This window comes from Amphiura filiformis, chromosome 3 (assembly GCF_039555335.1).
Source record: "Amphiura filiformis chromosome 3, Afil_fr2py, whole genome shotgun sequence".
NCBI classification, from domain to species: domain Eukaryota; kingdom Metazoa; phylum Echinodermata; class Ophiuroidea; order Amphilepidida; family Amphiuridae; genus Amphiura; species Amphiura filiformis.
The window spans coordinates 80,797,052-80,869,140 of record NC_092630.1 but is presented as its reverse complement, the minus strand read 5'-3'; the positions used below and the strand labels follow the sequence as shown (position 1 = coordinate 80,869,140).

The window sequence follows — 72,089 nt, the reverse complement described above, 5'->3', positions numbered from 1 at the left end:
TACATAGCAATATTGATACATTTACCCAGCTATCTTCAGCAGATAGCAACATTTAACCATTTACCCAGCTATCTTCAGCAGATAGCAATATTGAAATATTTAGCCGCTATCTTAAGTAGATAGCAATGTCCAAACATTTACATTTATTTACACAGTTATCTTCAGTAGATAGCAATATTCAAACATTTACCCAGCTATCTTCAGTAGGTAGCAATATTCAAACATTTATCCAGCTATCTTCAGTAGATAGCAACATTCAGACATTTAAACGTCCTGTATCCAGCTATCTTCAGTAGATAACATTATTCAAATCTCTCGTACCCAGCTATCTTTAGTAGATAGCATGATTCAAACCTCTTGTACCGGCGATCTTCAGTAGATAGCATGATTCAAACGTCTTGTACCCAGCGATCTTCAGTAGATAGCATGATTCAAACGTCCTGTACTCAGCTATCTTCAGTAGATAGCATAATTCAAACGTCTTATACCCAGGTATCTTTAGTAGATAGCATGATTCAAACGTCTTGTACTCAGCTATCTTCAGTAGATAGCATGATTCAAACGTCTTGTACCCAGCGATCTTCAGTAGATATCATTATTCGAACGTCTTGTACCTAGCTATCTTCAGTAATAACATGATTCGAACATCCTGTATCAAGATATTTATCCAGCTATCTTCAGTAGATAGCAACATTCAGACATTTAAACGTCCTGTATCCAGCTATCTTCAGTAGATAACATTATTCAAACCTCTTGTACCCAGCTATCTTCAGTAGATAGCATGATTCAAACCTCTTGTACCCGGCGATCTTCAGTAGACAGCATTATTCAAACGTCTTACACCCAGCTATCTTCAGTAGATAGCATAATTCAAACGTCTTGTACTCAGCTCAGCTGTCTTCAGTAGATAGCATTAATTATTCAAACGTCTTACACCCAGCTATCTTCAGTAGATAGCATGATTCAAACGTCTTGTACTCAGCTCAGCTATATCTTCAGTAGATAGCATGATTCAAACGTCTTGTACTCAGCTCAGCTATCATCAGTAAATAGCAGGATTCAAACGTCTTGTACTCAGCTCAGCTATATCTTCAGTAGATAGCATGATTCAAACGTCTTGTACTCAGCTCAGCTATCATCAGTAAATAGCAGGATTCAAACGTCTTGTACTCAGCTCAGCTATCATCAGTAAATAGCAGGATTCAAACGGCTTGTTCTCAGCTCACTTTAGTAGATACATGATTCATTAGATATTAATATATTTGTGAATATTTTGCAATGCACAAGATGTGCTAAGCTCCATGGCGGAGGGTACCAGCGTGTATCGTTAAATATGTGTCACAGACAATGTGACTGATTTATAAACCAAATAATATTAATGTCTGAGACAAAATGACACCGAGTTGAGTAGGGAGTGATTGAAAGAGAGAGAAGGGGGAGACAGCGGCACAAAAGCGAGGTAAATAAAACAGAAAGACAGTGTATGTATAAAGAACCTTCGGAGAGAGCGAGAGGTGAGAGGAAAGAAAACGACAGACAGAGAAGAGGGAGAGGAGGATGGAGGGAGATGGGAGAGATAGAAAGAGAATTTTAGTGTACAATCTCGGTGCTATGGATATATCATGTAACATTTGTTACCTTTACCTTTATTATATTGCTAAAACCATCGCAAACTAAATAAATACAAACTAAACCCTCAGATTATATTGACATACGGAAAGGATTTGAAAGTGATTTGAAATCCATTATGTAGCATTTGCTTGTTTTGCACACGATTCAGTTGTTTTTAGCAAAACTTTTATCCCCATGTTTTACTCATCCTTTCAAATACGAAGGAACATGTATCTGTGACGTTATAATGTTAAATGTGACTGTTATTAGCCTTAAAAATGGTAACCAAATACATGTGATCGAAGATCAATGGCGAATGGACGCAAGCAGCCGCCTCTTAGCCGTGTATGTCGGGGACTTCTTAATGGATAGAAGAATCAATAGTAGTCCTAAGGCCCCTCAAACTGCTCAATCAAATCCGAGTGAAAAGTTGCCAATATGTATATTTGCATCATCGTTTTAATGCCACGATGTCTTTTTCGTATCTCCCCTGACATTGGCCGTTTTAGAAGGTTTCGATTGCATTTATACTTTTGTATTCTTTTCATTCGGTTTCTATCGGGGCTGTCGAGGTGTTTTCTTAAACGCATAATACCAAAAGCCATGCTCTTAATGCCAAATGAAGTCCCTAAAGTGTTGCCCATTTTGTGCGGATGCTTTAAAAGCTTTGCAATATTTATGTCTTAAAAATGAAGCTAGGCGATTTAAAAGACATTTTACTTGCTGTATGCAAATATAATGCGAGAGGCACGATAAAAAAGAATCTTTTAGCTGGAATGAATGGATGCGATTGAGCACTAGACGTACCTCATTAATTCTCAATTATTCTACTCATAATACTGTGTAGGGATTAAGATCGTTTTGACTAGCGCATTTGATATTCTAAAATGAAAATGTTATGAGGATTGGAGTGTTATTGTTTCGAATGCGCAAATGGGTTTTTTGAAAGGATGTCAAAGTTGTGATGAAACTTGCCATTTTAACTCGATACTTATTCACTCTTGTGGCTGTTCTACCTGACATTCAGTCTTTGCATATCACTCCCTCCGTTAAAGGCAAGCATTTCATTCATCATTTAAAATAGCTGTAAACCGTTGAATGCCACATATCAATATGGGGTGTGGGGGGTGTGTGGGGGTGTAGGGGTGGGTTGGGGTGTGTGGATCTCTTTTTTTCTTCTTTTTTTTTGTATTAATCTTTCTTTGTAATTATTTAATTAATATTACGAGTTCACCTGAAACGCTTTCTTTAGATTGCCTAGGCCTAACATTTTCAAACAGAAACCTCGGAATTGATTGTTACTATTTTTTCAGCAGCGTTAACAATTACCAACACGTGATGATGCGTCAGCATTGTCAGTGAAATACAAACGTATAAACAGCAACAACAACTATAACAAAATGGCACAAACAAAAGGAGAAGAATGGCGTCTAAATATTTACATTTGAGCTACTTTGCGTAACACAGACACCAACAAAATGTCACCGATATCTGCCTATAGTCATTCGTCTTTTATATTTTGGATGGAAAATTGACAAATTTAATATGGACGGAGGAGCATTTCAAAGGTGTTATTGATTCAATGTTGGGGCAGAAAGTGGCTTTTGGTTAATGCATTCTGCCATTCTCAGGTTTTTCTCGTCTGATAAATGGGCTATATATAACTATATATATGTATGGTTATCGGTAGGGTTGCGTCGTGCTACTTTTGTTCAAATGTAACAAATATGGCATTTAGTGGCTTCTGCTTTCGCGCTTGTTTGTTATAAATATATACCATAATGTTTTTGGACGCTAATGCCGCATAAGTGCGTTTGTTTAATGTTTGACAAACCGATAGCTATTATATACAACATCCGGGTGAGTTGGAAAAATCTGCAATATAAAAAAAACATATTTATATATATTCCATTTGTTTCATAATTTTTTTAACATTTTTTTTACAATTTCCGCCCTTTTTTCTTTTGATAATCCTTTTTTTGCCCTTAAAGCCCCCCCATCATACGCACAGCATGTCTATTTATGGTAAAAATGATGCAACGTTTATTCATGCTTTTGCTTTATGTTGCATTTCCTCCATATTTTGTTAATTACATTTTTTGACGTTTCTCTATTTCCCTGTGCGTGTATTTTTGTTGCATATCAAGTGAATGAACGTTCAACTCATGCCTTGGTTCAACTGAACTAATACTTAAACATGATTAAGCGATAATAATATCCCGAGAAGCCGAATTGAAGTTCATTCAATGTAGACAAAAAATGGTGGACAATGAATCACTGCATGTCGCACACACCTTGACACAGTATGCTCGTATCATACTATCAGTCGCAACGAGCGTATTTCGTGTCTAAAGCGATCGACAATATTAGTCGCTAGCATGTCTCAGCGATATTAACCGTGCAGGTGAATATAAGGCAACTTTCTAACAACGGTCGCTAACCACGAATGAACGCTGAGTAACGATTTACAATCGCTAATGGCGTTTGATCACCAGCGACTGCTAGTATGAAATGGGCGTTAACGTTGTAACCTGTTGCTTGTGTATTCTCATGCACGGAGCGCCGGGCTGTGGAAAGTTAACACTATTCTACCCTGGTATGGTAGGCCCTATTAGCGTTTTCAGTGCATGTTTGTGCGAATAGCTCTCTTCGGTTTTTGGTTGGTTTCATTTTGACACAAAACTAGAATTTTCTATAATTTTAATTTCCTTGATGTAAATATTTTGTTTCGGTTGATTCACGAATTCGCACAGCTATGATATTCGATGGCAACAGCATTTTGTGGTATTTTTATTACAGAATTGTTCTGTTTTAAAATGATAAATACCCGTTGACAAATTTCTCGCCATCCTTGTGCTATAAACCCAGCTAAAACAAAACGGAGTGTTTAGGTCTAATGGTTTTAAATGTGTTTGGTTTGGGTTAAAACGTTTTGATAAAATTCAAAAGTCCTGAAAACGTTTTTTTTTTAAATTTTAACAATTTTTTACAAAATGCTATTGTAAAGTATTTTGGTAAACATTTTTGCAAAACATTGAGAAGAAATCCATTTTTGCAAGAATATTCAAGAAATTACCAACAAATATCTGGAAAATTATAGCTTATAATTATGAATTACGTGAAAAAAACGTCAAGTTGCTATTAAATTAAACAGTGCAAATTGTAAAAGCACGCAATACAAATAGGACAAAAAATAGGTATTAATGGATGTTACCATGGGAACATATTTTTCTGCTTATTGTGCAATCTCCTCCAATTCAATGTTGAATATCAACAACACAATTTACAATACAAACTTTTCTATGTCAAGCAAACGATTTTTCCCTTTTTGTTGTCAAAATGATAAAAAAAAAGGGGATTTCACAGACCTGAGACTTGCAGCTTTCTAGTGGATTTAAGCTTTTTTGTTGGTAAAATCTACGCGTTTTTTTTCTGCCCAATTGTAGCTATTTTACCCCAATTTAACGTTGTTTTAAAGCTTTTCTTCTGCATTTTCTTTTTTTTTTCTCAGGAAAAGGGTAGTTTCAGGTGTAATTTCAAACTGTGATATTTGTAAGTAGGCTATTGACTTATTAGTCAAGTTTTTCATCTTAAAATATAAGTTTCTTAACAAAGGAGTAAAATACCACTGTTCTCATTAATGTCAGAGATCTTGCCCCCTCCCCAAAAAAAAATCAAAACAAAAACAATTTTCGCGGCAATTTTGGGAAAATCTCGTGATTTTTGACACTTTTCTGAAAGTTTTGGATGCCGCCATGTGCTATATATTCTCACCATTGTATGACGCATGTTTAATGGCCATGGCCATGTGATTTATCCCTACAGCTACACCAATTTTATATCCCGTTTTCGGTTCAAAAATTATTAAAATATATTTGTCAAGCAAAACTCATTGAAACAAACCCCCTCCCTCTTCCGTCTATAAGTTTTGCGTCAATCATATTCGATCCTGAAGTCGGACCTTAAGGTCTCGTCTTCACTTGGGGTTTACTCTACAATAGCCTTCGTTCGTTGCTCACCTATTTATATTCTTGCTCTTTAGGGTGCACATCATAATTTTTCAGGAAATAAATGATGTATCTTTGCGATTTCAGCATAAAGACACGACTTTTCCATCTCCATTACCAGATAAAAGAATAGATTTGGTTCTTGGTGGCGTGCACCCTCTCAGCGCTCCACTTTGTAAGTTCTTGTGACTGAGTGGATGACAGACGAACCTCAAATATTGACAAAAGTCTACCCAACTTTGAGAATCACCCTGAAACCACGGGAAATATATGAGTCAAACTTCATTACAAATCGTTATCTACCGATCAAGTGATGCTGCAACTTTTTCGCTCGATAAATGTTTCACATTTCCCCCTTATGTGATATCTGATATCTCCCATCAACGTTTCCCCCTCTAAGTTGGAATCTTTCTCTAAGTCAAATACCTCCTTGTTTCTATTCGTGTTAATGATCAGAAGTAGTTATGCCTTCATATATACACCTAGAGGACTATGAGAAATGACATTGCCTATAGCTGTCGGGAACTTGATTTTCACACCGTTGTTAATGTCACCCAAATTGGGAAGTACATGATATTGAACAGCCTCCAGCAAAAGTGACATATCCATTAGGTTTTAAACAATACACAGCTAGCAAGACTTTATTATCAAGTTGTTGGACGTATCATTCCTTGAGCAATTTTGGATGTTCTGCATGTAGGAGTCAAATAGGTCCTTTTTTGCATTTTATGCTCAATACGTTGTCAGGAAGAGCATGGTACTCGTCTTATATTTGATAACTAGAATCGAGATTCTTATCCGATTTTGTAATACGACATGAGAAAAGTACTTTAAGGTTACACTGACCGGCCGGCTGCCATTTGTAAAGTTCTTGTTCAAATTTCTATGTAGATAATTTTACATTGATATTTATATATAAGTAATTCCAAATTAGTGTTGCTATCTACCAATGATAGCACATAGTTCTGGTATACAGTAGGCTTATATGGTGTTGTTATCTACCTTTGATACGTATGTAACCAGGGGTGTATAGCCAGCTTTTTTGGTCAGGGGTGGCAAAATAAAATTTCGGGGGCACAGACGAAACAAATTACAGTTGCATCATAAAATACATAGAGACTGTATGTCTTCGAGCTTCCAAAACAAAGGTGTTATTTGGACGATGTACGCGCGTAGCGCACAAAATTTGGTATTTTACACTATTTTCGCCCATTATCAGAATGGAAAGGGCTTTATCTTTACAATGTGCGTGCGTAGGGCGCAAAAATTTGGTATTTTACACTATTTTGGCCCATGATCGGGCTGAATTGCCCCTTTTCCTTTCCTTTGCCCTCCTGATTTTCTCTTTTTTTTGTCAGAGGGGCACTTTTTTCTTTCATTTTTTTTGTGGCACTCTGCCCCCCGAATCAGTGACCAATTTAATGGCGGAACCCATTTGTTCGAAACCTTGGTACCAATTTTATAAATAGCATGTCAGCAAATCAATCGACATCAAAGGAACAATGCGTTACGTAATATATTTCCCCTTCTACATATCAACCCTCCTTGTATGGAACAACCTGTTGATCTATACCTGATACATGTAGCACATAGGTATGGTGTGCGTGTTGCTATCTACCTCTGATAACACATGGCAATTTTACTGTTACTTGCCACAACGAACCAATAATTAGGTCCGTACAGCCACTAAATCAGCGAAGTACCTAAGTACCTGGGGTTAGCAGTCAAGTTAGCTGATAGATAAGGCGTTCGACTGTCATGGTGCGAGAGGTTGCGGGTTCGAACCCTGGCGGTGCCTATAGTACGCTCTCGTACCCGTGGAAAATTGAGTTAGCTTGAAATTCCCCTGGACAAGGAACTTACTGCTCATTGTCTCGTTGTAACCCGTACAAAACTCGGGGAGCTGATCATGGTTGCGAAGGTTCAAGTATTTGTGGAATGTTTAGGGTGTGCTTTCTTGCAGCAACAAAGTCCCTGAATTGTTGTTAAATGATTTATGGAATGGCGTGGAGCCGTAGTGCAGTGGTCAGCGATAACCTGTAAAGTGTGCTGAGGCTTGTGGAAATTTTTAGCTCTTCATTGTTCCGAAATTTATAATGTAGTTCCCTGTGATGTCAATGAAACTCAAAAACATACTTCAAATTACTAAAATGAAATTGTCAGATTCATTTTAGATTGGATTCTAGATCTCATTATACTCTCTTAAATGGAAAGATTGGGGTGAGGGAAAAGTCCAAATTAAGATTGAGAAATCAGTCTTAAAGATTGAAAATTCAAACTAAATGCCATTGCATTTTCAATCTTATTTTAGACTTTTCCCTCAACCCAATCTTTAAGATTGAATTTTCAATCTTTGGTTTTAAGAGAGTATGGTCAGGCAAAGCTCGATAGCCTTGTGCTGTTTAACATTAAAGATATAGAGTTAAACAAATCAAATTCAATCATCAGCTGATGCTTTTAGTCTTTCATGATCTCTCCACACTGTATCTCAGCTATAATTTTACACAAACAGTTTTTGAACGTTTACACAATATTTTCTCATACATATTATATTATTTATGTATTGTGCATTTTAATGTGTAACAATAGCTCAATTCAGTGTATTCTGTCTTTATATTTAGAATAAATATCTGATATAAAGTAAAGTCTCAGCTAAATCCGCGAATCCATAATGGAGTTTGTGTTTAACTTTTCTTATTTCTCACAAACTTGAAATTGCTTACCGAATGGAGTTTCTTCATCACTTTCGAATGACAGAGGATTACACTTTCAAAAACTTGCCTTTTGTCTAAAAACATTTTATTCTCTCTCCGTGTGACAATTAAATATTTTGTACCCAGTGTGGCTAGAATTGTACACATTGAAAAAAAAAGTAAATAATTATGTTATTTTCGAGATTCAAATAATCGATCTAAAGAAAAATTCAAACTGTTTAGCCATAATAGACTTTACCGAAAAGTTTAATCGGAAACTTTACCTCTATTCTAACCATAGGCCTATAGTGTGTAACTCATCAGAATTATTGGACAAGTTCTTAAAGTTTGAGTAACAAAAAGTATGGTTCTGTCTGTAATAAAAGCCACAATTTACAAGTTACATTTTGCAGTAAATCATATCGCTTTTATCTTACAGAAACTTGACATGTTAATTAAAGTCTTGCAGATGGATCTAAGTCCTTGTGGTTCTTTGAGTTAAGCTAATTAATCCAAAACAGAACTTATTATATTATACTTTATTTTATTATGTGAATTTTAGAAACTGTAAACGAAAGCTTGAGTTGAAGCAGTGATTACAAGCCTATACCCACCATTCTGCCTTATCATTATAACCATATTCATCAGCAATATTTGTGTTGGGGTGGGTGCGCTTGTGTATCGTTGGTGGGTTGGGTGTGATGTCTGTGTTGTTTGGGGGTGGTTGATCGGTTGGGTGGGATGTGCATGTAATGGTGTTATACTCCAACATTGCCAATCGGTTTTACCTCGAATGTACGCGGTGTATACATATATGTCGGTACCCATACACACCTGGGTGGCGAGAGGCAAATTAACCTAATGAAAATCGGGATTCTTTGCTTATAGTTCACGTCAAGATATACAAAAGGAACATTCAAAACAAGGTAGGTCCCGTTGCGTATTGGATTCCTCATTCTCAAACATTGCCATCACATTACTTACGTGATTCAGCGCATCTCTCTAGATTTGATTGTATTTTACAAATCAACAAAAAGGAACTTCTCCAATGCTATTTGCATGCATGCCACTTTTTAAATTACTTTCTACTTTTGCAGTTTCATTCCTTAACAAATTTATGCAGATTGGACGCATTTTTTTTTTGGCTCCAAATTTCCGTAAGCGAACTGGGCTGCATCTGAGCGGGTGATTGTCCTAGCGAAACGAAAAAATGTGGGCTTGCAATGGCGCATGGCTAGGCCTCTGCATATAGCGACGACGCTGGATGACCGACCTCTGCCTGATACAATTTGCTTTCACCACTTCTTATTTCCACAAACATTTCCTTTCGCCATTTCTGTAGGGAAACTTTTAGCCCGCGCGTGATGCTAGTTACACTTCCGTTACTTCCTTTTCACGGGCTCTGGTTTCCGCTGCAAGCATTTTGCGCATTTTCCCAACTCGTAGTACAGCACCAATCCTAAAGAGAACCATACACTTGAGAGTCAGGGGAGGGTAAGCTCTTTGAAGCATTACCAGCCATCACCCACAGGGATACCTTAAGGCATAGAGCTCCACTTCACCTAACAACATCATACACACCGCACCAACTTTAATACACTTTGAACAGACAACACGTATGCAGTTTGTAGCAGCACGAATTGCTACATTTTTTCTTTTTGAGTGATCTTTCTAGTGGCATCAGTGTAAATTATTTTATGTAGAATATCGGCTGAAATGACAGGAAATCAAACGACAAGAAACTACTGTAATGCTTGGAGGCGATTGTATGATCTTCTTCCCGACGGAAATGGTTCTTTTTTCAACGATACCCCCAAGGAATTAAACAAGCGTTGAAAAATGAAATCAGAACGCTTAAAATGACAAGAACTGAAGAATGAAAAAAGCAGAAGGGAATCCATGATAAAGGGGTTTGGTAATGAAGAGGGAGTTAGTAGCAGTACCACTTGAGAGAGAGTGGTAGATTAAAAGTGAGATTTCAGCTAACTCACTTTATATTCACACTTATTCTAAGAACCTGCATTTGTTGTATCAGGCTATATTATGCAAATTAGCATGTAAACATGTGTCAATTTCATCTTGAAATATGTACGATCCCAGATGAAACCGTTCTTTTTTCACTACTTGCATATAGTTACTTGTCATGTGTGTTGGAAAGTAGTTCAGGTTATACTTTGGGTGAGCGCATTCGCAATAATGTACTTTTAAAACGTTTTAGAGATATTGAACAAATTGGTTGTTTCTTAATTAGCAGCATGTTTGCCAATAGAATATTCTATGGTTTAGCTGAAAGAAAAGCACGATTTGAAGCAGGAACTTACTTAAATAGGGAACACGCAAGAATTGGTTTCACGGATCTAACTTAATGGAAAGAAACCATATGCTTCTTGAAATGGCGTGAATTCGTATCTTAAAAACTATATAATCATCTGAATAACTTCTCTGTATACCGGTCAACTTTTTATAAGAATGGAATTTAGCTATTGATTTTTACTTTCTAAATTGTTTACATTTTTTATTACTCTTAAAGACGAAAAAGGAACGTGGGTCCACTAATGTTTTCATATAGGCCCTATACTTTATAATGTTCTGCAATTACGTTTGAAATAAATTCAAAATCATGATTGTACACACTTAATTGCAAGTTTTGATTTTATTTTCCTGCCTCATATAAATACAAAAGATTCAAATATCTTAAAGTAAATATTGATACAAATATTCAAATAAACTCAAATTTAAACAAAATATCGTCTCGAGCAATGCTGAATGCTTCGATTTTGACACTGTTGACAACCTGTCAACTGTCTTTTAAGCTAAGATAGCATAATATTTACCAAGAGTTTGTTAATGCAATAAAACTGACCACAGTTTACTAATGAATGTTTCTGTCATCGTTATGTTTGACTTATAATGGCGAGTGATACTTTAAGATCATTCAAATATCCAAATGTATGATAGCTGCCCAGAGTCAACAAAGTGTATGTACAACCCACTGCAGCATGCCACTAATATTGTCACTATTAATGTCAGCATGTCAGCATGTCAGTAATATTGCTATCTACTGAAGATAACAAAAATTGCCCTTCTTGGTATAATTACTTTTAAAGCGAGAAAAAAGTTAAATTATAACTTTTGAATCATGTATAGTTTTTCTTCAGTGCAATAGAAAATCAATTTCATACGCTCTTATGAGTATGGTAAACTTTACACTCAGGGAGTGGTAGGCTTAGCATTGCTATCTACTGAAGATGACATTTTAATGTTGAACATGATATGGCGGTCTTCGATCAGATTGCATTTCCTGCTCGCAATTTCTTATATAAATAACTGAAGTATCATTTTGTTTACATATTTATTGCTTTATTATTCCTGACTTATATGCGCTTTGTTTTGCCGTCAAGATAATACTGTATACTCTTTTTCCAGGTACATGCTTTTATCTTCAAGACCTGTGATCAACAATTGTTTTCGTTTCAAATTTTGCAAAACAATTTTAAAATGTGTCTTTTCTAACGAATGTTCAGTGTTTAAGGACACGTACGGAATAAGGTATTCAACGATAATTGTGCACATATTTGACGATGAGTGTATAGGGCCTACTAAGTACAACATGAACTGTGCAAGCGAGAAGTTTTCAGACCAGTCACGAGTGCTGAAAATATATACAAGACTATTTGAACTATAGCCATGATAGCCGGCGGACAGTCGATGTACAGATGCAAAGAACAAATTGCTCTTCGACAAATGACCTTGGATATTTATCATAATTATGAGGTTCAATGTCTCAGCAGTAAGAGCTAACGGAATCACAGTCGGGAGACCCATTGGTTCCACTAGGACAGCGTAACATTTTGTGCAATTGAGCGATATTACCCCAATGTGGGATCATTCAGCTTATTTTGACGAAGAGTCCCAACTAACCACTGGAAAAAATAAAAGACAATACGTTTACCCACATATTTCAGCTGGTGTAACTTTCATCTCCAGTGATTATTTGTTACACTGAACAATCTCAATATAATACTTAGCTCTTGCAGTCCTGCCTTGATTTCCTTGTCGGCAAAAAAGTGGCTTCAATAATCATTCCTCGCAGTACAACCCTAAATTGGTCTTATAACCCAAAATGCTGTGAACTGGCATTGGTTAAATGAATTAAGCTGCAGAGTTGAGTAGTAATCTAGTTGTTTTAATCGAGTCTAGGCCAGTGAGTAATTAGACTGCTCTGCGGTCTCAAGATAATAACAATGTAATTATTTCGACAATTTAGCTCCCGAGAAAAGGGTAATTTCTGCAATTCTATAATGCCAAGAGCTTTGAAGGGTTGCGATTTAACCGCACATCTTTCTTTTTGTGCTATTTCTGTTTTCCTTTACTTGTTTCAAATTCTGTCTTTGGATTATGTAACATTTGGTATTGTGTTTGTTTGTTTGTGTGTGTGTTTGTATATATGTTGCATACTTCTACTAATAAGGCGGGTGATTTTCCCGAATCACAATGTCTATACCTTTTTCTCTATTCAGTTTAAAATTGCCCTCTATTTTGCAAATTTTCTCCTTTATTTATACCTTTGCGCCTTTTCGGTATCTTTCTGGTTTCTTTCTATTGAAAATATTTAGCTTTGCGGTGTTAGTGAATGAAGGGACAGCATACAGCTTCCTTAATAGCTCATATTCCATGGGTCTGTGGACTCATGTGTCCATACGGATCAACTGGACAAACAAACAAATATATATAGAAACAAACTGGATTTAACCCCTTCTCATCGAAAGAAATGGACTAGAAACAAATGCACAAAGGGACGCCTTGAAACGCCAAACTTTTCGAATGTGTCCTTAACAAGAAAAAAAAAGCAGCTCTAGCTTGCAGCGATCAGGAAGGTGGCAAGTTTTCAAATAAGTATGCATTGGCCTATAGTACTAGTATTATATTCATGAATATCTTGGTGTCGCGTTATATCTTTCACTTGCATGCAAATCTGGCCATGAAGACAGCTAGTATTTTCGCTTTCAAATCTCCTTGCGCGACCGTATATTTCTCTTGCATGACGCTCTAATACTTCAAAGCTTGTTTCCAATGATTGAAAAGTTTTCACTTAAAATCAAAGAAATTAAGAGTAGATTTTATCCTGCGTTTTATTTGATTCTTTAGCCAAACTGAATCCCATGCGGTATGAGTGATCGCAACCCCGCGGCACAATACTCGGGAGTGTCAGTCGGACTGATCCTCTTGTGTTTCTTCTATTTTGTATTATGTACACCCGCGCAAAATTCATCCTTGCTCAAAATGTTGACAAATATTTTGTTCATTTGCAGGAATTATCGTGATTTTTGCCGCGCCTTAAGGCCCGGGTAAAGAAAGAAGAGCATAAGACCGCCCGATTTGCTGCTAATCAAGTCCTAAAGGTAACCAAAGATTTACAAGCAAGTGATCTATGGCATTAGGTCCCTGGAGATGCGAATGATCTGGGTAAAGTAGGGAGGGCACCCGTCAGATATCGCCGCCATTACCATATAACCCTTTTGTAAGGTGTAATACCTGACGGAATAATACCAGTGCTAAAGTTGCCCTCCAGTCCTCCAGATTGAAAACAGCTAAGAGAAATGACATGTATGTGAATGCCCGTTTCACACAATAAAATCTAGCTTTTCTTTTTAGAGCATGTAACTGCGGTGTATAACACTTCATCGTATATCAGGGGACTCTGCCTCCTTTCAACCCCTTCGGTTTCAGGCAAAGTTACAGATTTGACTTTTCGCAGATTTACGCGCTCAAATCTCTGTATTCCATATTGCATAGTTGCAATGCATAACATGTGACGTCAGTAGTGTGTGTATTAGCACCCTGCTATAGCCCCAATCGTAATCATGAGCGAAAAAATCCCGAGTGGTTCTTTGCTTGGCTTCAGGCGCTGTATTCTCTCTCTTTGAATTTTGCCGCGACAACACTTGCGTGCAAAAATTCTAACTCTCAATAGGGACATGCTCTTGGTTTTTTGTACAGAAGAAATCACTGTTTCTACATAGATACGATTGAATTGGGTTGGTTTGTTAAATTACGAGCGGTCACTGTCGCCCGCCTTGCGATTATAGTGTGTTACAAGTTCGCCAACAGGGAAACGTGCATCTTATTCCGAGCTGATTCCCCCTGTCGAAACTTATCACTCTTAAGCCAACACAGGTCACAGTGCCACCTACAAAATTGTATTCACAAAATGAGTAGTTGCGGGCAAAAAATTAAGCAAGATGGGTGACACTGATTCCTGACACACTCTCTTTTTCTTACACGAAATATCCACAGACCCTAGACGAAGTCTGTAATGAATGACGCGTATTGCAGAATCGTGTGCAGGATTGTTGGGTGCGGAGGTATATAATTATGACAGTAGGGAGGGGTAGCTAAAATGATGTCTCGAAAGTCAAGAACAATGTTGAAAAATAACATTGGCTACATACCTAAATCGATTATCGTAATTATGATTGTCTATTATACGTAATTTAAAAAGATTATATCCATTAAAACAATGAAGATAGAATATGCATTACGTACGCATGCTCCCTGATCACTTGAGCGTTTTTGTCTTCTCCCGGTAGAGTGGCGAAAGTGCGTTTCCAGTGGGCGCGAATTCTGATCCCTACTCATAGTACCGGTATTTCACTTGCTGCGCATCAATGTTACAAACATCGCACATGATGCGTTTTTGATCAAAATCTTGGTGACGAATATCCATAGATTAATCATTTACACATTTGGGGTATAAGTCGCGCGATGACCAATCCGGTAATTACAGAAATCCTTTACAAGAAACCCAAAACTACGTCATTAAATCGTCAATGTGCGCGCACCTTCGACCAATTGATGATGACGTTATTTTGATTTCTTTACAAAGGTTTGTGGGAATTAACAAAATTGTCAATGATTATTAATCTAAACTTTTCAATTTCTTTGATATTTTCTTCTTCCGTGCAATGACGTCAACACGTTGACGCATCTGTGACGCACGCGAGTCAAAGTGCTGTTTTTGTAATAACGCTTACACCAGACAACACACGCGATTTGCGTGTAATCATTGAATGGACATGTCATATCGATGGCCCCAGGAAGCCAAAGTATACGAATTGTGACAGAAATGGACTGACTGAATGCCTGATAGTTAACTGTATAATCAGTTTGCACAAATGTTTCTACTTGGCGACATATTTTAAATGATATTGATCAATCATTCGTTTTTGTGCTATTGTAAGTGCATTTATCTTGTCACACCCTGAACTCCCCTCCGTCAAAGTATTAATTACCACCATGTTCCGCTCCTGGCTACCAAACTGTCAACATAGAAATTACACCAAATATAACACTTTTGACAAAACCAAAGTTTTTTTTCTCGGTGTCAAATCTTTTTTTTTCATGAGAGTCGTGAAGATGAAATAAAAGATGACATTATTCTTTTTTCATTTGCAATTGTTAACCTTGAAATAACAGCCTAGAGCGAGACATCTTGTTAGCCCAGTGACGCGACAGAAAATGATATTTGATATGTGCAGCATGACCGTCCGTGTGTGAAGATTTATTTAAAAAAACACTAAAGAGTGCCAATGATCTAAATGAACAAGTTTATATTTCTCTTGTAATTTTTAAAAGACTTCATAAGAATTACTATTAGACATATTCACCCGCGTTTTGAAGTAAATTGGAAAATGGGTAATCTATAAACACACAATAAGAACTTCGTATTAGAGTATTTTTGATATTTATTTCAACGATAAGTTGGTTATCACAGTACCGGTGCAGCCGGTATCTGTGTCAGTGCTCGAGCTTTCGTAAGATATGTCTCCGACTTCATCAGGATGAATATCAGGATAGGCCTATATAGTCCCGATGAAGTCAGATACGCATCTGATCTGACGAAAGCTGCACCGGTACCGGTGTGAAAACCGATGGCGTACTCGTACTATAACTTACTATGAATTCCCGAAGAGAAAGCTATATACTTATTTTTGACATTTCTTGGTAGGTTTTACGACGGATACTCAAAATGTAGATCGAATGTTTCTGGCCTTACTTTCCACTGCTTCGTCGGACTGACAACTATTCAACTGCAGGTTTCGTCAGGATTATTCCTGACTTTATTCAAGGGTGTAGATCGGTTGTAAAATATGGGAGTGAAGTGAATTGTCGAAGCCCGCATGGTAAGGTGCGAAGCGCGTTACGCAAGCCTGACGGCGTGGGATCTAGGGGGAAGTCTTCGCCCCCCTGAAACTCATAGCATATACTGATGAATATGAGATGCAAAAGTGGTGCCAAAATGCGACACATACTGTGATAGCAACATGTTTTGTTGCAAGTCTGATTTGTGCAAGCATTTCAATATTAACAATTAAATGAAAAGTATTGGGTTTATAATATAGGTCAATGATCATATTTATTGTATTATCTAAATTGTGCGCATAGCGCACGAAAAAGTTGTGTTTTAGGTTTAAAATTTTGTATATTACCTCACTGTGACGCGTGTTAAAAGTGACGGGGAGGATCTCCCACCTACCCAAGATCTACTGCCATGGTCTTATTTGTGTTTGGACTTTATAATTATGTATCTAGAGCATGACCTTAAGGTCACTTAGTTCCCAGGGTGACCTGGGAAATCATCAGATGAAACATTTAAATTTCACAATCCCTGGAGCATATATACACAGCATATTATATTTACCCATACCCCAACAAAATATCATTTTACAACCATATAGACAATCTTCAAACCCCCATCCCGGTTTTCACCTTTGTTCTAATGCAAACTTACAGGTCACCCTACACAAAAGCATTTCAATATTTCTAGCGGTGATTTTAAACAAATGCATCTTCTGCACCGATCTTGCTTGTGATTCTATACGATCATCTTATTTCATTTAGTAGCGACCAACTTGTTTACCCGGCGGGCTTTTAATAATCATAAGCTAGTCGGTTGTGTGTAATAAATGAAATTGTGTGTCCATTTCCATTCTCAAATCGGTGTTAATATCAAAAAAATGACAATGGACACCAAATATGAATCGATCCTCGCTCAATTTGCAGATATGAAAGGTGCTTCGAACACAATACGAAAACTTGCGGGTGTTTTTTCAATCAACTATTACAAGTTAAGGTGTTAGTAAACCCGCAACACACCAGGGAATTATGATAAGAAAATTGACGCACAAGTGCCCCAGTTTTGTGTTTCTTATAGTTGCATAAACTTTGATGGTAAATTGTGATAACTGTGATGTGGTAAATTAAAGACTCCTTTGGTCAGATTTGCGCATTTTGTATGGTCATATAGAAATATCGAGAGTTTTGTGATAAAAGAAACAAAAATATGACATTAATTTAGATTTATCAAGCTAAATCAGCATATTGAAAGTGTCGCGGCATGAGAATCGCTTAGCTTCATAATATGGTCATTGTCCACTTCCTGAATGTAAACTTTAAATTATATTAAAATGAACGGACGTGCTCTTTTGCGTTTACATCTGCCTATCTGTCTGCAGTATAAGAATCCATAGCCCTTCGACATTGCAATTGTAAAATATAGCTGTGAGGGTCCGAAACTGTGTATATTTTTCTCAAAAATGGACAAAATGAGATATATCTCAGAATCAGCCTGGTATGTATAATCTTTTTTCTTTCTTTCTTCCATATCCACCTATCTAGAGATGGTTATAATCCGATAACGCACCGTATATTGTGTATAGGTGTGTGTTTGCTTATCAATGTTGCAACAAAAATGTATAAGTAAAGAGACAACGGTATTCCGGGATATGGTAAGACTGCATTGATGCTACATTTGCTTATGATATTAATTATAGTCCCAGTCTGTGTACGGGGGTACGTGGATGTAGTGTGGGGGTGTATATGTAGGGGAAACAGGGGGTGGGTGTGTGTGAGTATCTCTCTGTTAGTGTGTAAGTTTCTATGTCTGTATGTGTAGATTTTCAACATTGTAAATATAAGTCCTTCAAAAACATTGGTATTCAGGTTGCGGCAAAATACATTTATGTTCGGAATATCAGTATAAACCATGTAGAGTAGCTTAAACCTGCAACATCTATATGTATCAAGTATGCATATTATGTAACTAGTCTAGTTAATGCAAACTGTTAAGTTACATTTTGTCTGTATAGGCTTAGTACTCGTTCTATCATTCTTCCTTTCTTTGGCGCACATCATAATAACTAACGTAATGTATATTATGTGTTAATATTTGTGTGTTTGCTTTTCGATGTTGCAACAAAAATGTAGTCGCAAAGAGACAACGATATTCCGGGATATGGTAAGACTGCATTGATGTCACATTTGCTTATATTTATACATTTACCGTATATTGTGTATATATGTGTGTGTTAATTGCTTTTCAATGTTGCAACAAAAATGTAGTCGTAAAGAGGCAACGGTCTTCCGGGATATGGTAAGACTGCATTGATGTCACATTTGACGATAATGTATAGACACCCATATTAGTGCGTATAATTATTCAACCATATCCACCATCTATAAATGGTTATAATCAGATAACGCACCGTATATTGTGTATATGTATGTGTTTGCTTTTCAATGTTGTAATAAAAATGTAGTCGTAAAGAGACAACGATATTCCGGGATATGGTAAGACTGCATTGATGTCACATTTGCTTATATTTATACATTTACCGTATATTGTGTATAGGGGTGTGTTTGCTTTTCAATGTTGTAACAAAAATGTAGTCGTAAAGAGGCAACGGTATTCCGGGATATGGTTAGACTGCATTGATGTCACATTTGACTATAATTTATACATTTACCGTATATTAGTGCGTATAATTATTCAACCATACCATTTATTCACCCATCTATAAATCCATTTCGTATAATCCGATAGCGCACCGTATATTGTGTATATGTGTGTGTTTGCTTTTCAATGTCCTTTAACAAAAATGTAGACGATAAAGAGTCCGATATTAGGATACCAATAAGACTGCATTGATGTCAACATTTGTTATATTTATACATTTGGTCTATAACCAATATGTCTATAGGGGTGTGTTTGCTTTTCAATGTTGTAACAACAATGTAGCCGTAAGGAGGCAACGGTATTCCGGGATGTGGGAAGACTGCATTGATGGCACGTTTGATTATAATTAAAAGACACCCATATTAGTGCGTATAATTATTCAACCATATTCACCCATCTATAAATGGTTATAATCAGATAACGCACCAAATAGTTATTAGACTATATGGTGTGTTTGCTTTTCAATGTTGCAACCAACAATGTAAACGTAAAGAGACAACGGTATTCCGGGATGTGGTAAGACTGCATTGATGCTACATTTGCTTATATTTATACATTTACCGTATATTGTGTATATATGTGTGTGTTTGCTTTTCAATGTTGCAACAAAAATGTAGTCGTAAAGAGGCAACGGTATTCCGGGATATGGCAAGACTGCATCGATGTCACATTTGACTATAATGTATAGACACCCATATTTAAGTGCGTATAATTATTCAACCATATTCACCCATCTATAAATGGTTATAATCCGATAGCGCACCGTATATTGTGTATATGTGTGTGTTTGCTTTTCAATGTTGTAATAAAAATGTAGACGTAAAGAGACAACGGTATTCCGGGATGCATTGATGCTACATTTGCTTATGATATTAATTATAGTCCCAGGCCCAGTCTTGTATATGGGAGTAAGTGAATGTGTTTGCTTTGTCAATGTAGGGGGAAACAGAGGGGGTATCCTCTGTTAGTGTGTCAAAAAACATTGATATTTGGGATATGCAGCAAAAATACATTGATGTTTGGAATATCATTATATAAACCATGTAGAGTATTAAACCTGCACAACATCTAGTGTATATCAAGTATGCATAATGTAACTAGTCAAATCAATGCAAACTGTTAGGTTACGATTTGCACTGTATACGGTATTGTGTTATTGTGTTCGTTTTTATTTATTTCTCCCTTTCAATTTGTAATAAAATAAGCCGTAAAAACGAATGGTTCTCGTCCCCTCCCTCCTCAAGTTCTGGGATTTGTCAGATTTTTTTCCTTCAGATTTTTCCAAACTTTTAAAACTTTGGAATACTTTAGGAACACTTTATACATATAAATAAAGTTTATTAGAAAACATGGATCACTTCCAAGACTTTTTGTGGTACTACGGTATATAGGGGGTTTATTCCTCAGAATCTCACATTAAAAAAAAAAAAGCAAAAAAAAAAGAAAAAAAGGTTTCATCCTTTCCTCGAGCACTGTTTGAAAAGACCGAAAACTACTAACAATGCTAATTTTACATCGGAAGAAAAAAACATCCCTCCCTCATCAATTCATGAAAATGCTCTGGACACCTTGGTCTGGGGTGGACATTTTAAAAATGAATTTAGAAGAGCAGCAACGACATCACTTGCATTACATTCCAGATGTTAAATCTACATCATATGCAAAACATTATTCAACCACATTCACCCATCTATAAATGGTTATAATCAGATAACGCACCGTATATTGTGTAGGGGTGTGTTTGCTTTTCAATGTTGCAACAAAAATGTAGTCGTAAAGAGGCAACGGTATTCCGGGATATGGTAAGACTGCATTGATGTCACATTTGCTTTTATACGTAGTCGCCCGTAGTGCGTGTCTGTGTGGGAATAGCTATGAATGGAGATTTGGATAGCTATGAATGAGGGATGGGGAGTATTTGGTAAATAACGAGGACCTACATATGGGTGACACATCCAAACGAGGACGTCCTCGGTTTGAAACTAGGCCCAGGATGACGTAAATGATGCAAATATGTAAGATAGCATATAAGACAGGTCCCCCATAGCGGGTATAGGACGGGTCTCAGTTGAAGTTGTCTGGTGTGTTTGGATCCACGGTGGTCGATTATAGTCCTCGGTTAGCGTCTAAAAGGTCCTGTTTGAACGTATTTACAAACAGGGGTGTATTATACTGTCTGCCTGTAAAGGTATAAATATATCTGTCTGTTAAGGTATAGACAGTGATATTGGAAGATGTTGTCACACTGTCAACTGCTATTGGGTACGAGTCAGTTATGTGCCCAAGTGACCCAAGATGTTGTGTAAGCTTGTGTGTAAGTCAATTACTGTTATAATACCACCGAATTTGCGTAAAATATATAGTTGCCGTCAAACTACGATTCACTTAAGTAACTGTCTTTAGTGCCGTTTTAATAATTGCAAGAAAATCTTTGCTTCCAAATCGTAATAAAATCTTATTGCTACAAAAGTCATCAACTTTAATATCAATAATGATTGTGACCATGCAAGCACGCATTGAATGCATAAAGTGCCGAGGGTGTATTTAATTTAGTTACTCTGTCCTTACATTGAATACTCTACCAATATCAGCTATTAAATCTCGTCCGAACAATTACATCATTTATCACTACATACAGAGAGTCATTCAATTCAATAAAAAGAGTCAAAGATATTTGAATAAAATATGAGCAGTCAATTGAAACGCAGGACACGCTCGGGGCTGTTATTCTTGACCGAGGCCTACACGTGCCCCACTGCTCTTTATGTTTTTATTCGCCCCTGGGCGTCCCCCTTTTTTGCTTTTCTCACTTCTCATATTTGATAACGAATATCTAGAATTCTAATCACAACCAAGTTGGGCTGGCTAGCCGATCGCTTTGTTTGACCGTTGGTCCGTTATGGTTCATGGGTTGTGTGTTTGTACTAACCACTCAGTATCACTAAGGTGTTAGCAGCCACAAATGCTTCCTCAAGTCGTGTCATACGATGCTCGATATCTAATGAATTGGATATCATCAGAGTTTGAAACAGCGGCGACGGACAAACACCGAAATGACACCAAAAGAGTTTATCTCGGGAGGAGCGACTGTGGCAAATATACAGTGAGCAGTGGCGTAACCAGGGGAATGCGGAAAGGACATTTGCTCCCATAGAGGCCACCAGTCAAATGGACATTGCCAGTGGTGTGCGCAGCACATTGAGAGTGGAGGGGGCCAGGTTGTTCAGTTCCCCCGAATGGAGTCTGATTTAGGTGTGTAAGGTGCAGTTTTAGCGTTTATTGCTGCATTATATTAGTTTTTCCCCGAATGACCAACAAAAGTGGGGTGGGCCTTTGCGCACGCCACTGTATATTGCACACTGAATTTAGAGTTTTCCTGTCCCAACCCGCAGCCACTTCAACAGCAATGGGGATCCAGGATTTGAAAGGATTTTGAAAGGAAAACTTTCCTAAAATTCGTAAAAATTATTACCAGTCCCTCTTTAATTTGCAATTCCTTCCAACTAGTTTCAGATACGCTCAATCGGAACTGATTCACGCAAAATTTGGTGTGAACTTGTAATACACATTGTGATATTCATTTGGACATATCACTGTTTTGAACAGTCGGTGAAAGCTTACAGCCAGCCAGCGATGTGCATGTGAACATACACCTTAGTGAATTTGTGAGATTGCTACATGACTAGTTATTGTAATTTATTAATCCTAAATGAAACTACAGTGCCGCATTGGGAGTGAGGAATAATTCGACCTATATGCTTGGTCAACTGTTACCACGTCTTGTTAACTTTTCATGATTTGAGTTGTTAGAAGTTGCAGTAACACCAAACTTGTTATTTTACAAAATCATACAATCTCTGTTGTTCTTAGCCTGGGGAAAATTTCAAACATATCTAAGAAGGTGATAAATTATTTGTATTTCCAATTGATTTTCTTAGTGCATTAATCATAAGTTTACTACCATCAATGTAGCTGCATGCATTCGGTAGACATGGTAGATAGTATATGTCATGTCATGCATACTTGCATATTTCAGTTGTCAAATATAACAAGCAGTTTGTACACATTATGTCCTCATGTTTCGGTAGGCATTTTTGTGGATATGTACAAACTGATTTTTATTCATGCAGATTCTTATAAAAGAACGCGTAATGCGTCTCAAACACATTCCAATGCAAAGTATCCACCCACCCACCCACTTACATCCCATATTTATATATCCCATAGTTATACACACACCCAACATACACGTCACACGTACTATATTACTATAACTTAAGCAAAAGTAGCATCAATGCAATCTTACCACATCCCGGAATACCGTTGTCTCTTTACTTCTACATTTTTGTTGCAACATTGAAAAGCAAACATTCCATATACACAATATACGGTGCGTTATCGGATTATATACGTCTAGCCCTCTTCTTTTGTTCCATTATCTATTGTATTTCTTTTGTTCAAAGTCTGGTCAACTGTCGATTATATCAAGTAATGTGGACAGGTCAAGATAATCTGGACAGGTCAAGATAATCTGGACAGGTCAGATAATCTGGACAGGTCAGATAATCTGGACAGGTCAAGATAATCTGGACAGGTCAAGATAATCTTGGTCATCAGTTCTGAATAATCTTGGTCAGGTCAATAAATTTTGAACAAGAGAAGTACCGAATTTCATATTTAGAAACACTGGCCACATTATTTGACTTTTTGGACATTTCAACAAACTTAAAATGCATCTAAGTTTAATATATTTTACACGATCAGCATAAATTATTATGCAAGTTTATGCATTTTAGATTTCAATGAAGATGTTAAACAATACTTGTGTGTATTGAATGACACCAAGAACACCTTTATTGAATAATGCAAATTAGTTTGTATTATGTCTTAAAGCCTGTATAATTAAGACAAGGATGTCAATCTACCTTTGACCCCACACTCCCAAATAACGCAGATTCCGACAAAGTAGGTAACAAAACAAGAGACCTGAGGTCTTCCAAATTAAGTTCAACCAAGGATATTTTGCACCTAAATGAAGTACATTACAGGCCACAAGACTAGATGTAGAACTAGTAACTACAACAATCCGCGGCCTAACCCCAACCAAAATAGGTCGAGGACGGTACCCATGAATATGCGTTGATTTGGTTCAGTAAGTACTTTTGTTTATAAAATATTAAAGATAAATATAAATTCTTATGGTGTTAAATGAGTTACCGCCATGTCTAAGAAGGGTAAAACACACCCACCTTTGAACTATTTACATATTCATTATTAATATTACGAATATGTATAATCGAGTGGGACATGACCACAAGTGAATTGAATAGAATCTCGGTTAAAATCAATGCTGTATTGATTTGATTAAATCATTTCAATTGACACTAGATAAGACAGACTCAAACGCAGGACAACAGTTTGGAAGAATATTACACTGTCTCGGTGTGCATTTTTTATTTGGAAAACCCTGATTTTTACACAAGATAATCATATAAAGAACTTTTCCAGTTTGTCTTTCAAAAATGAATAAACCATAACAACAAACCCGTTTATTTTGGCTCACCATATATATAAGATAAATAGTTATAACAGACCATTAACATAGATACACGTATACTATCTTGTTGAAGCAAATGGCATCAATGCAATCTTAGTCGCCCGGAATAGTTGTCTCTTTACTTCGGGGTCTCGCCTTCCGAGCAACATTGAAAAGCAAACACATACATCAACACACCGATTATATACGGTGTCTGTTATCTACTATATACCATTTATAGATGGTGGATATGGTTGAATAATTATACGCACTAATATGGGTGTATATACATTATAAGCAAATGTGACATCAATGCAGTCTTACCATATCCCGGAATACCTCTTTACGACTACATTTTTGGTGCAATATTGAAAAACAAATACACACATAGAAAGATAGAAAGATAGACAGATAGAAAGATAGAAAGATAGAAAGATAGAAAGATAGAAAGATAGAAAGATAGAAAGATAAAAGGAAAGAAAGATAGAAAGATAGAAAGAAAGAAAGAAAGATAGAAATACCAATTTTCTTCGTTTTACCTCATTTGTTTGGCTCGAAATTAACAGGGGACAATGCAATCAGTAGCTAAATAAAGCATTTTTGTGTAATTTGCATAAAAAATAGATTCCTATTTAAAAATAGGAATCTATTTTTATGCAAATCACACATTATTGCTTTAATTAGATACAGGTCATTCTCAATATATTTTCGTTTCCCGGTTTCCATCATAATTTTGATTGCAATGGAGATCCATAAAAAAGTAGAAGCGACTTAACACAACCATACTTTCGGAATTATAGGTCAATTTGTAAAGCAAATGCTTTTATTGACATACTTAATAAAGGAGCGCTCTATTTTGCCGAAACGAAATTGTTTGTGTGTATGCACTTACTTTTGACCCTTCCTCTAATAACACGGACAGACAAAACATTTTTGTTCCAAATTGACATGGCCTGAATTTAATATCAATCTTTACCATTTATGATATCATTCACAAAATTTGCCGTGTCCAGTCTTATTCAATGATATAACTAAACTGTGATTTTAAATTTGCATCAAGAAGAGTAAAAACGTGCCAATCTCCCTGAAGGTACTAACTAAACACACAACACCGGAGGGCAGCGACCGCGGATACGGACGCCGTACCAATCAGAGCGTGACTGTCCAGTGTTTACTACGCCTACCTGGCCGCTGGCGGGCTAGCACCATTGACGGACGGATGGCTGTCCATTCAGGGAGTGTCCAAAGTTCGTCCCAATGGGACCGAATCCCTGCCTCATACCGTGGCTCGGTTTCATCCCTACACTGATGTCCACTTTGGCCAAATTTATATTTAATAGTGTTTACTATATCATAATGTTTCCAAAGTTACATTACCGGCGTCTTTAAATACTAGCAAATGCAATTTTAGGGCGATAGTGGTTGATGGCTTGTTTGAATATTGCTATCTACTGAAGATAGCTGGGTAAATATTTTAATATTGCTATCCACTGATGATAGTTGGGCTTGTTTCAATGTTGCTATCTACTGAATATAGCTTAATATTTTGATATTGTGATCTACTGAAGATAATTGTATAATTAATTGAATATTGCTATCTACTGAAGATATCGCTGGATAAATGTTTGAGTATAGCTCTCTACTGATTATAGCTGGGGAAATATTTGAATATTGCTATCGATTGAAGATATCTGGGTGCTTGTTTGAATGTTGCTATCTACCCAGCAAACACAAAAACGTTTTTAAAACGTTTTAAATAAGTTCTATTTTGGGTTTTGGTTTAGGTAAAAACGTTTTAATAACATTAAAATGTCGGGTTATACAAAGGTCATGAAATCGTTTTAAAACGTTTTGTATGAAAACACACTACAAGAATATTTTTAAAATGTTTTCGAAATGTCATTGTAAACTATTTTTGCAAATATTTTATCAAATATTTTATCAACACTTAAATAACATTATGTTAAAATATTTGCACCCAGCAAACACAGAAATGTTCTTAAAATGTTTTTTTTAAATGTTTTAATATCATTTAAATGTCGGGTTATATAAAGGTTGTGAAAACATTTTAAAAACGTTATTGTAAATATTTTGGGCAAACATTTTTTGCAGAATATTTTTCCAACCCCAAAATAACATTCTGTTCAGAATGATTTGTACCAAGTTTTCAAAAACATTTTTGAAATGTTATTAAAACGTTTTTATACCCTTTATATAACCCGACATTTAAATGTTTTCTGTACAACATTTGTGTTCGCTGTGCAGTAAATTACCAACAAATGTTATTTAATGGTATGAAAACGTTTTATACCATTAATGTACCCTTTATATGTTTGACATTTAAACGTTTTCTGACAACCTTTTATAATGTTTTGCGAATGATGTCGAAAACGTTTTGTGTTTCTGGGTACTGAAAGATAGCTGGGTAAATGTTTGGATATTGCTATCGACTGAAGATAGCTGGGTAAAGGTTTGAATATTGCTATCGACTGAAGATAGCTGGCTGAATGTTTCAATGTTGCTATCTACTGAAGATAGTTGGCTAAATGTTTGAATATTGCTATCTACTGAAGATAGCTGGGTAAATGTGTAAATATTGCTATCTACTGAAGATAGCTGGGTAAATGTTTGAATATTGCTTACAGATCGTGGCAGAATACAACGTTGAAACGCCAAAGTACAAATTATGGAAAGTACGACGCTATTTTGCATGGCTTACAAGAATGCATGGCTTTGTATTTTGGTGAAGAAAGGTAATAATTACGGAAATGCTTCCAACATGATACAAGTAACAGAATGTTAGATTTGAGGGTGCTAGCATCACAGTTGAGATTTAGGATACTCAAGTGTGTCCGTTGGTAATCGACGACTGTATAATTTATCTTGCCTACTTAAGTTGGCTGATTTTCCATCGTTTTATTGTAATAACCGTGATAACCATTGTCAATGTCGCCTCTTGCTCTAAGGGTCAACGAACGCCCAATGCGACAAAACGTGTGTCCAAGGGCGTTGGCTGCTCCGGTTCAGTCCAAATTCGATATTCGTTTTGTCTGGAGAGTGGCACACTAGAAGGACAAGTGCAGTGTTACAGACCCGTGTATGATATAGCCAATAAATGATTGCAATACATTATGCAAAATATATGGTTACGATTAGATGTATCGAATTAAATTGAGATTTGAATTTGCTTTTTGCCCCTATATCTGGAGATAATGCGTTTTTAATACTGCCGATAAGTAGTGGTATACAATACCTTGACGCGCTAGACGACCAGCCAGGAGGATCGCTATAACGCATGCAGGTATCATATGGCTCAAAAAATCAATGCAAGTAGCAGACATACATGAACATGCTTTTTGGTGGCACAATTAGGAGATCGTTCGTTAAATGTGCTATGTTTGCAGGTTATGTTTTACTTGCGTTAATTCAGCTTGAACAGTGATGGGGTGCTGCATGCGCCATTTTTACCTTTAAGGCTTCACTGGTCTAATCTAGACTAAAATATTGAAAATTATCAGAATTTCCGCAGTTGGATGACTGTCCAAAATGAACCTTAAGGCATAAAAAAGTGGAAGTTGAAGCTGGGAGCTAGTTGATAATTTAAAAAAGCTCGGGGTGTTTACAAGGTATTGTTACATACTACCGGGTAATAAAGAATTGAGAGCACTTTGATAGCAACATTTGCTGCTTTCCTGTCGATAAAAACAATCAAAGTCATTCGCTTAAGTTCCAAAGATTCACATTTATCTTGGTTTCCTTCCTCGAGTAGCAAAGAGCAATTTATGGATTTAGAATGTTTCACTCTACGGAGCGATGACAAATATTGAACGCTATAATATATGTTCTGCTCAATAACATGAAAGTGTGTTGTCTACGTTGTACGTACAAATGAGAACTGCTTGCAGGAATGTATTTATGATTTTCTACATTACGTTCACAACAATCGCATGCTTTTCAACTTAAAAATCCTTGAAACTTTTGTCCTTTCCTGAACTCATGGAATATTTCGTCAAACTTAAACTTTAATATGTATTGTGAGGTAACAGCAACGCTAAATCATTTTGATAAAAAACACGAAATTAGTTCAGCTCGCGTGGTGATTGTGTCATGGTATGCACGAATTGCTATGTGTTTACTTATTTTTGTCTGTAAATGTTTGTAACAAAAATGTAGATTTGACAGGTTGTTAATTTTTCTTTATCCGAATACCCCAGTTAACAACCATACTACCATTATCAGTCAGGCTTCCTAATCTGTGGGTCGCGACTCAAATGATTTGGGCTGCGTATCCCAGTTAACAACCATACTACCAGTCAGGCGTCCTAATCTGTGGGTCGCGACTCAAATGATGTGGGTTGCGAGCACTTCTTCCGGGGGTAGTGGACCTTGAATGAAAATTTCAAAAAAATCAAAACTAAAAGGAGGACAATGTGTAATTACAAAAAGGGTTTCAGAGGATTCTGCGTATAGGTTGCATTGAAGTGTACCATCCATCATATTGGTCATATAATCCCATTTTGTTCATTATAAGCTTTGTGTGCATTTGTCCCAGTAAAGACATTCTGGGAGCTGGTTAGTGGGACAACTTTACAATTTCTCTCCCCACTTGGAAATGTTGCATCACTTCGGCAAGTAGCAACATTTGTATTATGCCGTGGGTCGCGTCAAAATATTCTCATGAAATTTGGGTCATGGTAAAAGAGTTTTGGAAGCCCCGCATCATTATCTAATCCTGCCTAAAGTGGTATTCGGCTTTAGCTTCATACCTACATGCCGACGCGATGGGTATATACAGACCTAGTTCTGTTAAATGACAATGAAAGGGCCTTTATATTTTTCAAATATCAAATCTGCATTTATTTTGTCCCTTTCTTCTCCATTCCCTATGCATTCTCTATACTGACTCTGACAAATGGCGTGAAGAGCCCTGGGGATATAACGCCTTACCCCTCCTGCTTTTGTTCTCCTTGAAATTGAAAAGATACATATTTCATCAAGCTTATGCCAGATTTGATTTTTGTTTATTATTTGCGTATGCTAGTGAAAAATAGCTCCAAGATTGAAGCTGAGTTTATCCATTGCAAAAGTAATTCTAAGTCAAAAATATACTTTTGTTACAAAAACTGCCTGAGGATCGATTGCCACACCCTGCGTGGTATTTAATACCGCTACGGCTATATCATGTGACGTGTACACTCAAAGCAAGATACAACTACCAGTCAAAGTTAATGTTACCGTATACGAAATACTATCTCTACTTTTTGTTAATAAATGTAGTGCTGACTTAATTACGCGTAATATGTGTTGACTTCATATGGTTTATAATTACATCGGGTATCGTTGAACGCATTATATGGAATTTATTTCGTGCTCATGTTGTAATCTATCTACTTGTTGCATTTCATATATGATTTTAAACTTGATATTTGTAGAAGAGGCCTGGCTCTTACAGAGGTAGCTTGTTGACGGATGATGCATGGTGGTCATTTTACCTTGCGGTGATAAAGGATGGTCAGTGGCGTGGTACTTACGCCTTTTGTTCTTGATGTCTCATTGACTTCTTGCTCACTGTCGTCCACCTATTTCCCCTTGTGTATTCATCTGCAACTTTGACACTTCAGAACAACACAACGTGTAATGAATGTTTACCATAATTCAATGCATCATTTTGTTGCAACTATTTCTGATAAAAAAACAATTGCTTACAATGTAATGTATTGCCAACTGTCAATAGTATCATTGCTATTGTCTCTGTTATTGCTGTAGTCCTCACATTCCTTCTTCTCTTCGTCTTCTTCTCCTTTAATCTTCTTCTTCTCCTGTTGTATATCCTTTACGTTTCCTTTCGATGCCTTCTGATGGGAGAAGTAACGTATTTAATGTCCGCTTACCGCTGCCAGGTGCTTGTTTGATGCACAATCAAATAGTGGTAAACATTCGTCTATATGCCATAGTCGATTTTTGATAAATAAAAATATGTTATTAATCATGATGAACGCATTCAGTTGAACTCGAAATTGTACCGATGTTTATTACATCAAAATACTAGTAAATGGTTATAAAAAAATGTATATAATTAGTGACAGTAAAAGTAAAGTATACGTATAGCTTATAATTGAATGCAACATATCTTAATGGCATAATTATAATGGCTTACTTCAATACTGAACAATTCTGATTTTAGAATCTACCAGTTTCGCGAAAACCCGAGTAAAGCTTCATGCTATTGACTAAGGATAGCTGGGTACAAGACGTTTGAATCATGCTATCTACTTAAGATAGCTGGGTGTAAGAAGTTTGAATAATGCTATCTACTGAAGATAGCTGGGAACAGGATATTTGAATCATGCTATCTACTGAAAATAGCGGGATACAAGACGTTTGAATTATGCTATCTACTGAAGATAGCGGGATACAAGACGTTTGAATTATGCTATCTACTGAAGATAGCTGGGTACAAGACGTTTGAATTATGCTATCTACTGAAGATAGCTGGGTACAAGACGTTTGAATTATGCTATCTACTGAAGATAGCTGAGTACAGGACGTTTGAATCATGCTATCTACTGAAGATGGCAGGGTACAAGACGTTTAAATCATGCTATCTACTGAAGATAGCCGAGTACAAGACGTTTGAATAATGTTATCTACTGAAGCTAGCTTGGTGTAAGACGTTTGAATTATGCTATCTGCTGAAGATAGCTGGATACAAGACGTTTGAATTATGCTATCTACTGAAGATAGCTGGGAACAGGATATTTGATATTTGAATCATGCTATCTACTGAAGATAGCAGGGTACAAGACGTTTGTACCCTGCTATCTACTGAAGATAACAGGGTACAAGACGTTTGAATAATGTTATCTACTGATGCTAGCTTGGTCTAAGACGTTTGAATTATGCTATCTACTGAAGATAGCTGAGAACAAGACGTTCGAGTCATGCTATCTACTGAAGATAGCGGGATATACAAGACGTTTGTACCCTGCTATCTACTGAAGATAGCAGGGTACAAGACGTTTGAATAATGTTATCTACTGAAGATAGCTTGGTGCAAGACGTTTGAATTATGCTATCTACTGAAGATAGCTGAGAACAAGACGTTTGAAGCTAACAACAGAGGGAGTACGGTGACTGAAAAGATCAGATGTGAAAATCTATCAAATGAGCAGAAATTGATACAAATCAGAGTTTTATGTTTAACTGTAATAGCCAGAGTATGCAAAATGGGCACATGGACTAACGGAGAAGTCTAACATTCGTCACATCTTTTGAGTGTTTTATCTGTGTATCAGAACAGAATGATATGTTAGCCCATCCAATTTAAGGAAAGTTATATACTTATTGTGAATTTACACAACCAAAAACCAACAGTTTATCAGTGACATTACAATTAAATTGCAGCGGACGCTATATATAAGCACAACACTGTGCTCCAGATACTCCATTTATCAGACTACTTGAACATGTTAAGATAAAAACTCACTAAAAAGCCACTTTCTGTCCCTCACTTTTTTCTAGATCGATATCACCTCTGGTAGTATTTCCTTCATCCATCTTCCTTAATTTACCGAACCTTTAATAAGCCAATTTACTATCCAAAGGTATCACTTAAAGAAAATTACCCGGACTACGATGATGTATGACTAAGTAGCAAGTTCTTCGCGCGCATACAGTGTATTTTTCATGTTACACTTGAAAAGTAGCCATCAGCATTTGACTGACTAGCCATGCAGTAACCTTGCTATACTGCCGTCTGACCAACGCTAATGTAATGACAAGTTAGCATGGTCAGTATGTCAATATATGATAACATGACTATGTCACTTGTAGAGGATACATAGAAAGGGTTGGTACGAAACTGATGGTTAAAATGCATCTAATGGTTGCTCTCAATTATTGACTACATCACAACCTTGAGGGAAGAGACAACAAGTGCATAGATGGAAGACACTAATTATGTAGGCTATATCTTTCAACGTAAATCAGGGCATGGTAACTTTGGATGTATAGCCTACTGACTTGATGTTCATAACGTAAGGTCCAAAGTGCCGTGGTTATATTGCATGCAAGAAAAAAGTAGCAAATATATGCTGCTATATACGACTTAAGATTTGCTGTTGCACAGAGACGAAGGATTCTTGTGTTAGTACTCAATGCAGAATTAGTGACTTCAGACCATATTTAAAAGTCACAGATTATATTAAAGATTACAAAAAGGATATTATTCAAAAATCAGTTGATCTATGTATCTGAAATGATTGTTAGGCTAAGTTTATACAAACATGCCAAGTCTAGTAACAATCTCTTTGTAAACCTTTCGGGGAAGAATGAACAAATCAGACATGTATTATTAAGAGTTTATATATTTATCTAAGTATTCTGGCATGCAGACGGTTAGTCCTAGAAGCAAAATTTGAGTGTATCTTGGTTTTAGCAGTGCATAAACGTGGCGGGCTTGATGAGGCCTCCATCAAACTGATGTGAAAGGAAGGCGAGGACGAGGCGGCCAGCAGGCCACTAAGGGCACGCCGCGGGCTTCATTTAGTAACACGCTAAATAGGAGACACGCACGCCACTCTTGTATAGGTAACCTAGGGTGTCTTTATATACACCTAGGCCTATATATGCAATGAATTTAACCATGACGATTTGAATTCGTGCTTTCTCAATCATATTTGGTTATATGACGTTTTTATCTTCAATTGAAATTGTCATTCCTGATGAACTCAGATTTGAGGAATTTGAATTGAATGTCTTAGCTTAGCAAATGTGGAGATTATTACTGCCAAACAGACATCTGCCTATACCTGTCTTTTGCATAAAGCAATCAAATATTGTTAACTCTCTCCTTATTTTACAGTGTTTTATTGTAAATGCTATGGTATATTTTTACAAAGTTTGATATGAAATGATAAATTGTTTCTCAATAATTAATAACAAGTATATTTGACCAATGTTTGAACTAACACACCCATGCTCGTACCAAACGCGTTAATCTACGACAAATGTCAGAATAGTGTTGATTTTCCATTTCCCGGAATACCGTTGTATATTGCTTATAGTCACTTATCTAACCTAAATGCAATTATACAAACCGCTCATGCATCCCCCACGCACCCCTTCACATACACCACACCACCCACCCATCCACCGAACACACCCCACACCCCACACCCCACCCACCTTCGCACGTTCTATTCTATATTGTATGCAAATGCCGTATCAATGCTGTTTTTCCACTTCTTGGAATACCATTGTATAGTGCTCTCACTGATCGAATGTAATTAAACTTATATAGAAACACACATACATTCACCCACCCCACGTGCACCCTCACAAACACCCTACACCCCGCACAGCCACACCACTTCCACAATGACACTTTTTCGCATTGCGGATTAATCAATGGACGAATGTCAGAATAATGGTTAATTGTTTTTCCGTTTCCGGAATACCATTGTTTATACCTTATAGTCAAACACAAAAATTTTTCGACATCATTCGCGATGTAAAGGTTATTAAAGGTTGTCAGCAATACGAAAACGTTTAAATGTAGGTTATATAAAGGGTATATTAAGAGTATAAAACGTTATTCATAAATTTAAAAAACATTTTTTGATTATCTACTGCTCACGGTTTACTATGTTCCTTACTAGAAAATTCCGTTTAAATGTACAACCCCGTTTTATTAAGGGTATAAAACGTTTTAATAACATTCCAAAAACATTCTTGAAAACTTGATACAAAACATTCTAAACAGAATGTTACTTTACATTGAAAAATATTTTGCGAAAAATGTTTGCCGAATTATACTCAATATATTTTCAATAACGTTTTAAAAACGTTTTCATGACCTTTATATAACCCGACATTTAAATGTTACCCCCATCCCCCCAAAGGTTTAAAAACATTTTAAGAATATTTCTGTAACAATGCTGTTTTTCAAATATTTGGAATATAATGATATTTAAGTGTGGACTCTCACAATATTTCGAATGTGTTAAAAATATTTACAAAACATTTTTGAAAACATTTAAAAATATTGCACCATAGTGTGTTTTCACATAACGTTTTAAAACGTTATCATGACTTCTTTACACAATAATGACATTTTAATGTTATTAAAACGTTTTTACCTAAACCAAAGCCAAAATATAACTTATGGAAATGTTCAGAAAATGTTGTTTTTCCGTTTTTACCATTGTTTGCTGGGTAGCACTATACACTCTAACACGATGCAACCCCCTCACAGACTCCCTTCACAGACACATAAAGACATATACACCACAAACGCACTAGCATCACCAACACACCCCACTCACAATCCTCTCACACCCCACTCGCACAAATCGGACACTCCAGTATTCTTTACAATGCCACAACGTGACCAATATTGGTACAATAAATAATGTGAATCAGAAAAGTGCAAACGTTGTTTGTCGTTTTCTATTTAAACCATACTAAGTAGCTTTTAAAGATGCTACAATCTTACTTTAGATCACACCGAGTATTAACCCTCACATTACAGTTGAGAAGATATATACACTGATTTGGTGTTTAAAGGGGCCAATTTCCTTTCCCTGTTAGTGGAGAGTGCTTTTTAGCCATAGGTTTGCTGTGAGTTTACTAGTAAAAAGCCATCTACTTGTGGGTGGAGTAAAACGCGTGCAAGATTACTAAGCTAGCTAACACTCGGGCAAAAAGCACGCGACTTCATTGATATGGCAAACTGTACTCATACAGACGGTATACCCCGCGCTGGGTATTTGGGCGGTTCGTGACAACATTTTAGCAAAGCTGTCAACATCGATAACGAGTGGAGTAGCATCCGCATTTACGGCTGACATTTGCTGTTTACAAGCGTGTTGGGAATGTAATCCATGGCAGTTGTCTTCTTACTGCCCTTGTTTAACTTCGTCAACCTTTAGTTATCTTCGCTTTTTGTTCCTGCTAAATTTTCACGTCGATATCGTTCCTGTTTTTCATTAGATTGATTAAAACGTAACTAGGACGAGTTGCTAGCATTATCTCGTTCAGGCTTAATCATTTATTGGTGCAAGAGGCCTACTTCCTCCAACAATTGTCCTATAAAAAATTGACAACCGATGATAAATTTCGTGTTAAATGATTTTATGCCGCATCTTAAAATAAATATGAGTGAAATCACAAGAGACGCAGATAACGTAATTGCCATTTCTTGTACTTATTTATTTTCCGATCTGTCCTCTTGTTCGTGTATTATTTATCAGCACCATCTTAGAGACACCCGCCCGCCCATCTATTACGTGTAAAATGGAATAAGAAGTTTCACAAAAAATATTGTGAATAGTAGAGTGAATTTTCCTTGAGGTAGAATTGAATTGACTTACTTGCTTGAGTGCATGCTAAAAGTACATTTGAAATCTTGACGAGTGAGTGAGCTAGGCAAAAAGTTTCTTACAGGTGTGTTCGCCATAAGGGGGAACCATTATGTAGAATACCAGTCACTATCAAGTACTTGAATGTCTATCGAACAGGAAGGATGCAAGTTACTTCAACGACTTCTAGATAACGTTAACTCTTACCGCGGGGTGATTCGCAAATGTTTGCGATACTTTCAGGTCGATTTATGACTTTCACTTTGCAAATGCATTTTTATGAGATTCCTTAGAAAAGAAGATATTTTCTCCTGATAACTTTTGAATAAGCAACTGAATTCAAAATAGAAGTCAATTGTTTTTATCTTACTTTCTATTTGTCAATTTGTCGGTATGTGGTTTAATAAATTCAAATGGGTCAAAAAGTCGGCCTCGGTCTCTCTCTCTCTCTCTCTCTCTTGACTAAAACTATCGGACATATGCCACACATCCAAAAAGTACTTTTAACTTGTAGTATCCCACAATTACCGATGCGTCCATCTATTGTTTTGATAGATAGACGTATAATATACAAAGTTGATCTAAAACTAACAGAGGACTATGAATCTATGCAAAAATTGGATTAGAGGTCATCATGCACACTTTAAAAATGTCGCTTCTTTGTGTTCATGTAACAAAATGGAAAGTTGCCGATTTGTCAATCAGCCAACCTTGCTTGAAGCAAAGCATTTAACGCGCCTGCTCTCGCCTACGAACATTGATCCACCGATTTACTTGTCAAAATTGGAAAATAATTTACTGAATTTCTTCATGTTGTTGCACTCCGCCATCGTGTGTCTTTGATCTGGTTGCAATCCTCGCCCCAAGATGAAATTGGTCCAACATTTACTCCCGGGATGATCAAGTCTGCGTCGAGCTGTTTCACGCGGATTCCAACCCCTCATATTCATTCATATATTTTCGTCGTTTTCTCTTTTTCGCGTGATTAGGGTGCCTTTACATAGAACAACCGATTACGATTGCGGATGAAGTAATTTTTACAAACTAAGGCCGGAGTGAATCCCATTTTCATCAGCTTTTGCAAACGATTTGTGTATGTTAGAGGTCTTGTGTATAGAAGACGTGGGATCTCTTGAGCTTTGCCTGCAGGTGTCCCTGTGGCAATGCAGCACACACAGTAATACACCAAGCTATAGCAAGAGTCCAGTATGGCATACAATGCTCTACAAGGTGGCATAATTCTGTCATCATCGATTAATGTTCATGCGCAATGATGATACTAAAACATATTTTTGCGCGGATGCTTAGGGTTAAATTGTTGTGCCAACGCCCCCCCCCCTTTGGTTTGGTATAGGCCTATTATTGCTTGAAATGCATTTTTACACATAATCATTATTAGGAATTAGCCACATGAGCTTGCAAATGTAGACAACAAGTCATTAATTGGCAGTGGCGTGCGCAGCACATTGAAAGTGGGGGGGCATTTGTTCAGTTCCCCCGAAAGGAGTCTGATATGTGTAAGGTGCGGTTTTAGCGTTTTTCCCCGAATTTCCCCGAATGACCAACAAAAGTGGGGGCACGTGCCCCCTGCCCCCCCCCCCTCTTTGCGCCTGTTAATTGGTATAGCCTTTTTGTGATGCAGTTTATTGCTGTACGCCCTTACCTGAAGGTGAAGTACTTTCCCTGGTGTAAAAGTTACCGGTACACTTCAACGTAACTTTACACGTGTCGCTCACTTTTTACATAACGCCCTTCAATACACTACTTTAACAACAATATTTTGTCGACTTATACTCACAAAATAAGTTGACTGCAACTGTAGATTGCTCTTGATGGCGCACGTTTGCTGCATGTCATAGCAAGAAATAAAGTTATCTGAAGAAGATTACTGCATAGTGAGAAGTTGTGCATTTGAATAACAAGCCAAAGGCGATGGATTTATGGCTTCCTTGTTCTATATCCATCAACAAAGGGAAAGTAAAAGCTAACAAGGGATTCATCTTGAGCTTGTTTTCTTTATAATATGCATGACAAGATAGCACAATGTAGAGATTTGATGCTTATAATTGTCATGCAATGTTTACGAAGTCAATTTGGTAATTTGAAATCTTGTATGATATTATTCAAAGCTTGACTATAATACAGTATTGATCAATGTATAGCGCAATTTCTTGTTAATATGTACGCCTTCTACAAAGGCATCAACATATAATACGATATGTGAAAGATGTAATTTAAATTCAAATTATCAACTGTTGATTTGCATTGATCTCTTACATTATCAAATGGGTATATATCGGCGTTTTGCTTACTTTACTTGTGGGATCATTTGGTAATGTATTCAGTTCAAGTGATTTAGAGCTATATAATTTATTTCAAAATCAGACTTGGTAGGTAGTTTATTATGTGCGCCATCAGGGATAGATAGACACAATGTATAATATACTATGCTGTGGTGTGTATTAAATATATTGATTGGCATACTTGTACGAATGTTGCACTATGCAGTGTATAGCTATTATTTTAATAGTACGTTGCACACACTTTTGCTTTCAGGAGTAGATAGCACAACACATTGTGTGTGTTAAAGTGCCATCGGAGGTAAAATTCAATTATACTGAATGATTTGTATACCATATGCATATTGCGTTAGCCTATGTAGCAACACACTTTGCATCCCAATGTGTTATGTTTGTGCTAAGCACCACCCAATGATAAAAACCCTAATCGTATAACAACACAGGGCAACCAACTATATACGAAAAAGTGGGACCTTAGATTTTATTACCCCAAACACAACAAAGTAGAAGTCCATTTATAACCTATTATATTGTTTTAAAAACAATATGTCACCTTTCAATTCGGAACAATAGGACAAGTAACGCTTACGTCCGTTGGCAACACATACTGCTTGTTACTGGGTCATTCTTCGGTAAGGTGCATATTTGAAGGTTTGGAAAAAAGACATTTCAAAATGATTTTTCTGTTAATTAATTTACAGATTAAGAAAGAGATATGTCTCCAGTGTAGTAAAAAGTGTTTGGCTCAATCTTTATTTGCTGTATTTTTTTGCTGTATCATCTCCGTCATGTGACGGAAATGATTCTCTCATAGTAAAATCATCTCCGAACGTCATATCCGTCGCAAAATTGTGACGGATACGACGTGATGCTATATATATTACAAAATGAACAAACTTACGATCCTAAAACTATAAGATACACATGGTCAATAAAGGAGGTGAATAGAAATAAACGTACAACTGTTGTAATTTAAAAAAAAAGGAAAATGAATAATGGGAACATTTTAGGCATCAGACATGTCAGAAGCGTTCGGAGATGATGTTTAATAAAGGTACCCACCCGTATTAGTGAAGAAATGGTTATAGTTTTGATGAATTTATTGCGCCAACATGAGGGAAAATGTCTAAATGAATTTATTGCATATTGACTTGTTCTCTCTGGGTCAAATATATGACCTTACAAAATTAGTACTTCTAAATCGTGATAGATGACGCAGACAGGGCAGGACATTTTAGAAATATACGGTGAAATCATTTTTCTTGCGTTATGAATGATCTGTTACAATAACTTTTTCTACAACATACAATAAATAACTTGTCATTCAGATTTTACGATGCTAGTTATCCACTAAAAGTCAGCATCAAATGTTTTCTGCAAAGTATGGGGGTTTGGGGAAGTGACATTGTATAGCAATTTTCCGAAAATAAGAACTTCTTTTAATATTTTGATATTTAAGATATAAAAGGAACGTCAATACTAAAAATTGCAAAAATAAAATTCGAAATCATGTTTCGTATTTTAGTTATGACTCCTGAAAGTGGCGGGACTGCAATTAGGCACCTTACCGAAGAATGACCCTACTACCGATCATAGGACATGCAAGCAACGCTTACGTCCGTTGGCACCACATACTACCAATCATTTAATATCAGGTAAACAACAACATACTGTTGTTTCTTTAGGCTTACATTTTTGTTGCAATATTTAAATACATACCACACACACGCCTCGTTCACCCTCCACGCCCAACATGCATGGACATCGTGTGACTGGTAATAACTAAAGATATAGTCAAATGTGACATCAACGCAGTCTTACCATATCCCGGAATACCGTTGTCTCTTTACGCCTATATTTTTGTTGCAATATTGAAAAGCAAATACACACACATACACAACAGACAGTGCATTGTCGGATTATAGCCATTCATAGATGAATGAATATTGTGCACTAATATCATGGTATGATGTCTATAGTCATATGCCTTCCTCGAATCAGTAAAGTAAAATCAAATTGTGTGATTTTCTCAAAAACTGCTCATTTTTGTAGGAATCTATTATGCTAGTTGAATTCCTTGCGTCATTTCCTTTCTGAAAATGTATACTTTTATATACTTATCATTGTTATGTTTATATGCAATAAAAAAAAAACAATATCTAAATTACTGACTCGAAGAAGGTGTATGGACTAATAGTTAAATGTGACATCAATGTAGTTTTACGGACATTTAGTCCATATGCCTTCCTCGAGTCAGTAAAGTAAATCAAATTTTGTGATTTTCTCAAAAACTGCTCATTTTTGTAGGAATCTGTTATGCTAGTTGAATTCTCATTGCGTCATTTCCTTTCTGAAAATGTATACTTTTATATACTTATCATTATTATGTTTATATGCAATAAAAAAACAATATCTAAATTACTGACTCGAAGAAGGTGTATGGATATACATTATAGTCAAATGTGACATCAACGCAGTCTTACCATATCCCGGAATGCCGTTGTCTCTACGCCTACGGTTTTGTTGAGTGTTGAAATTTAATGCACATTATTTTGTGATTAGAATTTGACTCCATTGTTGTTGATTTCGGTGGCTATTTCTGAAATTGGTCTTAGTTTAAGATTGGACGTTTCATTGTTTATAGCCTTCAAAAAGATATCCAGGTTCCAAAACAGTAACTTCAAACAAAAGTTGAACCTCTATTCCAAATTCAGAGGCTTGTAACTAAAAGTAAGAAATCCAACAAAAACGTTACAAACGTAAAGAAACCTCCAAAGTTGAAAATATTATTCTTTGTGTTCTCATTCTTATTCAAAGTTGCTTCCATTTTCGGAAAGCTCACTTTAAAAAATAAGGGATTTGCATTATTTTACTTACAGTTATGGCCCACGATCGGTAACGTCCGCAGGCAACAACGAACCGTTTGGGGAAAATATTACATCAAAATGAGTTAATTATGCATATAATAAGTAAACATTCATACTGGAAAATAAACATTCACATTTCCTCTCATAGTTGTTTCTAGGGTCTATGGTTTGCATGGGTCATTGTATTAAGCGATGATGCCAATATTAAATTAGGATAATACATTCGACAGAAAAAACCCGTCAAAGCAAAAATCTGAATGGTAAAACGTATTTTAATGCAGCTATAGAGTTTCAGAAATGGGACTTTTTAAAAAGGATGAAGACACAAAGAATATAATAATAGTTATAAACTTAAGGGTGTTTTTCACGTTGGTAACGTTGTTGTTGTTGTTGTTTTTGTTTGTTTGTTTGGGTGTTATTTTTAAGATCTAACCTCAACCTAATTGGCTTTTAACAGAAAATAAACTAAATATAAAAGAATCAGACATTTAATAATTGTTCACAATCATAATCACGGGAAATCCAGGTTTTGAAAGTTATTCAGAATTATAGAATTGTCCACCTATCTGAGTCAAAAATTGAAATTCTAATTTTGACATTGTTTAGAATTCCTTTATATTTCTAACAAGTTTGACTAACTTTCCAACCTTTCAATGGTGATTGGAATTCCATTTGCTTGCCGAAAGAAATCTTCAATTTATTTCTTATCTTCAAAAATACCCTCTCTTTCAAGGGTGTGCACCCCATACCACCTCCAACACACCCACACCGACACCACACACTAATGTGATGAGTAACTAATTTATATAGAGGCTAATGCCATGAAGAGCAAGTTTAATAAATTAAACATGACTGCCAGTAAATTGAACAGAGTGTATAAGAGTACATAATGTGTGTACTGGTCTTGTCTGTTATTGACCATGTTGACACTGCTATTCTTTAGCAATAATTAGTTTATATGTGTTATATTTGTTGTTTGTTCGTGTGTTTGTTGGTGTGTTTGTTTGTATATTTGTTTGTTTGCAGAGGAAAATGGGACTTGTTGTTTCAAATGCAACCGTGCCAAATCTGCAAAACTTAACAATTAATTCAATCAATACGCTCTTGCCTCTAAGTTGTTCTTGATTAAACAAATGTTGGCATATGTTACTTTAAGTTTGAAATCCAATTGAAACTACACATCTGTGAAGAAAAAAGAAAGGATTAGCGTTTAAATTCTTATTAGGGTTTTATTTACTTAGGGATTTTAATCCCAAAGTCAAGCATCTGCCACTTTTAAATAACAGTAGTGATAATTTGGAGAAATTAAAATCCCTATAGAATTCAATCAAAACTAATAAACTAATATGAATCCGATGTGAGAATAAGTATTTATATCTTTGTCTTCCACGAGTGATCTTTAAACCTAAATACATAAAATCAATCATTTTGCCGACTTTGATAGTATCAGTATATGCAATAATAATAAAGATTTTAAATCACTGTAAAAGATACTAATCCAGTCCAAACAGCCGCTTACTAAGCGACGGTACTGTCGTTAGTGCTTCTTATGCCATCTTGATTTGTGATATTGTTGATACCAGACTAACGGAGTAAATATAACAAATTAGACTGAACAAATCATGTCCTGCTCAAAGGCACAAACCATCCGTAGATTAAGCACGCCAATCGTGCCTGGATCAAGCAGGCTCGCTTGCAGCCATGGACTCAGTTAAGCTGTCAGAATTCAACGCTAAGTGTAATTGTGATAATAGTGTTTTTTTCTTTCGTCTAGTTAAAGGGTCAAAGTGTGAGATGCGAGTAAGGCGAATTCGCTTTGGCAACTCGCGCCTACGGGCGGTGCTATATCCATTAGTGTAAAACGCTTCATCGTTATACCCGCGTGTTACAACAGGGTGTGCATCTTGGCGGCGGGCTTGGCTTTTGGTGGTTGAAGCTCTCAAGATCTGACAGAGCTAAAAAGCAAGGCGAGAAAGTAGCGCATCAACCAAATGGCAAACGGAATCGTCAGGAGACGGACCTATAGCACAAACTGTAACATTATCGGCTGCATTCATTCAGTAAATTGACGCAGATCACACAGTCAACGCCAAGCGCGGCTTGCTGTAATGGCTTTTTAATTACGAAGAAAGTGTAGATTCAGTGACAGTAATTACATTAAGAAGACGCGCTGTTCACGGCTATCATTCTACAAACCACTGCTCAAGGTTTACTCCTCGTCAACTTACAAGCTACAACGGACTGTTTTCTTTGCTACTCTGACAAAAAACTTGTACGCACACAAGAAAATGAGATTTGCAGCTATTCACCACGTGGGTTGACGTGAGCACTGATATAAACTTACTATATATCTACTGCTGATAGCTATACATTGAAACATCTCCTAACGTATCTACTTATATGAGACAGTATCGTTGAATTTCAACTGCGGAAAATAAGCCTGGTAAGTACGCAACATCTTTGTATTTTCTCACCCTATCACCCTTTTAAAATCACATTTTATAGTATTTAAAATGAAAACTAAGGAACCATTTTCCGGCTCAATTGCCGAATTATACTATAATAGAACTATCTTCCGGTAACTTGAGAAGTGAAAGATTTAGCGCAGTAGAATCGATCGCAAAGGCAGAAATCCCGGTGCGGCGTTTCCTCAGTGGAACTGCACGCGGACAATTCGGGATGAATAATAGCGATAACGCTTTCACTCAGTGTCATTATTTAAGTCATAGCAATATACCTTCAGCAAAACAAATCTTTTTGTATTTGACTTGGTTTTTAATATTTCAATTGACGGTTAAATATTCACTTAAATTGCCCTAATCCATGTTATTTGTTACGCTGCATCTGCATGGGCAATGTCAATTATATGTGATACTTTCATTACTTTAATGCAATGCGCATCATATAAGAAGGAACCCAATCAGGGTAAATTGCATTTGAATTGTAATATAACAGGTGTCACCCCCTTTTGACAATCAAATATTACTTATTGCTAAGCTTTAACATGACTTGTGTTGTACAACAATCCAATCATGCATGCTATAAATTGTATGGCTGGTCTCTAAGTTACAGAAATTAGTCCAAATTTGTATTGGTGTTTGAGGCACGCAATCGGGTATTCAATTTCCACGTCTTTAAAGACAAGCGTCCAAATGTGGTGGCCCTTTAAGAATTGGCTGTTACATCTCCATGTACATCTCAGTGGGCATCATATTACCGGTTTTAACCATTATTGCTAGCATTTTAACGGGCTAATTTGGTGACGAGTATTAAGGAACCCGGAGTTTCATTTTTCATACGCTTGATGATATGTTGTCAAATTTCATCATACTCTCTCTCGCGCGCCTTTCCTCCTGTGTACTTTTCTATTACCAATTGGAAAAGGATATACTGCTTTTATGCTTTTTATCAAATCCCTAATGCTTACGATACTTATCTTCATGTAACTACATACTCTAAGTATCCGCTGTTCATTTACTTAGGCCGTCATATGTGCTAAGTAGTCGAGAAAAGACTCATATCCCAGTTATGGAACTGAGCAAAGTAAATGAACATTTAAGCATGTGATTATTAGCATAAGAAGAATTTGAGACGTATAAGCTTCTCATTTTCTTATCATTCAACTTTTTTATTATAAGCTCCTAGATTTCCTGATAAAGTCTTCGTGATTGGAGAAAATGACTGTATAATGTGGCGATTTTGATCTTCAATATCATATTTAGGAATATGGATAATTTCATTTATAATTGAAAAAAGTCTGAAAAAGACCATCGGCATGACTATATCAATTTTGTCATATCACCATCATTGATAATTGTGGGTTGTTGTTGTTTGTGAAATTTAAATGAACATTCTGCTCATTTGATATTTAAAATGTTGCGATAAGGACTGGTGTTGTCAAGGCGTTGATATCATGTCACTTCAACCCACGTTAACATTAATAGACATCGTCATACATTATTACTTCTACTGTCGTATCTGATAGTCCAAATATAAAATTCTCATATTTTTTATCAATTTTAAATATTATTTGTCCAACAAGTATTTTGTTCTTCGCCCTCTATCGTACTTTTTCATAGCTTGCTTTTAACGGTCCTCTTTTTGCATTTTCTATCAATTCTATTTTCTTCCTTATATCGATGAAATAAGAATTTGATAAGAAATATTTTGCCAGTGGGTATCCCTACATAATGTCTAATTCTATAAGGAAAGTATTTTAAGAAACTGTCAAATATTCCTGCAAATAGATGACCGTAGAAACGGCCATTCACTAAATTAATTCTAAGTACTGTCCACTATTTCAATCAAATCTTTGCTCAAATAATCTTTTTAGAATAATAATTATTTTTGTGAAAAAATTGATTGCAAAAGAGATGATTGTATCAATGATTATTGTGTGCACGATGTGAATATCAATAGGCAAGTGGACGTCTCAAGATATTATATGATAACATAGGTTAATCTTTTCTTTGCTGGTACCCACTGCTTGTGCAGTCGTTGTGTCACCTAAATGATTAGTCTGAATTTGTCATTTTCAATACTTTTTTAACCTAAGTATTGGATATACTTCCAAACGAGTACAAACATGCCTAGCAATGATCGGATGTAACCATGGTAACTGAAGCTGGTCTGAGGACTTTCAAGAGAATCTTTTTCTTTTTTTCTCCAAAGCGGCCTGTGCAGCAAAACCTTCTCGCATTTGCACTCAAGTTAAATGAAAGGTTAATAATGCAGAATCAAGAACGGAACTTGTTCAAAAAAAGACAGGTACTTAACAAACAACCTTAAGAAAAAAATGACAAAGTGGTCATATGGATTGTCCACTACTGAAGTGCAATATTATTCAAATAGTAATTCTTGAAAAGGATACCTTTTTGTATCAAAAGATGTAAAAACCTGATCAACTTCAAAGAGCAAATCTTGTCAATGACATCGTTAGAAGAGGCGACGAGTCGATTATGATAATATCTTGTAGATTTGACGTTTACCTTTACCATTAGTTTAATATGCTGCGGTACTTCTAGGCACAAACAACCATCGGTTGTCCATAAAATTAGCATTGTAGAATGCTCAATTTTCTTGCGATGTCTAAGTAACTTATATGAATACAGTTATAATTTTAGACATAGACTAAGACATAGCCTTGAACCATAAATGTGAAATATTAATTTTAACCAGTTTGTCATGCACAACCACTATACCCTTCTCCCCATACTTTTGGCAGAGTACCCCTTCTCCCCATACCATAATTGACAGAGTACAACTTCTCATCATACTATAAGCAGAGTGCCCCTTCCCACCATACTATTGGCAGAGTACCCCTTCTCACCATATCATAATTGGCAGAGTACCCTTCCCATATACTATTGGCAGAGTACCCCTTCTCACCATACTATTGGCAGAGCACCCCTTCTCCCCATTGGCAGAGTACTTCTCACCATACTATTTGCAGAATACCCCTTCTCATCATACTATTGGCAGAGTACCCTTCCCATTGTACTATTGGCAGAGTACCCCTTCTCACCATATTATTGGAAGAGTGTCCCCTCCATACTATTGGCAGAGTGCCCCTTCTCAGCATACTATTGCTAGGGTATTTCGGCTTCAATATAGACAAAATGACAATCTATCTCACAACTTAAAAGAACACTCTGGATAATAATACTTGCATCTACTGACTTGTATGGGCTTGCACAATAGAGTAAGATGTAGCAAATCATTTCTCTCATAATAAGCAAATGGGTGTAATCATATATGTATTCAAAACATGACAAGTAAAATCCAATTCCATTCTTTTCAAGAAAAAGAGTATACATTAATTTATAGTGAAATAAACAAAGCCGGTATGCAAGACCTGTAACAGGTCTCCTCAAGTACCCTTAGGCCTGGTTGCCCATTCTATACTTTCCACACAAATCATGTAAGAAGAAGCCGGGACCCTTTTAAAGAACATCAGTGATCAAAGTAATGCAATAAGAACACCATATGCTATAGGATGTACACTTTGTTTCAAGCGAGAGAGTGCTTGCTGTGCTAGACCGGCTTGTGATGCGTACATATTCATTCAGGCTTGTTCGGTTTTTAATGGACGTAGCGCATGTGCGCACGTACAAGTGCGGCAGTTAAAAAGCGGAGATAGTTAAACTAATATTTCTTTTTGATTAACGGTGAGTATGTGTTTAAAGGTGCTAAGTGGGGGGAAATGTTGGAGTGATGATGATTTATCTCTCGTCATGCTTGTATTGTTGAATGAGTAGAGCGAGCGACCGAGCGACAGTGGCTTGTCACTCAGTCAGTGTGTGTGTCAAACGAGTAAGCGTATCCTATTAAGGCCAACGAGGTGAAATGCTATCTTCAGTAGATAGCATTATTGGTACTTTATCTTGATGCACTTATGCTAACATTCTTAACGATACCGCATATGACCCTAAACTTAATTTATTATAGTCATTCTTAATTGATCTTAATTGATTAAGTTTAATAATGATATATATGTAATTTATTGTTTAATTTAATTGAATCAACAAATAAGATTAATTACACAAAATACTAAAAACTACATAATTGCATTTCTTTGAAAGGTAAAGCATCTAGCGCTAGCAACACAAAACAATTTAATTAGTATAATACCAAAAATATCGATGATGTGACTAAATAATTATACAATTGTCCTCACGCTGACATACCTGTGTTATTACGTGTCTACCCTCTATATCTTAAGAAGCGAATTGCGTTTTAAGTTGATTGCAAGATCAAAGAAGCGTAGAGCTCAAAATGGTAGTTTAGATTACAAGACTTAAATGTACCAGTGTCCCTTTAAGTTTGGTCCATTCTATCGATAGGTGTCGAGGAATGAGATAATGGGTAAAAACTATAGTGAGCAACTGTTACAATAATATTTGATAAAACAATCATATAGCCCACTGCATGTTTGGACACTCATGTCGATCTACCTAATCAATCAATGACACAGACCGATGAGACTTTGTAATGATATTGCTGTATGGTATACACGTAATACCCAACATGCCCAAACACTACTGTAGCTCATTTCACAGTTACTGCTTCGTTTAATTATCGAAAAACTACTGTAAACTTGTATGTGTTATGACAACGGGTCAAAAATGCAAAGAACAAAAAAGTCATTAGCCCAGTCAAATCAGAAACAAACATATCGAGGGTTGAGAGCCAGAAAGCCATAACTCACAAAGAAATCATTTGCGGGTTAAGGCTTTATGGCTCTCAAACCCTTATATACTAGTCAAGAGATCACGTTGAAAAAGTCAACATTTTTTAATAATTCTAATAAATATTTTTTCAAATTAGATTAGTGTCAATATTATATTTTAAATTTTAAAAGAACAGAATTATGGTTAGAAGCATTCTCTACAACACTGAACCTCGACCTCCTGATCCATAGCCTCTTTATTACATTGCTTTAATTTTGATACACCTGTTGAACTTCTGTGCATGAGAGATGAACATTCTTTCAGAAACAAACATATCAAGGGTTGAGAGCCAGAAAGCCATAACTCCATCAATTTTTAAAGAAAGCCATGAATTTTTAAAGACAAAAATTATGATTAGAAGCTTTCTCTCCTGATGCATGGTCTCTTTATTACATTGCTTTGTGCTTTTTGATACTACCTGTTGCATTTCTGTGCATGAGAGATGAACACAATAAGCGATGAGCATATAATGGGGCGATGAGCATAATGAGTCGTTTGTTCAATCAAGCAATGTTCATTCTTGTTCATTTTACAATATTGCCTAATTTATTGACGACAATATGCTGAAAATTCCATCCAAATTAAAAAACTGACTTACCCTACGTCTAAGATGTGATTATTTTCACATCGATGAAAACAATAAAACCCTTTTTAGCAAACAATCGGCAAAATAATATTAAAAGTACCCTAGACCCAGATTAATTTGAATCGGTCCAGATCCAGCACGGAACTATAAAAAGCTCGCCGTTTTTATCTATAATAAGGGTTTCAACGAGTGCTTTTAGGGACTGATCAATATATATGCCATGTGTCAGGGACGACGAGGGAATACACGAACTTTCCAATGAAGAAACTTAAGAAATCAGAAACACGTCATGTCGAGCGAACGTAAGTGGTGCGTTTGAACACAGCATTTGTGAAATATTGGTTGGTCCCTTATTGAGAACAATGAATCCATTGTCTTAATTACAGATCTTCATAAAATTCTATACTGTTTTAACTCCTGTACATTGAATAGAAAAACCTGTTCCAGGTGAATTCGGATTGGTCCAGATTCAAAGAGTTACGAAGACAATCACTTTCTGTTTGAGGTATTCTATCAGGACTGGCGTCATACATTCATGCATGCATATTAAAGTTATAAAATATGAATTTAAGCAAATGAGACATATCTAGCTCATTATTGGAATTCCGCATTAACTTAATTAATCATGGTTAAACAACATTTGGATTAATCCGACCATGCTGCTTCTTAACACCCCCATGACTGTATATGACAAGTAAAAACACGCACCAAATCGGTTTACACTGTCAATTATAGCATTTTTCTTCAGTTTTATCTCATGATTTTATCTACACGGGGTCAGATACCAGTCATAACCCGTGTTCTGAATTCTACTATGCAGGTGGTGACTTAACTGCCTTTTGATACATTCAACATTCAAAATTGCTAGATAGTCGTCTTTTCAAATTTGCAAATCAAAACAGTGATTAAAGCATGGTATTGAAGATTAATTTGCAGAGAAAGGTAAATAAATAAAAATACAATGTAATAATAACTAACTAACTAACTAACTAACTAACTAACTAACTAACTAACTAACTAACTAACTAACTAAACTAACTAACTAACTAACTAACTAACTAACTAACTAACTAACTAACAAACAAACTAACAAACAAATAAATAAATAAATAAATAAACAAATAAATAAATAAATAAATAAATAAATAAATAAATAAATAAATAAATAAATAAATAAATAAATAAATAAATAAATAAATAAATAAATAAATAAATAAATAAACAAACAAATAAATAAATAAATAAATAAATAAATAAATAAATAAATAAATAAATAAATAAATAAATATCTCGATAACTAAATCAATCAACAGGTAAAGAAAATAATTTTGATGTTCTAAAATGTCAGGTGGTTGAAATTAATAATCGACGACTTAATACATCCAATGCCTTAGTAATTTAGAGCACAGAACATGTCATACCATGTTTATGACTATATGATTAGTTTTGCCATGAATGTTTAATACATTTTCCATTCAATAAAGAGCAAAATCATAGATTTCAAGTTAATTTCAAAAATATTTAATAAAAAGCTATTAATTTGTGAAATGTTGATAACACAACAGCTTGAATCGGTCCAAGGCACTCGGTATCTACCTGGAAAGTGCATGAATATAGCTAAATTATTAATAGACAACATTAATTTAATGGTTTTATTTTTTGCTTATTAATTCCCGCTCTTCGTAATTACTATTGTATCAAACAGGTAAAGCGTTATACTAGAACGGAAATTGTGAAGTAATTTAGTGTATCGGTATATTTGATTTCATACATTTTAATATAGTTAATGATGAAGGACCATTACTCTTTGAGGGCACAACTCGACCAATAAGGCATTTATTAATCACAGAAAGTGGCTGCACATCTTTTCTAACATTCTTTCCTGCTTCAAAACAATGAAACAAACAAGAGTAGGAAATAATGATTCATTTGTTCCGAGAATGCTACGGTTAAGCTGGGTTGACTATCTTAATTATGTTAAATGACTGAAATAATATGTGTATCATATGCCTGAGTACATCAGATACAATGTCCTTAAACACAAGTCATGAAGAAAGTTTGAAAATAAATGGCCTTTTGTCTTTTATTAGTTTCACTCTTATTAATATGGACTTTTTCTATTCTTTAAAGGATAGCCACATCATTCTATGAACGGGGCAGTGTGTGTTGCTATCTACCCCTGATAGCAGTAGGCCCTACGGTATATGCGTGGTGTAGTGTGCGATGCCACTTCTGATAGCACAGTATAGGTGGTGTACCGGTATATTGTGTGTGGTTATCTACCCCTGATAGCACAGTATAATGTCTGGTATGCCTACAATGTGTGTTGATGTGTTGCTATTTACCACTGATATCACAGTAGGTGTGTGGTGCAGTGTGTGTTGCTATCTACCCCTGATAGCACATTATGTGTGGTGCAGTGTGTGTTGCCATCTACCCCTGATATCACAGTAGGTGTGTGGTGTAGTGTGTGTTGCTATCTACCCCTGATAGCACATTATGTGTGATGTAGTGTGTGCTGCATGCTATCTACCCCTGATAGCACATTATGTGTGGTGCAGTGTGTGTTGCTATCTACCCATGATAGCACATATGTGTGGTGTAGTGTATGTTGCTATCCTACCCCTGCTATTACCAGTGTGTGTTGCTATCTACCCCTGAGTGATAGCACGGTATAGGCTATTATGTGGTGCAATGCGTGTTGCTATCTACCCCTGATAGCACAGTATATATAATGTGTGATTCAGTGTGTGTTGTTATATACCCCCAATATCACTCTTGCATGTGTTGCTATCTACTGCTGATATCACCTTGTACATGAAAGAACGTGTGTTGCTATCTCACATGTGCAATTGATATCATGTGTGTACCGTATATATTTAAAACCGTGCGGTGCATATTTTATGTTGCTATCTACCCCTGATATAGCACTGATGAATATATATAATACAATTGTGTTCCTACTTTCCCCTAATAGCTATAATAATGTTTATGACTTGGCAGATTATTTTTTTTGTTTAAAAGGTCTATAACATTTATTTTTGTACAATCACCATTTGGTCATGATGATTGCAAACTAAGATAAGTGTTATAATGCTATCTGTCTGTGAACATGTCACGCCTCACATTGCCCAATAAATAAGACTGCAGAGCTATGTTTAAAGAGCACAGGGTCGCTCGCGCTAAGCTAAATTGATACAGTGTTCTTTGCAGCAGACAGGGCAGTCTGTCTGTCCTGTCGGCCATTCACTTTAGTGACATGTCACTCATACACGTATTAGAATAGCGTTACCTTCGCCGCCTCTAGCTTTGCTTGGCGCGAGAGGGGAAAATGATCCGATTTAGGAACAATCATCTCCGCCGCCTCTTGCAGCACACCGCTTGACAGTCACTTGTGACAAAAACCAATTTTCTTGATGCCATCAGTATAAGGTCATCATGCTAATTTGTCACTTTTCTGCGCTTGATTTCCTTTCGTCTTCGTTATCTATTGAAAACAAAACTGAAAGAAGGATGCGTAAAGAGTCAAATGTTTGCATTGCTGGCCATACGCAAGTGCTCATCATCAATTGTGCACCCTCGTATTCTGTTAAGTGCAAAATGGTCCGCACGTGTGACCCATTTAATAAACTCCTTTGTATACCTAGCGACCTCTTAAACCTTCTCTAGCTTGCACGTGTCACTATACATTATTGTGAAGCACTCCATACGATTGTAATATTATGTAAATATGATATCAAGTATAATAAAAAAATACTGCATACCGTTTGTTTTTCCTAAAACTAGAGCCACTCGTACAAATCAGCAATCCCGAATGAATAGGCAAGAAAAAGAAGGACGACTGGTCTACAAAGTTAGAATATTATCAAAACTCTGCGTTTTGTCAGACCCAAAGGGCAACATTCTAAATATACAGAAGTCGAAGTTCTCTATATATTGCAATGCATACTATACTCTGCACGATGTAGGCCTAGTGTTCAAAATGCTGAATATTTTCAAATGATAAAAACGTTATTACAAATATGCAGCAGACCTTTTAATGCTTTTAAAGTGCAAGGTGGATAAAAATGTGTGCTGACTTTTGTCAACATGTATTAGCGGTCGTCAAATTCACACATATCAGCTTTATTTGTTGCCACTTATCCTTTTCTTCCTGATCAACCGACTTGATTCAACTTTATAAGTTGTACCTTTAAATGGAAACGTATCAAAACAAAGGTTGTCCCCAAAAATTATCACAAATGTCAGTTGCGCACATATCGGACGTGAGGATGAGGTAAGGCTCTCAATGCAACCTGGTTGTCTCTTAGGCTAAGAAAAGTCACTCGACCCCCGGGGCGCTTACACCGCGATTGTTTTCTCGATGTGTGATTTTACGAGTTTCGTGAGTTGGCATAAAATTTGTCTGATTTCCAAAGGCTATCAGTTTTTTCGGAGCTTGTGTTCTCATCCGGTAGATTTACCCTAATTCAACATTCAACACTTGTCAGTGTTTTCATGTTTACACAACACAAACGGGATATCAAACCGCTACTTGTTATACTGGAATTGACATCATCCGCGTGTTATTTACACACATAGCATCGCTATCGACTAGAAAAAGGGGGCCAGGTAAATATATCATTTGAAACAAATAACAAGAAATAGCAGTCATGCTGTTTTAAGAATTTTGCTATCATAATTTATAATATTTATCCAGCCAGAACTCATTTAATGTTACTCAGATTAGATGTTATTGTACCGCTGTGCTGTCTTCAGTAGATAGCACTCAAAGTATTCATAATCATGATGATTACTGCAGAAAACTGATTCGAGCGCCCTCTCTATTGTGCAAACTCAAGTCCTGACTTATTGTTATAGTCTGAATAGACAGTCAGTTGGGATTCAGTTGAACACACTGTACCAGTAAAGTAAACGATAGATCTGGATACAACTATTGCGTACGGATTATATCCTCCTTAAAAACCTGTCAGTGATATAAATCCGTGATATTTTACACCCGCAGACATCACAGCAAATCCCAGTGAAAACGATTGGCAACGAGTTATAGCAATACTATCCGATCACAACAGGTTTTTGGCGCATCTGTGGATTTGGCTTTTGCAAATGAATTTATCTAATACAAAACGTATATATTTCAGCCATTGGCATTTTACCTCCAGGCGGACTTTCCATTATAAATGTCGTTATTCTGATTTGAAAAATAAAATATAAATAACATGAGATTTAGCCACCCGCCTTTTGAGTACCAACTTCAAACTGTTTAACAGTGCCGCGTATTGCCCCGCAGCCAAAACATTGCGCCTTAAATATAAGGGTATCTGATTTCATAAATCGTTGATTGTTAGTTTAGATGTTTTGGTTAGATATTTGTAATCATCTACCAAGCCCAAAGATTAGCTGACAATTAAGTGATTATGAGGCTTCTAGAGTTACAATTTCAAATTGATTCGCGTCATAACCAGCCAGTCAGCCCACAATGCAAACCTTACCACACCCACATTCCCACACCAAAGTGTCCTATGACCTGCAAGTTGCAACCATACTGCAATTTGTTTTATGTACACATGGACACGTGCACACATACGTACAAAAAATCACTGAATTAAACTTATATGTAAAATGCACAATAATCCAACATATGGCCATTAAACACGGCCGTCCTCACCCAAACACATCTTTCCCACCTTGATCAACACAAAATAAACGAACAAAAACACCCATCTGCCCCATATAAAAAAAAAAGAAGCTAAAACACACTAATCGACCAGGCAGAACTGTTTTCCCTGTCGGAAAAACCCACATGTTCGAAAAATATCATTTTCAATTTGTTGATGCGGCCCACGGAATATACTTGCAAATGCCCCCCAGGCAGAACTGTTTTCCCCAAAAAAACCCACAGGTACGATGTGTCCAAGTTCTCGTATTATGTTTTGATGAATCCGAGTGTGTGAAAATATTGAATCCAACACAAAATAATGATAAAATTGGATGTACGCCCAATATTTATTGGTCTCACTATCTCGACCAATGGGCTCAATTGATCCAATTTTATATCATGATTACGTCGTGAGCAGAAACAAATGGCAAGGTAGTTTTACCTTCCCGTCATCCATTCATTGTTAATTCTAATGATACTCGTTCACACATCACATTTAGCTTATTTAGATATGCGCGTTTTCAAATCACAATACAGTAAGATCCTTGGGCATGTACATGTAGCTAATGCTATGGCCCTGTTGTCATTTCTTTTTGTTGTGGGGGTGTTGTGGGGGTGTTCATTTAGAACACAAGTGTTCTAAATTTAGGTAAGTGTTTTAAAGTTGAACACATTTGATTTTGAACATGTAAATTTTCAACTCCTTTTTTAGGCATTGATACGTATAAATGCTATACGGCGCGATTGAACACTTTGTGTTCAAATGTCTTGATCATTAGGTGTTCGGAAACAAACACACATGTTCTACAAAATGACGATTATATGTACTGTTTTAAACGTGTTCACAAATTAAACGTGATTCTGGAAATTGGGTTCACAATCAGCTGTAACAATATGTCAATAAGCATCACCATCGTTCTAATTCAGAACACTTTTTTTTTAGCCGTGTATGAATTGTGGGTAAGAGTCTGTACCGGTCGTGTCTTAGATGTATTTTTTCATTTCCTGATTCTTAATGTTCATTTTACTCTTCAATTTAAGTCAATCCTTAAAGTAAGTACCTTTATTTCAATTGATATATGCTTTTGAAAAAGTGCCTGCTATCAGAGATGGCTGCTGAATAAAATATGTTCATAAGTGCTGACTTTAAAACCGCACAAATGTCCTGCAACAAAACAATAAACATCAAGAAATAAAATAATACTTCAACTCAAAAGGCACTTAGATGCATCCATTTGAAATAAGTATTTTGATTATTCTCAATTATTAAGTTAATATCAACTCTTGATTTTATTTTCATTTGCTCTATATGTCACATTTGATTGTCCGCGTAATGTCAATGCATGCCAAACGCGAAAAGTGTTTCAGAAATATAAAAATTGTTGTAAGTAGCTACTTTGCTATAAAGCCGAACATTGTATGACCAATCTGATACATAGTGAGGATAAAAGTCATGAATATTCAATTTCGATATTGTCTTTATAGCTGTCAATTGCATGGACGAAAAAAATCCTAAAAAACACTTACAAATGATAACGTTCAATATAATGTTCGTCATCTTAGCCTGTTCTGGTGTAGCTGAAGCGGTAAATGAGACGTAAGCTTTGACCGAGTGATACCGCCAGCTCTGTCTTCGAAGATGCGGTGATGAGAAGGTTAGCACGGGTTATTGCTTATGTACACAGGTTAAGTCCATGTAGTTTAGAAACACTATGATAATATAACAAGTTCTGATCGACATTAATATGCTTTAATTGATATTTCTTTCGCACCGAATCTTGTTAAGATAAAACAGGTGGATATGATGTAATATCCAGCCTGCCGAGACTATGCAAAGTCAAAACATCTTGTTCACTGCTTTTCATGTTTTTGTTTTGGTTGTTTTTGTTTTTTGGGGTTTTTTTTTACTCAAAGTCTCTTATATTAGGTCAAAATGTATGATAAGTTCAGCTTAGAATTCAATCAATTGGGCCTATTTGAATGTGAATGGTCAAAGGGCAGGGAAATGGGGCGAACATCTTAAAATACCTCTGACAGCACATGTACTTGAAATCTCAAGTTCAAACACAAATATGTCAAGTAATCGCACATGATCCTCCGTTCTTCCGCTTTACACTGCAAATTCAAATTAACTGCTTTTAAGTCGATCCATCTGGACAAAATGAAGTGAAAATTCAAACATAATAGGTATAAAATTCATTTCACACAATATATCTCCAGTATAGATGACCTGGATATTACCAATTCAATACGCGATCATTTTTTCCGCTTTATGAATATTAAAATCGTCAAAAACAACAATGAGGACTTAAAATGCCACGCCGTGTTCATCTTGATATGTCGTCTGCCATGCTGATTATGGCGCGAGTTTTCCTCACTTGTTAATTCACCAACTGTACGTATGTTAAGCCCTCTGTTTCTCAATTCGTGATCCCTTGTCGCGTTTGGTAATTCTCATAAAATATTGTGAATAGAAAGCAAAGGAGAGAAAAAAAAATACAACAGGCATGAAAAAAGAACACGATTTGACAATCATTTGAAGTAAAAAAAACCAGCATATACGTAAGAAATTCGTGTTATTACTGAAGACATGAGAGAGTACCTCAAGGATTAGCGCAATACTTAGAGAAATACACACTGTATATGATGTTTTCGCCCCTGGCTTGATTTTATGTCTTTTTCACCCGTAGTAGCTTAAAAACGTAAAAGGAAAAGTCAGGCAGACGAATTTGACGATGTTTATCCCAGATAATCACCACGAAATCGCTTGTAATTGAACAGCCCAGAAATGTTCATTTTTGCCCCAAGACGGATTTTGATTTTAGTTTTATTTTCTTCAATTTTCAAGATTGTAATATATTCTATACAACAACATGTAACGCAAGTTTATAATCAAATTTGCTGTTATTCGTTGTTCACAATATGTAATTTCTCGAGTCAGAAAAAGGAAAAGAGCTTAATTCGTGTTTTGAATTTCATTTATAGACTGGCTTTTAAACTACACAGGACTGGAAATTGTATTCTCAGTAGTGGTGTTATGATGATAATTTGATACCGTGTCGATATTGAACAACGATAGTTAAGATTTGAATACTTTAACACATCCGTACAATTTGACAATTTTGCTTGAGCGCTCATTTATCTTCGATATCTAGAACTTTAATGCATAAATTTGCTTCAGAAAACTTCATTAAACATTTCAAGAGTTTAATACACGCACAAAAAGAGAGACAAGAAAAAAATGAATGCCTTGCCCCTTTTACAGTTTAGTTTTGTGCAAGAGGTTTGAATGTTTGTGATAATAATACGAATTTGTTAGGAGTGAGTGAATTATGGAAGCGGGTGGTTGAGTAAAGGAGTGGGGTGGGTGAGGGGTGAGTGAGTGAGTGGGGGGGGGGGGGGGCACGAGGGGTGAGTGAGTGAAACTGTTTTTCACAGAGAATGCTTGAAACGCTGAAATGATATTACATGACCATTTGCCATATCCATAGGTCAGTTGCACTTTCCAAATTGAAACCTGGTACCACATAAAGATTTTATTGATTTATTTAATTGAAACCGTCATAATTGTGTTTTCAATATTCAAAGCAAGGCTAGATAAATATCGGCCCACAAATTAAATGCTCATTGCATTGTTACATAACTACAGTGCCAGTATTTCGTGTTTAGTCATTTTTTATATTATTGGAAATTTGATATGTGTATAAGCATAATGCTCTGAAAATATCAATTTTATGCAACACTGAAGATGTCTCACAGATCAGATCGGTCTATTCTACTTCATTGCTTAATTAATAAGCGTCTTGATTAAACAAAATGAAAACAATCATTTCATATGATATCTTAAGCAACACGAACCCCTACTGTTCTAAACAAAAGTCACTTTCAATAATGTTATCGAAATCAAATATGTCCCAATTTGGCTAGGGTGATAATCACCACATAATCAGTAAGCAATTAGTACAGCTAGACATAAATGGGGCTCGGTTTTACAATGACATAAAAATCGAACTTGACTAAAAAGGCTTAATTGCTCTGCCTATTTAATTGTAATGATGTCTATTAGATTCATCTGCCAATATAGATGTTGGCTCATACGAGGCTGATTGATGGGAATGCCAATATAGATGTTGGCTCATACGAGGCTGATTGATGGGAATGCCAATATAGATGTTGGCTCATACGAGGCTGATTGATGGAAATTCTTAAAGTCAGTCCCATACTGTCAAGTGTACCTGTTCATTTAGTTATTTCAACAGAACATTTAAAGAAACAAGACAAGGAAACTGTATTTGAATTCAGTAAATACTGCACTGCGTATGCCGGCTGTTCATTGACATCATTGTTATTATTTTGTTATTACCTCAGATAAAATAAAAGTGTCGATTCACCCCTCTTGTCTCATTCAGTGTTTAAAATCTAAATCTTGACACCACACAACTATAGAGCATTTTGAGTCCCTAAAATCGGTATTAAAATCATTTTGCGTGGATGTATCAAATTGACATCAATTTAGTGTACCGATGATGAATCTGTCGTATAGAGACTATCCATCATTACAGGACAGAGACTGAGCTATAATAAAATAATGAAGCAGCCTCGTTAAACTTTGTTATTCAGATTGATGTACCGATAATGTGTCGGCCAGCGTGAGGATTTGGTGCCCCGTGATTAATTCATGCCTTGTTTCTTTAAGTCCTCTAACAACGCAAACTCTTAAGACTGCAAATGGACTTTTTCTTCAATCTCGTCCTGAAGGCATAAAACCAAGAAATTGAGACTGCACACATAGAAATCACAGACTACCGCCTGACTGTCTTTTGAAATTCACCTAGTTCTTATCAAAAATAATTAATTCAATGAAAACATAAGAGATACATTAATGTATTTATAATCATATGTTTACATACGCTAGCAACTTCAGGTTTTTATTACTTTTCCATCAAATATTCACTTTATTCGGATGTTATTTTGTGGTTGGGCTTTTAAAAGAGGTATTTGATCATTCTTTTTTCTCTCTTTCTTTCTTTCTTGAAAGGAGAAAAATCGCATTTACATCAAGTAGCTCACTTGAAAACTCGCCATGATCACAGGGATTAGCAGTACTTGTGAGTGAGTGAGCAGTGCGCCCTGGAGTATTGAATATATCGTTAATTTATACTTATCAGCATTAAAATCGAACATTAAAATAACATGTATTGCCAATATGGGTAATTTGACACAGGTTTTAATGGAACTAAACCATGACGGTTGATTTCAATATTTGTGGGTAAAATGATGGTAAAAATTCCACGGAGAGCGATATGATATTTGGCGGAGGTGAAGGCAACATCATACATGAACCCTTAGCATTATTATGATGGGCGGATGGACAGACAGACGTCCAGACGCAAATATCCCATGAGCATGTTGAGATGTTGAGTGGTCTTGGTGCAAGTAGTGCAACTTGATTTTAAGAAATGGGGATTCATGTCATCATTATTTGAAAGCTTGTAAATTACAAGGCGTGAGGCTCTTACACAAAGAATAGGAGTGACTTTCTACAAACTTCTCATGATAACCATCAATGGGCCTTAATGGGCATCTTGGATTCAATCTTGGATTCAACAACATTATGGCAGAACTCATGCAACACTGTCTGCTTTTTAAGCCCCGATATCGAACTTTTCGAAAACTGACTGGTAAATTTCCCAATTGACAAATTAACAAAATGATAATGTATGCTAATTTAAAGATGTCACATTTCTACCCATCTATATGTTGATGTTATTGTTGTTCCCCACATGAGGTGCACTTTCAAGAAACAATAAGTGGAATAACAACAACAGCAACAACAAAAAATATCACAGACCATATAGACGAAATGTGCACAAGACACACAACATGAACTACATAACCAACGCTGTTTACACGATCGTCTATTAGAACCACTACGGCATATTTACATCAAACTATTTTTTGTCAGTTTAAAACTTTTACCCCTTGATGTGGCTCACGCATGACCTATTCGTACCCAGGCATCTCTTGCCAATACGATTTACTCGTTTTCCTTCCAATTCTCCACTTGTTGTCTCCTTTACTTGTTCTATGTGACTTAACTGAGGGAGACATATCTGTAGCTCAGGGCGTAAAGAGTACCCTTTTACACAAGGTAACTAGCGTCGTAGGCAATCAAAGTGGACATCATTTCTATAGAAGAAGAACCTCCTAACGCAACTACACTGTACATCTACACGAATATATACTCAGTGCAATATTAGTTAGTACTAAAGGCAAATTAGGAACCTGTCGGAATGGGGCTACACGAGGGCAGTGATAGGGACTTTGGCTGACAGGTTAAAAAGAACACGTCCTTGTTTGCTACTTTATACTTTCTAACAAATGTTCAGTCAGTTGGTTTCCTGTGCATTTCTACTTGTTAAGTTTGTGCCAAAGGCTGGTGGGCATGACAGGAGTTTAAACAGAAAAGAGGCCTGCTACAATATACAAGTGGCTTTTGTGGAGCTAAATCGGTAAGGGCAGGTCTGTCATGGATGTGTTTTTGCAAGTGGATGTTCCGTGCCTACAAGTGTGAATCGTCGATGCTCTCAAAACCAGCCGTTTTAGAGTTAGCACACGATTTGGTAATTGAAATTCGTTTTTGTATTCACGCAAGGCACGACTAGCAAGAGTAATGATTGACAGAAGCAAGAATCGCCACCGATTTCCGATCTGCGGATTCAGGAAGAGTGCATGAATGGACGCGATTAGCTATAGCTACTTCCCTCGTTAGAATGACTTGGAATTCAAATCCATACGTTATAGGGAGCAACAGTTTAAATGAAACACAGCGTGAATTTCCTCCTCCTACTAAGATGATTTTATTGTCCAACGAACAAAGGGCTTCCACTCCATTTGTAAACTGGAAGTTAAAGAGATACTTGAGCTTAAAGGGTCTAAATAACCACGTATGCATTAGGTAACTTATTCGACGTGTTGAATGTTTATGTCAATGTAAAGTGCTTTTCATACAAATCCGAGCGCTCTAAAAAATCTAAAACTGTAGACAATACGAAAATTAAGACGATATTTCGTTTATCTTGTCATAAAGTCAACCATGAACGGAGTAAAGGACATAGCCGATATTGGAAATGATTTTGATGAGAACTTTGTTGCTATCTTCAGTAGATAGCTAGCGCACTGCACAATATAGAGCCAAAACGAGAATTGTCCTTTAGTAATATCGTCAGCAGATAGCTCAGCGCAAGCACTACACGGAAATGAAACGCCACCATGAATTAAAATATTCATATAGTGCTATCTTCAGTAGATAGCACAAGAAGCGCACTTTAATTAGATAGCACAAGCAGTAAACTGAATTATTAACCAATATGAAAATGTTCACATATTGTTATCTTCAGTAGATAGCACAATCAGCCAACACAATTAATAGCCAACATGCAAATGTTCACATATTGCTATCTTCAGTAGATAGCACAAGAAGCACACTTTAATTAGATACCACAAGCAGTAAACTGAATTATTAACCAACATGAAAATATTCACATATTTGTTATCTTCAGTAGATAGCACGCGCAGCAAATATAATTAATAGCCAACATGAAAATTTTCACATATTGTTATCTTCAGTAGATAGCACAATCATCAAAAATAATTAATAGCCAACATGCGAATGTTCACATATTGCTTATCTTCAGTAGATAGCACAATCAGCAAAAATAATGAATACTAGCCAACATGCGATTATTCATATAATTTGCTATCTTCAGTTGATAACACACGCAGCAAATATTATTAGTAGCCAACATACGAATGTTCACATTATTATTGTTACCCACAATAGATAGCACAATCAGCAAAATAATTAATAGCCAACATGCGAATGTTCACATATTGTTATCTTCAGTAGATAGCACTTATATATAGCGCAGTATATAGCCAACATGGGGATTTTCATCTGATGTTATCTTCTGTAAAAAGCTCACTCAGAGGAACAAAGAGAATAAATATATAATTTTAAAAATTGCTATCTTCAGTAGATAGCACACAGTTTGGCATAGGAACGACACATTATGCGGTGCATATAGAGTTAAACATACTGATAATGATATTTCACTGGATAAGTGTTTTATATTCAAATAACACGATTTGACGTTCATGATAATTTAAATTTAGTGGCTACCACTGGTAGCAGACAGGAAGAGCACTATGTTATATGCTCTATTGTGCAAACACACCCCTGTTTCAATACAATAAATGTATAATATATAAAATGACAATGTTGTTGAAACATGCTGTCATATGACGTCATATTAATGCTCATGTCCTTTTAAATAACAACGTCTGATAAAACATTATCTTCCACACCATTGAGTTTAATCCTGTATGGATCCATGTGGTTAAACACAGTATGTTCACCTTACTTTTAGCTGAGCGTTTTAAGGTAACACCCAATACAAAAGAAACAAGTCAATAACTAAAGAACACTTGAAAAGACTCAACTAATCGAGTAAAATTCCAATCAAATTTTGTGGCAGGTTAATGGTGCGTTAACGAGCAATCAAGACACAATTGTCTGCAGTCCAAACATGCCTGAGTGGTACATTCGTACACTGCACAAAATATTTTACTCAACATTGAGTAAAAAGGTCACAACTCAACAAATGAGTAAAAAATTACTCAACATTGAGCTCATCAATTCCTCTGTGCCTATCATGAACATGATGAAATGTCTCAAAAATGGATATACAAGGTTACCTATCATTCATAAGCCTATCTGACTCAACCTTTACTCAATTTTTTTTATTCAACTGTTGAGTTGTGACTTTTTTACTCCATTATTTTTTGCAGTGTAGAATTGTTATCATGATGATCAGGAAAGTGACATAATATATACCGTCTGCTTTATTTTGTTATTGTCGCAATACACCGAATTATTCTAAAAAGTAAAGATTTTATTCAGCATAAATACTAAGATAGAGAACATAGCAAAAGTATACAAACAATTTTAAAATGTGCTGAAGATTTAATAATAAAAAGGTCAACTTGATCAATTTGAGGATCAAATTAGCAGGAACTTTTAAAGATGTTCGAAGGCTGCCGATTTGTTAACAATACTTAGTCGTTATAATACTTATGTTCAATGTCAAATGTTAAATACCAACGTGTTAGGAGGTCCAGTATTCATTATGATAATAGCCTTGTAATTGTTATCCTCTTGGATTAATCAATGATGTGATTGGACCTTTTACGTTTTCAAGTACATTTTATCACAATTGTAGTTAAATGATGAGTGCGTATTGTAAGTATATTCAATTCAGAATCCAATGATATGATATCATTTGTGTAAAGCATTCCACACAGCTGCTCACGAAGACAAAGTCACGGAAGACCAACTGAGTATTTGTAATGAGTGATATCAGCCACGCGCCCAGCTGATGAATTTTCTTTGTATCAATTTGTCTTGAAGTGTGTCTTTTAAACTAATAATATGGCAATTAGATTCTCATTAACAAATAGACCAATTTCGATGTCATAATTATCAAATAAGATCGATTATCTTGAGGTAAAGTTGAAATTATTTAAATTTTTTGGGCTTGTTGAAGAGTTTTACTATCTAACGCATTTTGAACTCAACGAGTGGTCGACCTTTTTTTAGTATAATGTGAAGCTTAAAACATGTACATCAATTTTTTCAGCTAAAGAGGCTCGTCAACAGAAAATAGAGGAAAAAGAAAACACTTCAAGTCGCAAATTTTAGTCCGCCTATAACTCATTGACTAAGAAAATACAAACAAAGTTGTGCAAATATAAGTGACCAACTTGGAAAGGAAACTCAGTGGTATGGGAATTCTGGACACACGTCTGGACACACTGACCAGTCCAGCTCCACGATGACCCGCATCCGAAGGCGGGTTATTGTAGTTCAATAGGCCATATAAAAGTGCACAAATAATTAGATAGGCCACGTTTTGTAATACTTCAAAAATACCTAATAATAATAACGCAAATAGTGGCATAATATTGTACCTTATTGTCTAAAGGGACCACGTGTGTTGATTAATATTGGTGATGGTCAATATAGATAGCAATTATCTGGATTGGATAATTGCTTGCAAATTAGGACATCGTCACGGCAGGAGTGTGCATGAACTAATTGAGTAATATATTAAGGCCAATTACTTTTATAGCAACACGTGCCGGGGACCGAGATAACAAAATAATATTTTCATGAATTATAATGAGTCTTAAGTCATTTTCAATCACCAGGTTCTTTGTTGGAAAAGAAAACATTTTGTCACTAGCATCAACAAAGATGGATGTTTTTATATCGTCTATTTACGTTGCGTTATCAAATTTCTAACTTGGCCACGTACACAATAATACGGTATTTGGACTAGCTTAAATAGGGATAATTATTATTGTGTGCGATCTTGTTACAAGGATCTAGTTCAAATTGTCTAGATCATTTTAAGAGTACATCTATAATCCGGTGAAGCTATTTGAACATTTAGGCCTACATGATACTAATTACTATACTTACTCATGGTATAATCGTGAAATTATGCGTTGGTGATACAGTGTTTCTGTACTGTAGGCCTATATAGTACATGAAATATTCAACACAAACAAAGAAGAAAAAAATGAATGTTATAGATTTATCATAGCTCATTCCCATAACAAAATTCCAATGGAACTAACACCGAAGTATAGAAGTTTGGTGCCTTTTTTTGTCTTGCTTTTTTTTGGTTATCTACTGAAGATAGCATTTATTGATGGATGTGAGATGTGAGATTAGAATATTGAAATTTGTTTTCCTGAATCAAGAGACAAATATATTCAATGTTCTCAATTCATCCATAAACTGTTTCTCCTCTTCACCAGGCTCACACTGCTTTCTCTCAATACTGGAAGGTTGCAAGATGTCAGTCAAACTGTCTTGGTCTCTAAGCAAACTTACTACTTAAGAAAGTTGAAAAGAATCTAAAATGAACATCCGCTGAGTTGTTGAAAGCCTCAAAACGTTCTTTTCAATTTATGAATTGTGAATTTAGACCATCTTTAAAGATGCCTTTGGGGAGTATTGATAGGCGCCACGCTGGGCGTCAAGATATCCATAATCTAGTCTTTGTGGTCATGTCAAATGTTTAAAAGGAACCTTTTGAGAGGTATTCAACTGAAAAAAGGTGTTTACTTGAATGGCGTAATTGCAACTCGGTTTTTGGGAGTTGTAATCCTACCACTTGTAAAAAAAGAGATCTTTGAAGAATTAAAAAAAATGATGTTCTATTGCGTTCACTCAGTTTCCTTTGCACTTTTGATACCAATTTGACTTTAGGCATAACAAGCAGATTAACATTCCAATATGACTTTCAAATGCTTTAAATCTACTCTAATCAAACATTGATAAAATGAATACGAAATTATAAGAAAATGCTTTACCCATAAATTCTAAACTTATAAAACAAAACAGTATTTATTTGTTAAACCTTGAATGCATCAATATCAGGCATATATTTTTCCAAAATTCAATTTTGCTGACGACAACCCATAATACTTAAAGCACAACCCATGCAAGAATGCACAACCAATGAAAACAACAATATAATGATTGTAAAAATGATAAAGAACAGTGACATTTCGAGTACTTGGCAAACAAATTCCCGCCGAGTGCTCCTCCCCGATGATTTACTTTGAAATGGTCTAAATTGTGCTGTATTGTTGTCTTTTGTTAGCTTTACATCGATCATGTATTAGTAAAGTCTAGCGTTGAACACCTCTAATTGCGCTCTCTTGTTAAACAATCCGATAACAGGCATCTTAATGCCAATGTACTTTTGCACTCATTCAAACATTATGACGATTGATAGGTATGTTATGTGAAGTGGCTTAAACTGATAGTAAATACATCCCTATAAAAGTTATTGTTTCTTTGAATAGATAACACGTCAACATTTAGTGACAGGCCATTTTGTGTAAGGTAACGTGACAACATTGGTTGGTGCACTTTTGAATAAGAGGTCATGCAGGACACATTACCCAAACTAGAAGGGTCTCTTATTATTAATTTGAATTTTGGACGGAGCATACTTCTTGTCATAGCATATTTTGTGGAATAGTTGTAAAATCTCTTCATCGGATGTAGCAAGTTGATTCAGATAGGCTTATGAATGATAGGTAAGCTTGTATATCAATTTTTGAGACATTTCATGATAGGCACAGAGGACTTGATTCCACGGCAGTATTTTCATAGTGTTGAGAGTTCATTTGTTTGCTTATTTACGTGTTTTAACCCATATTGGTAGAGTTTAAACCCATTCACGAAAGAATGTTTATTCTGAAAGTACCGGTATAATACTCATGAGAAAGGGTTTTTTCGGATCACCGGACCAATGCGCAATTGAGCTAAAGGAGAAGAACATCGAGGCCTTCAGTTCAAATCCTGGATGGTCAGTGATTTTTGTCACTGGCTGGCAATTTTTGTATATGTAGACTTGTGTTAAAAACTTTCTTATTAATTTCCATTATGGTTCAACTTAATTTATTAACTGTGAATCCTTTACATATTTGAAACTCAAAATTTACGAATTGTTCTTCATTGGTAACATTTCAATTGATTTGTAACTAATTTGCATATTGTAAATAGGTGGAAGGAGGAGGAGACAGGGAGATCGACCACTTTCCTTTTTCACGGAATTGAGGGCCACTCCTCACAACTCATTTTCAAACAATTTCACCTTATTAATTCTGCCAATTATTTCCACAATCTTGAACTGACCAATCAGTGAATGTTATCATGGTCCATAAATTGGTGACATGCGCAGAAAGAAAATGGAAGTTAGAAATGAAATTTGAGCTAATGATTAGCGTAGGATAATCGGGTTGCGTATTGTTTGACAGTGACAGGATTCACACAAAGATAATATTTACTATTGTGCGTTTGTCACTTGGCTGTCATTTATATCGAATGATTGACAGCTCAATCGGAAGTCAGCAAAAGTTGCATGTGCTAATACTACTACTACAGCCGGCCAACCTATCCGCACTTCTCTGTTCCAGCCCCCAGACTGATTTGATAATTGTTCCATCTCTTAACAAGAAAAGTGGTAAATGCGCTTTGCTCTCCAAAAACCTCACTCGGCAGGCAATTGTCTTCATTCTTGCTCTTACCACTACGAAATAGATGACGTGCTTTTTAACAACGACTGTGATTTCTAGCCGGTAAAAAGCGTCGTCGACTTAGCGAGGAGGTTCCGAGGTGTTTAGTTGATTTACGGCAAGCGAACCCTCGGCTTGTGGAGTGTTTAGCGGAACTCACAAGCGTGACAGCGCCGGTTTGCACCTCCTCATTTAAGCAGTACCCGTTTCATTTTTGCAAGCCGTAACGGCGGTAGTCCAACGCGTCTCAACTACTATCTTGTATGAACAGAATACACAACTACTTATTCCCTTAGGTAGGTTGACGATAAGAAAAAATTAAGGGGCGGTCGTGCTTTGGAGTACAAGCTATTGGGAGGAATACACGGGCTTTCCAACGAACATTAGCCGAATTTATCGCATGCTTAATCGTCCAAATTGCGGCTAACCTAATTTGGTTTTGCAAATGAAATCTAGTCATTTGTTGATGATTTTCGTACGTGTTTTGAAACACTAAAGCAGCCATTCACCTTACGCCGTTAGCATAATGGTCTTCCCGCCGTTAGTTTGCTTGCAGTCATCGCCTTGTCGTCTCAAGATTTTACTGATTGCTCACTGCCATTTGATTTGCATTTTGACTAATTCTCTTTTTTCTTTTTTCTGTTTCTATTTTTACAGGAAGGTGAATCGCGGACAAAAACCCACCTCTTCGACTCCCTGGTTGGTTTAACAATTTCTGCTTTTGGTGTCTCGTGTTTAATCAGCTAATTGGTCGCTGTGGAGATGACAGAAACTTTGCCAGCAAAGCTGCCCGCCCGTCACTTGGGTGAAAGGGACTTTGATGAGCCTTGTAGTAAGATGCCGTCCGAATGCCCTAGTCCTCCAGAGGCCACAACGTCAAGTCGCAGTGAGCTCGCATTCTCTATAGATCGCATCATGGGGAAAAGCGCTAAGCAAAAAGAAATTCAGAAACTTTCTCCTCCGTCCATCAAAGCCGCTCTGAATCACAAATCAAGTCGGTCTGCTGATTCACAAATGTTTTTCTTAACTGGAGCTCGACCAGGGACTTTTTCACCAACTTCACCAAAAGGTCATGCTGAGTTGCCTCTTGGTCGTCAGCCTCCAGAGCCCATGTTTGGTTTAGGTGATGTGGTGGATGGTTACCCCTCGGCTTACCCCCATCCTTGGTTGAATGTTGCTTGTTTACCACAACAATTAAACTGCAGAACTGCTGCTAGTATTGTAAGACCACATCCATACTATTATGGTGCTGCGCCTCTGTTAACTAAATGGATCAATTCAGCTGCCGCAACTGCTAATAAACTTGAACAATTTCATATGCATAATTTACGTGAACATCAACGGTTTGCATTAGGGGCCCACCCACCTCACCCTTTTACTGGACTTTTTACGCCGTCGGCATTCAAGCCAATCTTGGACACGGTCGCTGATCGACCTGGTTTCTTAAATGGACACGCAGCATGGAAATTAGGCGGGAAACCTTTAAGTCGGTACCCTAAATTCTGCGACCCTACTCTGTCCGTTGATACAAATCACAATACTAGTGGATTGACTAAAGATCCTCAACATCAAATGCAGAAAGGCAAACGCAATGTCAACAGTCAAAAGACTTTCACCTGTACTGAATGCGGTAAGGTCTTCAACGCCCACTACAACTTAACGCGTCACATGCCAGTTCATACTGGGGCTCGTCCATTCGTTTGTAAAGTCTGCGGAAAGGGGTTTCGCCAAGCCAGCACTTTGTGTCGCCATAAGATCATTCATACTGATGACAAACCTCATAAATGTCGCGAATGTGGCAAAGCTTTCAATCGCAGCTCTACTCTCAACACGCATCTCCGAATCCACGCCAACTATAAACCGTTTGTTTGTGAATTCTGCGGTAAAGGTTTCCATCAGAAGGGTAACTACAAGAACCATCGCCTGACTCATAGTGGAGAGAAAGCTTACAAGTGTCACATCTGTCACAAAGCATTCCATCAGATCTACAACCTAACTTTTCACATGCACACACATCAAGATAAGAAACCATTCACGTGTTCTACCTGTGGTAAAGGGTTCTGTAGGAACTTTGATTTAAAGAAGCATGCCAGAAAATTACACGGTGAGACTTCTGAGAAACGCGACGGACCCCAGACACCCAACTCAGCTTCTGAACCTGACAAAGAACATAATAGCGATAGTACAAGTATCATCAAAGTTGAAAATAACGACAAAAAACAAGGACCAGAACAGAACAACAATTATTATTCGTCTCAACACAACAACAAGGAAGTCAAGCTACCACTTGAAGTTGGGCCATCAGAAATATCACCAAGTAGCAGATATACACAGGAATGGTTACAGAAACGCGACAACCACGAACCAGCGACAACTCTGACAGTCATGAATGCAGATACAGCCATGCACATTAAATCTAAAATGCAAACTCTTAAAAATGAACTTGAACACGTGCAGTTGTCCTCTACAGGCCCACCTCACCACCATGCAGGTGTGTTCCCAATGCCTCTGACGGCAGCACCACCATCTCTATCCCCGCAACTACCGCAGAACTCTCACTTGAACATTGTGTCATGCACATAACTTTATAACGAAATAGACTATTTTATTGATCAATCAGACCAAAGCATTTGGTATAATATATCATCAAAATATATATAGTAGGGTCCATGGTATAGGAAACAATCCAAAATATATTTGTATTCTAATATATCTGTTATATTGTGTTAAGATTATGATTGTGTAAAAATGTGCATCTAATGTTTTCAATGCATGTGCAAAATGTTGGTTCCACATACTTAATCCAATAATAATTTTGTTACGACCTTTTTGATGCACCAAAGATAGATAATCGAACTTGTGTGTTTCCTTGTTGATTTATGTGACAATCTCAAAGAATTACGTAATTGAAATATTGTTAAATGTCAATTTATACCTGTCATAACAAATTGTTAAAGTTCATGCAACTGATGCAATAGCATAAGTTTCTTTTCTATTTTTGAACATATTGTCGCTCCCAATTTAAATGCTGCTTGTGACACAAATAACCTAACGTCGGAACTTTGACTCAAATGTTTTTCAAATTCATTTAACCTTGCATCGAAATGTAGTGCTACGTAATTGGCATGTCAAAATGTTCATGACATTAAGTTTTATTTATGAAATATGGAACCAATTGTTCAGTTGTTATATAATGTACGTATTTTTCTATACAAATTTGGTGCACATTAATCTCCTACATAATATTTACGTGTTTGTATATATTGCCATAGATTATATATATATTGTACTCGTAACTCGAACAAATTATTGTAGATAAACCTGTTTTTGGTATCATATACGTTTACTGAGATGTGTTAAATGATTTAAAGCAGCTATGATCACAAAATGAGAGATTCAGTCTTTTATTCCCATCACCCCTCAATATGATATCATTTAGTGTTCAACTCGAACTCTATACCATGCATCAACAAAATATTATCTTTTGTTATGTTTCCAACCCCTCCACATAATCACAAATAATTATAAAAATAGTTTTAAAATTTAGTTGGCTTCAACATATTTTGAGTCAAAATATAGTCTAATTGAATTCACGCGCTTATGTTTTTGACACCGAATGAAGACAACATTATTTCCTCCTCATATTTTTTTTATCACAAAGAAGACGTCAATTCAAATTCTTCAAAACACCTCTTCTATGCATCTAAGTAATTCACTTTCAAATTTCATTTCAAAATTCAATTTAAAAACATCATTTATTTATCAAGCTTATTATTCAAATTGCTGGCAGTTTTGTTTATGTTTGAATCAGTATAACTTGAGATGATTTTATTTATTAAGTCAACTTTTGAATATTTTACATATACATGAGAATGGACGGCAAATGTTGAATGTGTTCTTTTTTAAGGCCCAACCCTTTTCTCAGTATTATTATGTATAGTTATATATCCAGCGCCTCGGTTCTTTATCGCTGTCTTTGCATGTCAATTTGAGGACTTCAGTTCCCAATTCAAACACAGAATATTGTACTTGAATCACTTGAAATATGTAAATAATTTGATTACTATATTGCTTACATCAATTTCACTCTACGAGCTGTGGAAATTATTCTTTAAGAAAGGTTACTCGAGTGTTTAATTACAGTGTAATGAGGGGTACTCAAAATATGTATGGTAATTTGGACAATAAAACTTCCTGATATTACGAATGTATCACACGCGCTTTGCAAATTGTAATTCCTCGGGGCGGCACACACGATACCACCCCTTGAGCTTGCCTGTTTAAAGTC

The 72,089-nt window shown here is 36.2% G+C and overlaps 1 protein-coding gene across 4 annotated transcripts; it reads left to right on the top strand.

Moving 5' to 3' along the window:
• The first annotated feature begins 43,153 nt into the window (after nt 1-43,153).
• Nucleotides 43,154-70,418, top strand: LOC140149247 (uncharacterized). 4 transcript variants are annotated; one of them, XM_072171483.1, is made up of 2 exons: nt 43,154-43,612; nt 68,459-70,418. In XM_072171483.1, exon 2 carries the CDS (start codon nt 68,564-68,566, stop codon nt 70,382-70,384), a length of 1,821 nt encoding a protein of 606 aa, XP_072027584.1. In that variant the 5' UTR covers nt 43,154-43,612; nt 68,459-68,563; the 3' UTR covers nt 70,385-70,418. The 4 variants fall into 4 exon arrangements, with proteins under 4 accessions (XP_072027584.1, XP_072027582.1, XP_072027585.1 ...); XM_072171481.1 differs by lacking the exon at nt 43,154-43,612 and adding an exon at nt 66,645-66,820; XM_072171484.1 differs by lacking the exon at nt 43,154-43,612 and adding an exon at nt 67,601-67,749.
• Nucleotides 70,419-72,089: the final 1,671 nt, after the last annotated feature.

What these genes read in the sequence shown, in the direction of transcription:
- LOC140149247 (XM_072171483.1), top strand. Translation starts at nt 68,564, where the DNA reads ATGACAGAAACTTTGCCAGCAAAGCTGCCCGCCCGTCACTTGGGTGAA.